This window comes from Rousettus aegyptiacus, unplaced genomic scaffold (assembly GCF_014176215.1).
Source record: "Rousettus aegyptiacus isolate mRouAeg1 unplaced genomic scaffold, mRouAeg1.p scaffold_m13_p_5, whole genome shotgun sequence".
NCBI classification, from domain to species: Eukaryota; Metazoa; Chordata; class Mammalia; order Chiroptera; family Pteropodidae; genus Rousettus; species Rousettus aegyptiacus.
In genome coordinates, this window is record NW_023416308.1 from 52,008,042 (window position 1) to 52,080,130 (window position 72,089).

A 72,089-nucleotide genomic window follows, 5' to 3' on the forward strand; every position below is an offset into this window, starting at 1 on the left:
GGGTGAGATACAGATAGTGAGAAATGAATCTAACTGTATTACGAAAGCATGATGCAATCTCATCGAAGGATTGGGGAAAAAAGATCTGACCTAAGTAAGTTCAGAAATGGTGTTTTAACTGGAAGCTGTAGGGTTAAAGACAAAAGAATATAAACATTGTACTCTGATCATTTTTTTTTCTCACAGAGGTCTAGGTTAGCAATTCTGAAACTACTGTACATGTTTACTATGACTAAAGAAGTGAGTAAATAACTTGTAGATAATGGGAGCCAGATTTTTCATTGTCAGAGGAAGAAGGTACAGATAAGCAAGGGCAGAAGTCTAGAACAAACCACAAACATTGTAGTGTTCAATCAGGGCTGGAGAAGTCAATAAAAAGCCTGTGACCTTTGGAATTTGGGCAAAAAGTACAAAAAAAAATAAACTACATATGGTGGTAAAATATGAAATAAAAGATTCAAAATCAGTAAAACAACAAATATTTAAGAATCCCATATGAGATATATGTAATTTTATATTTATTTATAAGAAATAATATAACATTAAAATGATATATCAGGAATTTCAGTGAAATTTATTAAAGTTCTGTATTGAATAATTAAATGTCACATCTATAAATATGGGTTATCCCACCTCTAAAGGAAAAAAATAATTTCTGTATTCCAAAGGTGCAGTATGACTAATGTTTGGTGCAGGAGGATGGACACAATACACAGAGCGTGGGGTGGGCCTCTCCACAAGCGGTAGGATTGAAATATATCATTTCAGTGAATTTTTATCAAATTGTCCTTAGTAAATTTTTCTATCTTGAAACATTTATAAGTAATACACTACTGCAAAATGGAATTATAGCTTATTCTTCGCAACTAACAGAGGATTTTATATAATTTTGGTGGTTCTATCTTGTTTTTAGAAGACTTTTTCTCCTTTTGAAAAGTTTAGGGTACATGACTTCCCTCAACTCTGCTCTTTGATACAAAAATCACGGCCTGTACTGCTCAGTGCCACCCATTCAGTGAAGCACACACTCTGACACTATGGTTGGGATCCAGGCATCTGAGTGTCATAATTGTTATTAAGCAAAAAGGAACTGGCAAGTCAGGAATCATCATTTTAGAAAAGACCTTGAATAGCAATGAAGCATTCATTATGCCTGCTGGAGACCAGTCACTTGTGGAAATGGCTCTAGGGCCCACAGGTAATTTGAAAGGATATGGAAAGAATCAGAAAACTTACAGAAAACTTCCTTAGGAGTTTTGGTGGTTCATGACATTCTCCGTCCTTTGAGGTCATAACCCTTACTCAAAGAAAGATATCTAAAAGATTTTATAAGCTCAAAATTACCAAGACTTCTCCCATCTAACTCTCCTCTCTTGAGGAGGAGGTTGGGGGAAGAAGTCTCCAATACTCTTGTTTCCAGGGTCCTAGTTCTATTTGTAGTACATGAATGATTAGTTTGGCATTGCTCTGAAGAAGAAAGTTACCTAAACATAACATATCTATGAGGTGGGATTCTCTCTCGAGAAAAAAAAATATAAGAAATACTGAGAATTGCTGGACACAATCTATAAGGAAACTATAGGATGGTATTTCTTTTTGAATTATTCTACTTTAAGACATCACATCTCTAGCACTGAATTAGGAGATGATATATTCAGTATTTAACTCCCAGTTTACTTTTAATTATATTTTAATACCACAATTGTTGTCATTATTCCTAAATAGCAAGCACTATTTTCATTTATAAACCATGGGAAAGAGAGTGAAAAATAATTTTTTTTTTAAGGATTAAACAAAACTTTCATTTTAAGAGAAGATATTAATCAATCTTTATCCTCTAACCTTTTCATATTTTTCTTACTTTCACCATCCTATCAAAACTGTGTTTGTTTCTGGCCGTCAGGCGTAAATAATAAAATTTGGATGGGCTGGTGAAAATTTTATTTTATTGTGACTCTGTGTGATTATTGCACTTTACATCCAATTGAAACAAGGTAGATTGCAAATAATTATAACAAACAAATTTTATTACATGCAAATAAGGTAATACTGTTAACTTCCTGGGGTATTTCAAAAACTACGAATGTTTCATCCATAAATTTTGATTATCTCATTTACTCCTCAGTTAGAATGAGTTAGAGGTTGTCATCCCCACATCACGAAAGAGAAATTGGGGCACAATAGATTATAATTTCCTTCAGTACACAATAGTAAATGATAATTGGCAGTTTGGAGACTACAAATCATATTCTGATGCGTAATCTAGTATGATGGTTCATTTTATGTGTCAATTTGACTGGGCCACAGAATGCCAGATATTTAGCTAAACATTATTACCAGGTGTCTGGTAGCATTTTTCTAGATGAGTTTAACATTTGAATTAGCAGATTAAATAAAGCAGATTCCCCTTCCCAATGTAAATGGGCCTAATCTAATCCACCGAAGGCCTGAATAGAATCAAGATTGAATAAGAAAGTATTCTTTCACTCTACCTGGCTGTCTTTGAGCTAGGACATCTGTCTTTTACCTTTGGACTCAAACTTGAATTGGAATTTACAGCGTAAGCTCTCTTGGTTCTCCAGTCTTAGAACTCAGACTGAACCTATTATTGGCTCACCTGAGTCTTGAGCTTTCCAACTGCAGATACTAGACTTCTCAGCCTCCATATTTGGATAAGCCAATAATCAATCAATAAAGCAAGCAAGCATTTGTTTCTTTCTCTCTCTGTTTATAATACATATATCCTATTAGTCTTGTTCCTCTGGAGAATCCAGACTAATACATCTAGTATTTCCATATTTCCATAACAGTAGAGGTTTTTGAATTTTGTGCATTATCAGAGTCACCAAGAATTCTGACTTTTAATAAGATTCCCAGGCAATAACAAGGCATGCCAAAGTTTGAGAACCACTGTATATTACTTTCTAATTCAATCACCTTCTGACACAGAGATGCAGAAAAATTCAAGAATACTTAAAATCATCTCTGCCCTACTACTAGCTAATGTTTTATAATCACTAAGTGCCAGGACGATGTTGATAGTGCTTTACTTATATTAACTTATTTACTCCTCACATCCCTGATGCAGGTACTATTATTCTTCATTTTTTCAATGAAGAAACTGAGGCACAGAAAAGTTCAATAACCTGCTCAGCGTCATGCAGCTAATAAGTGTCAGAGTTTGGGTTGGTATGTGAAAAGTCAACCTCAGAAGACTACAGTCAGCTACTCTGCTCTCCTGCTTCTCCCCTAAGAGTTGATTTCATAAGAAATTACAAATGTTGACTTATTTGGACAACAATTTGGCACTGCCCTTAGAAATACCATATTCTCTTAGCCCAATATCTTTAAGGTTTGATATGCTTTCTCTTATCACATTTAACACTCTTCCAGGTGAAATTTATACTCTGTATATTCTCTGCTGCCTATAGATAAGCTTAATTACTCCACACTAAAACAAAAATGTAAAGCGTTATTAATACGGCCTAATGAAATTAGGGAAGTAGAAAAGTGCTATCACTTTCTTAATGCTTATTATATACTAACCTTTGTGGTAAGTACTTTTCCAGCATTTTCATTGAGCTAATGCTTTACATACGTGATTAAACATTATTTAAGCCTTAGAAAAACTCAGTGAGCTTGGTATGATTTTCCTCACTTTATGAGGAGACTGGTTTAGAAAGGTTAAATAACGTGGCTAAGTGACTAAGGGGGCAAGGCAAGTTGGGGATTTGATCCTTCTTCTTGCTGACTTAAAAGTCTGTTGCCACAAGCAGCACACTATTCTTCTATTCAGAAGTGATACTATTTGTGGAATTGAATTAAAGGCCTGGCCATGCTGGGACTGCATTTCTAGTGTTCCATTTCCACTCCTTACTGCAGGCTTTCGCTTTCCAGTGGACTTACTTAAAAGCTTATGCCATTTCACATTATTTGGGCTTTATTGGCCCAATAGCGAAGTTAGGACATCTTTCCAGATGGCAGCCAAGCTCCTGTCTAGAGCAAAGCAAAACTAGCCCCAGGGGAAGGCTGCATTACATCTACTTAAGAATATTCTTGTGATGTGAATAGTGTGCTTCATGCTCAGAGTAAATTAGTTTAGTCAGGTTCAAGTCAGAAACCCAAGAGGAGACATTTGAATCTAGGCGGCTGCCCAGAATGCAGCTGCCCAGAAGTATTTTCATAAACCATCACACTGATACTGTACCTACAGGTAGGTCTTTTGGAGCTCAGCTTTTTTTTTTTTTTTTTAACAATCTCGATCTGAAGTAATTTTTGCAGTGAAAAATAAAGCATTTTACATTTGACTCTCTGTGGCCACTGTGGACTTAATCCCTTTTCTGGGAGCCAGAGAGAGATGAGAAGGTCCTCAGTCTTTGGACCTGGCTTAATAACCACCCTTTGCATTTATATTGATTAAAGTCATTTCACACACAATGCCTCATGAGCTCATAGGTTACTATAAGCTACATTTCTATACTATACACTTAAAATGAAGCTTGCAAATCTCCCAAAAGGATATTAGTGCCCCAGTGGGGGAGGAGGGTGAGGGTAACATGCACGTGTCCCACTTCCACAAACCGATGGTGTCATGTTCATTTTGCTTCTGGCATAGTGTGAGTCAAAAGCAGCTTTGGTATTTACAGTAAGTACAGGGAGCTATGCAACTGCCCCACTGCAGAGCCCTCGGGAGAGAATTTAGAACAGTACACATGCCTTCAGGTTTTCATAGGCAAGAGCACACCATCCTTTTCTAGGAGAGATGCTTGTTTAAAACAATTAAAACTGCAACATAATCCTGGAAACCTAGAATCCACATGCAATAAGGACAACTCAGAAAGCAAGCATGAAGAGGCTGACATGATAACGCATGGCAAGAGCAGCTTTGAATTTTTATTTTATAATTTGTGTCAAAAGCTGAAATCTCTTCTAACATATTTTACCATATGTTACCATGCAATGGCCTTTAAAGAAAAAAAATCAATCTCAAAGTGAGAAAATAAGTCTTATTTATTCACTATTAACAAGTACAGCTGTAAAAGGGAGAAAAAACAACTACGTGCAGGGCCTTCAAAAGTCTTCTGAACAAATATGGAAATATATTTGGAGGCAGAATATTAGTATTAATGAAGTCTATTGTAAAAATTCTTCTAAAATAGATATGGTAGACAATTTTATTGTGTAATTGCCTGAAAATATGAAGTCGACATAGAAACATGACAGCCATTAGTAAACCCTATTTAATTTTAATCTTTTGAGGATTTTTTTCTTTTCTAATTTTTATTCATTTAAGTCTTTTCATTTTTTTACATTTTGTAAGTAAATAATTTGCATGTGGAGGAATTAATGAGAAATTAAGATGAGGTTTATATTTAAAAGAATTTTATGACAAAATCCAACCTGAATTATATTCAGTATTAGAATCAAAGTTTGGGAATATTTTCCTTTTTTAACTGTTGGAGGAGAACATGACACAGGCAGGATAGAGATGAGCGGCCAGGACCCAAATAAGCATGAATCTCTTTCCACCAGAAACTAGGTTAGAAACACCTACATTATAGGTCCCTTTTGTCTTTCCATCCCCAATTAAACAGGAATCATGAGGAATCTATGGGATGATTGAATGGACATGACGATGACTTGGATTGCTACTGGAGTCTATGTTATTCAGGATACTTTCCTGTTAGAATATCTTTTACAATTTTCCTCTCATGAGGGTGGATAAATACGATGACCTTGGTTTTTTTCAAGTTCTGTGCTGATTTGGGATACTAGTACTTTCCTTCCAAACCATGTAAAAATGTCTTTTAAATTAATTTAATATTTCCATTTTTACTGATTCATTTGAGGAAGAAATTAACATACCAATGCAAAGTGAACCAAGAGAGGAGGACTATCTAGAAAAAAGGGAAAGTTCACAAAGTTATTCTGCAGTTTTTAAGACATGAGTGCCGGATTCCCATAATCAAAATTAATAGCAATAACATCGCTCATATTAATCAAAGCACTGGCTACAAAGTAAATTGCTGCGAAACTAGAACCCTGGCATGCTGTCATTATGGCTTCTATGTTCATGTGCTCTATTCTCTATGAAGATGATTTTGTCCTGATTTTTCACCCCTCATTCTCCTATTGTCCTTCTGTATGAATCATGTAATGAGCTCAAAACATACTGCCCTGCCCAGCGACTGAGATCACACCAGAACATTGGCTTTGCTGCCTTTTTCCCTGTTTCCTGCCTATTTCACATTCACATAAAATAGCCCCTTTTGCCTCCATTATGTGGAAATTTCAGCACTGGCTACCACAACTGCCACTGCTGGCAGCACTTCCCCAAGGAGACAGGAACAGCCTTTGCCACGACTATTTCCTCCATTGCAGTGTTTCTCAACACTGGAACCTCTCTGCCCCCAGGAAACATGTCCATTTCTGAAAATATTTTTTGTTGTCACAAATAAGGTATTATTTGTCACAAACATTCACAGATACTATTGGCATTTAGTGAGTAGGCCAGTGATGCTGCTAAACATCTTACGATGCACAGGTCAACCCCCCACAACAGTTATCTGATTAAACATGTCAATGGTGCTGAGGCTGAGAAATCTTGCTCTAAAATAATAGTGTCATCTCTACAAGCATTGTAGCACTTTTATTTAGTTTCCCAGAGATAGTTTGACTCTGTAAGTTTCCTCACAACCTTTTTGTTTTCTCTCTCTCTCTCTCTCTCTCTCTCTCTCTCTCTCTCTCTCTCTCTCTCTCACACACACACACACACACACACACACACACACACAATTTCAGACCAAGTCTCCTAGGGCTGAGTTGTAGGGTATTTATATTAGGACATATCTAACTAAATAGAACCCTTCCTACTGGCCCAAACTATCAGCCCCAAGACAAAATTCAAACATTTTTACTTTATTAAACATTGGGATAAGTTCTCTTCTACCCAATAGATTGAAAAGTCATTATTTTACCACTAGCTCATGATCCTGGTGTAGAATTCCAAACCCTGGAATCCTAGGGCTCAGCCTGTGGTCCCAAAGGCATCTTCAGCATTTCTTTCACCCAACATTTAGGATACTCAAAAAAAACAGAACACCTGGTGTCCTGTTGTAACATTGCAAAGTCACTAAAGTGAAAATACCAATTAGATTCTCCTGAATCACTTGCCATATAAGTACTGGCCATGAAGCACTGCCCTGCAGTCGTTCTCAAGAAACACACACATCACACACACACAAAAAGATTTTATGTGTGCAAACGACCAGAGTAAATAGACCCTGAAAATCTCAGGCAATGCCTACTGAAAAGATGACGGTCTCACAGGAATTTGTAATCCTAAAGCGAGAAGTGTGGACTAAGGGGGATAGGCCACACTTCTCAAGCTCAGTGTCCCCTTATTTGAATGTGAGAGAGAAGGAGAGGGAAATAACAATGGGGTAAGCCGGTTGCCAAGCTCTTCTCTCCAGAGTTTCTGTGATGAAATTAAAGGCCAAAAGTAGGTTTTGCTCTTACTGTGACACAAGAGTTTCCACTTGACTCCAAGTGATAAACGTTTAAAACACTAATTCTGCTATGGAGGTGAGTAATCCTTGGACAGAAACTTGAAGCATGGGAGTATATTCTAGGATATGAAAAATGGGAGCTAACAGTATAAAAGACTTGAAAGTCTATCCCAAATGTTATCAAATGAATATAGATATTGATATTGACATTGATATCGATATCTCAAAATACACGGGGAATGAAAATAGAGATGGAATGAGGATGAAGAGAAAACAATGTAGATGGGTTACAGTTAGGTGACAAGAGGAGAAGCGATAATCTACTCAGGAAGAGAAAGATTGAGAAAGTACCCAAGTATAAAAGAGGTCTGCTGACCCATCAGTACTGGGGCAGAACAAAGGCAGTATTCTGGAAAGACAGGGCTTCCTCTCTCCTCAGAAGCCACTAGTGCCAAATCACTGGGCTTAATCAATTTCCCCATCTCCCATCTCCATGCCATGATCTATTCTGCCTCCTTAAAAAAAAATTATCCCTAATGCTCAAAATTCCCTTAAGTAAAGGGTTAAACCTTTAATTTCCTAATTAGCAATTTTAAGAGAAAAACAAAAATACTTGGCTTTGAAATATTTAAATGGAAATAACCTTTAGTTCATATCCCATTAGTCAATCAACTAGAATATCTGATTAGAATAACACATTCCAGTTGTAGAGTATGTTCTACTTCATAAAGCAATCTCATATTTATTATTTATTCAATTTTTTAAATATCTCTGTGAGTAAATTGATTATTTCCTGAAATTATAGAGTTGGAAACAAAGCTCACAGAGGTTAAGTGATTAAAAACTAAATCTAGCTGACCCAGGACAAAAGTACCCTCCTCTTTTATACTTGATGCAGATAAAACCAAATCTTTCCCAATCTGTATTAAACCATTAGAATTTTGAGCATAATATCTATTCTTCAAGGATTTATTATCTATTGTGTATAAACACAAGAGAAACAATAGTGAACTACCTTCACAGAGCTTAGAGTCCAATAGGGATACAGGCGCTGAGCACTCAATTTTCATATAGTGTAGTAAGTGCACTGATAGAGAATGTCCAGGGTATTTTCAGATCACATAGGAAGGCACCTATTCAAGCACTGATGTGGAGAAGATGTTTCAAGGAAAGCTTCCTATGGGAAATGATATCTAGACCTGAAAGATTATTGAGAGGTAATCAAGTGGGGAGATAGGGAGAGGCATTCCAGGCAGAGAGACCAGAATGTTCAAGCACCATAGAATAAGTCAGATGCTGGTCTTACACTGTAGAGAGTTTGACAGTGATGGAGTTTTTAAAAGCATGGAACATGGAGTGGCGCCAAATCTGAAAGAGAAGCCTTGACCAGAAGATGCCAGATTTGTAAACCATTTTTTAGGAACCTGAAATTTACCTTGGGGGCATTAGGGAAACTTTGAAAAGTTTAATTAATGGGGAAAAATAATTAGATTTACATTTAAGAAAGATTATCTGGTTTGCCTTGTAGTGAAAGGATTAGATTCATAAAAATCTCTAGGGAGAAAAAGCATATTGAAATAAACTGCACTTGAATGCCATGTAAGTTGGCAGAATTGGCAGAAGAATGATTTTAGCTCAGTCTTCAAGGACAGGTCTGGAGACTGACCTAGCACCTGGGCAAAGACGCCAGGAGGACATCATTCTAGCTTTGCCCATAATTTGGTCATTTGTAAATAGTCTGTTGCTCGGGCCCCAGTCAGGAATATTGTTTACCTCTCTGCAGGGACAAGTGATAACTGAAGCACTGCTACAGTGGTTTGAAAAGGATAAGGAGCAGAGTATCCTTTCTTCATTGAGCATTCGTGTCTCGCTTGTCAAATAGTGGTTGACGGTATGTGGCAGGAGTTTATTTCTTGGCTTTCTATTCCGTCCCATTGGTCTGTGTGTTTATTTTAATGCCAGTACCATACCGTTTGGTGGTATAGTATGAAATCAGGAAGTGTGATTTCCAGCTTTGTTCTTTCTCAGAATTGCTTTGGTGATATGCGATCATTTGTGACTCCATACAAATTTTAGGGTTTTTTTTCTGTTTTTATGGAAAATGCCATTGGAATTTTGACAAGCACGAATCTATAAATGGCTTTGGGAAGTATGAACATTTTAATAATATTTGTCTTTCTGATCTATGAACATGGTGTATTCCTCTATTTATTTGTCTTCTTCAATTTCTTTCATCAAAGTTTTATAGTTTTCAGTATACATATCTTTCACCTCCTTGGTTAAATTTATTTCTAAGAATTTTATTGTTTTTGTGAATAAGATTGTTTTATTCATTTTTTTTTCAGATATGTTGCTGTTTGTGTATAGAAATGCAACTGATTTCCATATGTTGATTTTATAACCTGCAATTTTACTGAATTCGTTGATTCATTTCAACATTTTTTTGGTTGAGTCTTTAGGATTTTCTATATATAAAATCATATCATTTATAAATAAAGATAATTTTACTTCATTTCTAATTTGGATGTCTTTTATCTCTTCACCTTACCTGATTGCTCTAGCTAGGCCTTCCAACTCTATGTTAAATAAGAGTTGTGTGACTGGGGCACCCTTGAGTCTCCTCAAAATATAGAGTTGGGAAAACTGGATAACCCCCCATACAGAAAAATAAAATTTGACCCCTATTTTACACCACTCACAAAAATTAACTTGAAATGGATTACAGACTTAAACATAAGACCTGAAAATATTAACCTTCTAGAAGAAAACATAGGGGAAAACTCCTTGACATTGATCTTAGAAACAATTTTTTTGGTCATGATACCAAAAGCACAAGTAACAAAGATAAAAATAAATTAATGGGACTATGTCAAATTATAAAGCTCTGTACAGCAAAAGATACAATCAATGAAATGAAAGGATAACTTACGGAATAAGAGAAAATATTTGCTAATCATGTATCTGATTGGGAGTTAATTTCTAAAATATAGAAGAAACTCGTAAAACTCAATAATAGAAGAAAACAAACAATCCAATATAAAAATGGATGAGGAACAGAGTAAACATTTTTCCAGAGAGGACAGAAATGGCCAACAGGTCCATGAATAGGTGCTTGACATCGCTAATCATTAGGGAAATGCAAATCAGAACCACAGTGAAATATCACCTCACACCTGTCAGAATGGCTGTCGTGAAACAGACAAGTGATAATGAGTGCCAGTGAGGGTGTGGAGAAAAGAGAACCCTTGTGTACTATTGGTGGGATTATTAATTGGTGCAGCCACTATGGAAAACAGTATGGAAATTATTCAAAAAAATTAAAAATAGAACCACCATATGATCCAGCAATCCCACTTCTGGGTATATATTCAAAGGAAGCGAAAACAGGATATTAAAGGTATCTGTACTTTCATGTTTATTGTATTATTATTCACAGTAACTGAGAATATGGAAATAAGTAAATGTCAAAGGATGAACGGATAAAGAAGATGTGGACTGTATATACTGAAATATTCAGCCTTGAGAAAAAAGGAAAGTCTGCCCTTTGTGACAAAAAGGAGGAAACTTGAGTGCTTTATACTAAGTGAAATAAGTCAAAGAAAGACAAAGATTGTATTATATCACTTATCTGTGAAATCTAGAAAAGACAAATTCATAAAAACAGAAAGTAGAATTGTGGTTACCAGGAGCTCAGGGTGGGGAGTTTGGGGAGATGTTGGTCAAAGGGTACAAATTTCCAGTGAGAAGGAAGTTCTGGAGATCCAGTGCACAGTTGTGATTATAGTTAACATTATTGTACTGCATAGTTGAAAATAGCTAACAGAGTAGATCTTAAATGTTTTCACCACATAAAAGAAATGATAATTATGTGATATGATGCAAGTGTTAGCTAAAGCTATGGAGATAATTATATTACAATATATAACTGTATCAAATCAACACAATGTAGACCTTAAACTTACACAATGTTATATGGCAATTATAGTTCAATAAAGGTGGAGCGGGAGGAGGAGGGAGAGATCAATAGGATCAAGCTGCAGACTGTAACGAGAAAACCAACAATCTTCTAGTTGTTAGACCCAAACTCCTCTTCATGTACCATCTCAGGAAAGTGATAAGGATTAGCAAGAGGACTCTGAAGACATTCATCATTTAAGTTTAAAGAGAATTCTGTGATACAGGAAATGTTAAGGGTTGGTAGGGGAATCAGAAGATGAGAGGCAGCAGGGGGTAATGAGGATAGAAGAGAAAAAATGGGTATGAGAATGATGTTTTTCTGTAGTGGCCAAAGATTGAAGCATAAACGGAATAACTGCCCTGAGAATTTTGAGTGGAGCTCAGGTGGTAAGTTGTATTAGAGGAGCTGTGCTTTAGCACATTGTCCCCAAGATGGTAACAGAGCATTGCTTAGATCACAGATGTGTCAATAACAAGACAGCTACTGTGAAGGTGTTAGAAAAAAAATGGGTTATGTAATATATAATATGTAATACTGGGGGAGTTATTTTCACAGCCCGAGCACTTAACACAACTGTTTCACAGTAGTTTGAACTAATGCCTCTTATTTCTTGAGATAAATGTTTCCAAAAGAAGCTACCGTTTAAAAACAAATATGATAAAGTGAAAATTCGGACCAAAACCTGTGAAGATTTTAAAGATTCAGGATCATGCCCACCCCCATAATCTCTGAGTATAACTGAGCTATACAATAAGAAGAAAAAATTCATAACTTGGAAATTTTAAAACACACAAATGACTAAATGGCCAAGGTGAAATCACAGAGGAAATCACAAAATACGCAGAACTGAGAGATAACGAAAAACTACATCAAAACTTTTGAAATGTAGCTTAATCAATATAAAAGAAAATTTAGAACCTTGAATGCTTATATTTGAAAAGAAGAAAGGATAAAAGTCAGTAAGCTAAGCATACAATTTGAAAAGTTAGAAAAATATCAACTAAAAAAGATAGAATTAAATAAAGAAGAGAAGGGCAATAATTAATTTTTTAAAAAAGCCTACACTACAACAGAGAGGATCGAGAAACTAAAGTTGAAACATTCCTGAAACTGACAAACCTCAGGTAAGACTGACTAGAAAAAGAGAGAAATCGAAAGAGAAATGAAACATATAAGCAATATTTAAAATAACAAAGATTTAAAAGAGATTTATTAAATAATACTATAAACTTTTTATGCCATAAATTAGAAGATGTAGACAAAATAGACATATTCTTAGAAAAATAAAAATGTCTAAACTGACTCAATATTAAACAGAAAAACAGAAATTGTGATATTAAAAAAAAATTTAAACTGTCCAAAAGCATTTACCACAGAGTTATATCAAACTTTCAAAATAAATCCTACTTACACAAACCCTTTCTGAGATAAGAAAATAGAAATATATATTATGACACACATTTTATAAGTTTGGTATAATTTGATAGTAAAATTAGTTACAGGCAATATAAAAAAGAGATATTGAAGAGGAAGTTTCCACTCAAATGGCTAACCTTGTAATCAGCTATTTGTTCTGCTTCTGTGGGCATGCTTACTGCATAGGCCGAAGGGCAGAGTGAGCTTGAAATCAACTGAAGACTCACTCTCCTCTTTGATTGTTCTTTCTAGATAACAGATGTATTGCCTTTGCTTGTTAAGCCTTATAAAAGTATGGTTACCCCTGCGCTCGGGGCCCAGATCTTCAGAGCACTAGCTCTTCTGGGACTACTGGTATAATAAACCTGAGTTCTTCAACTCTCTGAGTGGTGCTTGGTTTCTCGCTGGTCTTTTTTCTGCAATAGTATTATACCCTCTCACTCATGTACTTAAATGCAACTGTCCTAAAAAAAATATTAGCAAGCCAACTTTGTAACTATATTGAAAAGCATATTAACTTGAGTTATACTGGGAATATAAAATTGGTTAATTGACAGAAATTATATTAACTAGTTAACTACATTAACAGACTAAAGAGAACAATTATATGTAACTAGATGGCACGTCTCCTAAGTGGAAAGTGCACTTTCTATAACACTTTTTAAAATAAGATTTTTTGCTCTGGACTTGCTTATACTTTTACCCTCTCTGGATCTGGAATGAGGGCACAGTGGTGACCTCGAGGAAGGAGAAGCAATTCAATAGAAGAAACCTGGATTTTCAAATGATCTCCTAGAATCGAGCTGCTGCCTGCCCATTACTGTAATGTTATACTTTGGTCTCTTTGTTTGAGCAACTTAAAATATTCCCTAATTAACACAGAAACAATGGAAAATATATGAAAAAAAAAGGTAAAATCTGACTAACACTTTATTTTTCCCATTGCAATCTGTGGTGTGGAGGAAGAGTAAAGGAAAAGAAAGAAGCTTTGGAGGCAGGCACAGGTGGACCCAAGGTCCACCACAGGCTCAGGGTCTGGCTCTGAGCATATTGACCTCTCCAAGCTACAGTTTCCCCTGCAACAATATGATAAATGTCTCTCTCACAAAATGTGCAGATCCTTTTTAAAAGACAGATTACAAAGAGGGGAAATCAATACTGCTTTTGTGAGTAAAGTTAGAAAAGCAGTTGTGGGGCACTACTTTTTTCCTGAAGAGTCGCCAGATAAAATACAGGACCCTCTAGTTAAATTTGAATTTCACATTTAAAAAGAATGAATTTTTAAGTATAAGTATGTCCCAAATATTGCATGGAACAAAGTTAGTTATACTAAAAAATGTGTATTGTTTAGCTAAAACTCAAATTTAAATGGACATCATAATTTTGCTATTTTTAGGTTTTTGCTAAATATGGCAACCTTATCTGAAGGAGAAGAGAAAGTAGATTACCTGTGGACTGGCTTGAGCCATAATGGATGTAGTAAAATGTAGATAGGTGATGTAGATAGATACAGTAAGAAACGAGACCTTTCCTACACAGCATCTGAAGGAATCACCCATCTGGACACATGCAGCAGTGAAGGTGGTCAATCTAATCAGACAATGGACCAAACAGTGTCAGGAACTCATGGATTTGGTAATAGTGATGAACAGATTTGCAGTCAGAAAGCTAGCACATAACACAGTGAAAATGGAAAACTGGATGTTTGGGAGTCATTTCCAAATTTCCTGAACCTGCTTCAGAACACTTTCATAACTGACAGATGAAGAAGACTGATGAGAAGGAATGAGTAAAATGTTTTATTTATTATAGTCAAGCATCTCAGCTAAGTGCTTCTGGTATGGGCTGGAGGGAGGAGGCGAGGAGAGTACCTCTGAGAGTAAAATGGAGATAATAATACTCCTCTCTCAAGGTCATTGTGAGAAGTAAGATAAGGTGAAATATGTAGTCTCAGTATATGTCAGACCCACAGTAAGGACTCAGTTGCCGATGTTCTATTTGTCTCTTTCTCTGTTCTCTCCCTTCCTTCCTGAGGCTCAGTGTCCTGTAGTTTTCCTGGATTCTCTATCTCAACGTCTGCACCTGCCTTCTTGAAGCCAGTCTCACCAGGCAGTTGTTGAGATTCTCTGCCCTTTGCACCTGAAGTAATACCACCTCATCTCTACATTTGGCAGATATTTATTTAAATCTCATTATATGTATGCACTTTCCTATAGCTGGTGATCATGCAGTAAACAAGACAATTAGGCCATTATATTTAAAAAGTGTGTCCCTCCAACTGCCTAATTAAGAATAACCCAAAGACCATGTGAAAATACAGAGTTCTGAGCCACATCTTCCAAAACTGATTCAAAGAACAAGGGATGAGTAACCTTCATTTGACGAAGTACTCACATGATATCATTAGAATACTTAACCCAAATGAAGAAATTACAAATGGTAATAAATCAGATATCAGTGATAGGCTGATAGGGGGAGAAGGATCAAAGGGAGCCCACATGAAGACCTCAACACTATACCCCAGAACCAGATGCCACCTCAATCTACCGTGGGAACAGGAAGCATGAGAAACCACAGACCTAAAGGAGCATTTCCCATACTTTCTACTCTCAAGAATTCTTTATAGTCATGAAAATTATCAAGGATCCCAGAAGTTTTTGCTTATGTGGTAAACTATATTAGAAGTTAAAACTAAGAATTTTTTTTAAAAACTTATTTATACAGATAACCATATAGTAGTTACCAGAAGGAAGAGGTAGGGGGGAGTAGAAAAGGGTAAAGGGTAAAGGGGATCAAACATATGGTGACTAAAGGAGATTTGATTTTGGATGGTGAACGCACATTACAATATATAGATAATGTATTATAGAACTGTATGCTTGAAACCTATTATTAACTAATGTCACCCCAATAGATTTAATAAAATAAAATAAAAATAAGCCCTTAAAATTTGTTTAAAATAATACATACATAACATGTTCATAAAATTAATGTATTTTTTATAAATAACAAAATTAAAGAAAACAAAAAATATATATATATAGTGATAAAGGAGACACTGTTTTATATTTTTTGCAAAAAATAAATGGCCTAATGGAAAACAGTCGAATTCTCATTATGTTTCTGCTTTCAATCTGTTACCATATCACACAGGAAAACCCCATTGTGCACTCATGAGAAAATGAGATGGGGGAAAAGCAAATAATATCTTACTGTTATTCAGAAGTAGTTTTGAGCTCGTGGGATCCCTGAAAGAGTTTCAGGAATCTCAGGGCTCCTGGGACTACATTTTAAGAACCACTGACTTAAAAGAAATACCAAAAAAGGTATTCCAGCCCTGTTTTTAAACATTTATAATTTTCATAATATATTTCTTTATTTGAAAAATAGGCTTTCATATAATATTACATTTCTTTACATGTGTATATTTTCTCTCTCTAAGCATAAGGTAGTTTTTGATGGATTGACCAGCCTCTTTCTAATTAGCTGAAAGTCCACTTTCTTATAATTGCATGTGAGAAAGTGAGTGATAATTGACTGTGCTCAAGTAATCTATGTCAGGCCTTGACCTTGAAGGTATAAAGCTGCTTTAGAATCTCAAGAGGTTCAGATGGAATAAACTGACATGAGAAAGACATGGTGAAAGACTGCTGTGGAGGTTGATTTTAATTAGACTGCAGAAGTTAGGGAAGAAGATGTTCTGATCAATGGGAAGTATCACAGCACTGTGGCATCACTGTCATATTTTTAACCAGTCATGGCAGGTAGTTATTATATTTAAGTTTCAAATTTCTTCAATCCCTATTATTGTTAAAGCAAGCCTTAATAAATTCAGGATGGGTTAGACAGGTGTGATCCAAAGACATTCGTCAAAATGAAAAAAGCGAAACATCTTTAGTCTTTGCTTCTGTCTAGAAAATAACAAAACAATAAAAAGAGCCACAAAATAACCTTACTTCACCTTACTCTTTTGTTCCTGCTGGGCCACAATTTTAAGGAACTCAGAAGGCACAAAGGGAAGCCACTGGGGGTAGCTGTTGGGTGACTTGAAGGAAATCTTAAACAGATTCCTAAACAAAATGGTGGCATAAGAGCCCCAGTGAGTGGAACAGTGGAGCCACCAAGTAAGTGCCCATGATAAGCCATCTCACAAGGGGGCCTTTCTCATTTAACGGACAGCATGGTAAGTTATAAATTTGGTTACTTGAGCAAGCCGGTAGTCAGTTGAAGTCCAATAGTCAATGGTAATTAGACTTTAGTCAAATTTATAAGATTAAGAACTCCAGAGTCAGGTTATCCTCTAACTATTCAACCATTTTCAAATTTGAGAGTAATTTCTTCTAAGTGAGCTGTGATATGTGTGATAGGAGACTAATTGGGAAGATTGGTAAATTTATAATTAGCGACTCAGGAGCTCTTGGTTTAAGCTGTGTTTTCCCTGTTAAAGAGAAAACCACAAACCCAAAATGGTGTCACTTGTCCTAAATCCCATGATATCAAACTTTGATTAACTGATTGATTGATTCCCCCCCACCCCACACTGCCCCCTCCTGCCCTCCAGCCTCTATTAAACCTAAATTTAATACCTGCTCTAACTGTTGTTTCAACATCTCCCACAAACTTAATCTTAAACAAACAGTCTGGAATTTTCTGGTCAATACCATGGAGGCAATCTGTCACGTGGACCCTTTCTGTCCCATAGAAAGAAGAGGCAATATGCATGATAAAAACTCTTGCTGTTCCTTTCCTCCACAAAGAATAAAAGTTTCCTTGTCCCATGCTTCTTCCTATAAAAACCATTCACGTTGTATAGTGCTTTAGAGCACACTTCTAGTTGCTACATGAGATGCTGCCTGATTCACAGATCATTTAACAAAACCAATTAGATCTTCAAATTTACTCAGTGGATTTTGTTCTTTATCATCCCTGGGGATTTATTTTCATAAATTGGCAGGTAATTCCCTCTTCGAACAAATAACTTATGTTCTATATTTCTCTCCATACATCTAAGCAAAAGCAAAACTTATAAAAAGGTCTCATTGGGAGGAGACATTTACCATAACTGAGGAGTTCTAACTGGGAAGGGTTTCCCTGTGAGTGAATGAGAGTGTGGTGGCAGGGGAGGGGAGGGCCGAGAGGACCAGGAAGGAGAGATCAAAAGAAGAGTGGGGAGGGAGATTCACAAAGCCCATGTCTTCAGAAGGAATCCATATCAGGAATGGGAAGGAGGATCAACATTTAAAAAGGCAAATTTTATATATATATATAAATTCTTCTCTAAAAAAAAAAATGAAAAAAAGGGGGAGGGGGGAAAGGGGAGAAGGTGCAACCATATGTGATGGGACCAGACTAGAAAGGTTAAGTTAGGAGGTCATGAGTAAGGTACTGAAGTTCTGAAAGAGTTGCCGCAAAAGGAATTAGGACCCAGATATAGGTGTCCCAGGTTGGGCATGATTAAGACAGTAACTTAAACAGGATAAATATCAGATTGTAACCTCACATTTTCTCTCCAACCAAAGCTCATTTTACAACATAGTATGACTAAATTTCCTCCTAACGAAGAATGATTTTTTAAATATATAAAAGATCTCAGAATTATTGATCTTAGAAAACAGAAAACAGATTTTATTCCAAAATATTATCTATTTTAGGAACCATAAGAGTGGCCAAATAAGAAAAAGATGATCTTCTTAATTCAGATCCACAGAGGGGCAACGGGTGAATTTTGGGCTCAAAGAGCATCAGCCGTACTATCTTCCCTAATAAGATGCCACACATCCTCTGTTAAATAAAGGGATGAAGAGGCAAAAGGAGCTGCACAGTACAGGTGGTCTGCAAGAAATTCTCGTAAACAAAGTTTTATAAACATGATTTCTCAAATTTTTACTTCACTCTCCTCGCCTTATACTGCTCAGGTTGTTTTATTAGATGTCTTAATATAAATCTTTGTAGTGCTTTTTAGCATTAGATCCCTTCGCTGTAATCATTCTCTACATTCAAAGACGCAAGGATTTCTTCAGTGCAAGTGAGAAAGAAATTGGTTTCATTACTTTTTTCTCGCCCATCTTGTAAATCACTAGGGTAGGTAATTGCAGTAATTTCCAGCTTAGCATGTACCTTCTTTCCATGTAATAAGATTAAAACCCAGCCTGTCATAGTGCCCTATTATGGTTTATAGATTGAATTTATCCCTTCAATATCTGCATTTGATTAAAAACTATTTCCATTTCAGTTCTGACTGGATCTGTTTTCCTTTGCTATCTCACAAGGGATTTTGCAACGCATCCCTTTTGGGTTGTATGAGAAATAGATTTATTTCTGGAATGTAGCATGCTGTAGAACTCACCATATTTCCATGTGTTATATTTTTCTAACCTTTTTTTAAATTGGGTGTCTTTCTTGTTCTTTATGATAAAAACAGAGCAAAATTTTCAGAAAAACACATAGATGTGAAAAGGATTTATTTGGTCTCTTTAAATGACTTGAAAAGTTTTTAAATTGTGCCAATCAATCCTCCTTTCCTGCTATTCTGCATTAATCGGTTTAAAAAACAATATTGTGATTCACAATAGGAATTTTCTGATTGATACCTGAATTCAATCTCGGTGAATTCAGCCTATGTTACCCTTAATACTTAATGGGCATATATTCACATTCTGGAATAACCAAAACAAATATATAAATCAAAGTGAAAATACCATCCAATTGGACTCTCTTTTAAGAATCTAATGCTAATGTTCCAGTTGGCAACATTAATAATGTAGATACCATTACTTCCAAAAGAAAATAATGGCTAAGAAGAAAAAGAAGGATCCTCAGTATTTATGCATAATAACATGACTGAACTGAAGCCTATTTCCCCTTTTCGTATTTCTCTTGACTCTTTCATCTTTATAAAATGTTTTTGAAATACACCGTGGTATCAAAAGTATATCTCTCACATTGACTATGCCCTATGAAAAGGACCCAAGTCCCTGTTTTAAAACATTTCCCTTCAAATAGCACAGCCTCCTCTAGACAGCTCAGGAAGCTTGTGCTATGGCAAATGCAAAATCCCCTACATCTCTCTGCTCTACCCTATACCATTCTGATGTGCTTATATCCTGGAAGCACTTAATACAAGGCTATAGAAATGCTTTTTGAAAATCACTTTCACAATAATGGAGAAAATATTACAAACATTATTTTAAATTCACATTTCAGATGTCAAGAAAGTAAGAGAAATCCTCAGAGGTCAGGAACAAAAAATAAATTGAAAATTGAAGTGTTTAGCGTGAACTAATATTGGGGCCACCCTGGGGAATTGTCCACTGTTGGGAGCAAAGGAACATAGGCTTTACCAGCTACGTGAGGATAGGAAAATAGGCCTTAGTTTTGAGCAAGATCAAGAGTTGGAACTAAACTGTCTGGAAAGTTTCTCAGCCCTGTAAGTGCTATAACTTCCCTGACCAGTAATAGTTGATATAGGGGAAGCTCGTCTGTTAAGGCAGAGCAACTAGTCATTAAAAAATTAAATTTTAAAAACCAAAATGAAATTAAAAAAATAAAATAATAAAATAAAATAAAATAAAATAAAATAAAATAAAATGCCTCCGGAGAATCAAAATATGTTCTTACATGATTTGAAAGTATAGCTATCTATTGCCTGTGAGATATAGGAATCCCTAAACCAATACATTAATAGAAAGAGACATTTCTTCTCTGACCTCACCTTTACTGGGCTCTCCTTAATCCATGCTGCCTTCTCTTTCATTGCTTGAACACATTAGCCATATTCCTCACTTTAATACCTCTTTGCAGGCTCTACTCCTCATCTGGAATGCTCTTTCCCTATCCATGTGTACTGCAAAATCTCTCACTGGATCAAGCTAAAATATCAGCTTCTCAATGAGGTTGTCTCTGACCATCCAATTTAAGATTGCAATCTCCTCCCAATCTCTTTAATACCAACTCACTTTTACTGTTCTCCGTGTAAAGGAGATAACTACTTATTTATTACTTGCCCTCCCCTCATACTAACTGTAAGTGCCAAGAGGGCAGAAATTTTTGTCTTTTTTAAATTAATAATATATCTCAATCAACTGGAAAAGTGCCACATGTGTAGTAGGTTCTCATTAAAAATGGTTTAGTGGAATGAGGGAAGTGATGGTAAAAGAAATCCAGCGGGACCTAATATATACCTTCTCTGATGAATAAAACCTCGAGTCTGACCACACAAAATCGACACAAATAAAGCCCCACTGAAAACAAGGCCAAAATAAAAAATTATAAGTAACATGATTGAATCTCAATGGACAAAGCATAGACCAAATGTTGACATCCTTGAGTACTTCAGATAATAGAATTACTGGATACAAATATAAAACAAATGTGTTTATTGATTAAAGATACGAAATAAGGTCTTGAAATTTAGGAAATAAATAAGATACTAGGAGGAAGAAAAGAATTGATATATTTAAAAAATAACCTAATGGTAAAATAGAAAATGAATGAGAGCAATACCCAAAACAAGCAAAATTGAAACATAAAGAGGAAATTATGCAGGAAGTTTACACAGACATAGTTGACAGGAAGAAAAATTCTGGTAATATGACTAAAGGTAGTTTAATTAGGAAGTAAAATTAGGGAGAAGCAATTTTTGTAAAATTAACAATTATTAATTTTACAAAGCACAAAAGTGCCAAGAAGCACAAAAGTGCCAAGAAGAATTAACAGAATTAATTCTATACCTAAACCCGCTGTACTGATACTATATGACACCACTGGCATAGAGTATAAAAACAACCAAAGAGAAATGTCAGATTAGTTGCAAAGAAAAATAATAGACTGATAGTATTAATCTCTCTTAAGAGCAACAACAGACACCAAATTAGCTGTGAATATTTTTAAATTGTTGAGAGAAAAATAACTGTCAACTTGGTTTAAAAATGGCAAAGCTATAACATCAAAAACAAAAGTGAACAGTAATGAAAACATTTTGAAATAAACAAAAACTGAGAGACAGCTCCACTAACAGTTGTTTTTTGAATAAACCTACAAAAGACATAATTCAAGAAAAAATAAAATGAATCTGGAAGTTAAGACTCGAGGTGAAAAACAAAATTAGAAACTAAGAAACAGTAAGTATTTGAAAAAAATCCAAACAAATATTGACTATACAAAATAAAAATTATTATAGACTGATGTTAAGGGGACTCAAACAAGGTGAAACAAATTCCGGTGTTAAAATTCTGGAGAATCTATGTCATCTCAATAAGTTCAGAAAAGCAATTGCTAAAGTTTAATATTATCCATGACAATAATTCTCAGCAAACTGGGACTTGATAGGACTTTTGTTGATCTAGTAAAATGTTTTCAATATCTATATTTAATAGTATGATACTAAATAGAAACACAAGGTTTCTGCAGAGAAAATTATTATTTACTTACAATAAATAATTGTACCAGTTTTTATTGGTTCCAATCTTATCTCTGAGGTGAGGCAATGAGAGCCTGATGATAAATCCTACATATAATGGGGTCGACTGAAGACAAGGAATCTCGAAACTATGAACATGGGCATTTATTTATACAGGAAAGAGAAAGCTATCTCTTCTCCCTTTCTGAAAAGAAGGATGAAAATCCTTTGCTGTTTGGGCAGAATCCTAGGTCCTTATTCTTATCCTTTCAAATGTAGATAAATCCCTTGAGAAGAGAGAGAAGACCACAGTCTTCAGCTTTACCAGTAAAAGGATATCTCCTTGGTCTTGAATCTAAATCCCCACTTGAAAAGTAAACACACCTATCTGGAGAGGTAAGTTTCTCAAGATAGTTTCTCATTATCAAATCAGTCCTAAATTAGATCCTAAGGTTTATTCTTTTAGTCCAGGTCCTAAGTTTCAGTAAAATTTGCTCAGAAAGTCTTAACCGTACAGAAACATAAAAATATTTTCTATATAGCCCACAAAGTAATAAAAATTCATAACAAGAATTACATTCAGTGGTAAAACATAAGCATTCTATGTAAAATCATGAAAAGGAAAAGAATAACCATGATCACCACTTCTATTTGACATTTTACCAACCAGTACAGTAAGAAAGTAAAAGGAAGAAAATATTTCAAGATGAGAAAGGTCAAAATTAAGTTTTTACTATTCACAAATAACATGATTACACAGGAAATTCAAGAGACTATAAAAAATTATTAGACTTTTAAGAGGTATGCAAGGATGCTGGAAAATAATATGATTTACAAACTCAGCTAAATTCTCCATGCCATCAACAATCACATAATATAATTTTTAAAATATATAATGGTAATATCAATAGAAATGTGAGACAGACAAAAATAAATTTAATAAAAGATATGCAAAACTTTTATGTAGAAATGTATCACACTCTATGGGAAGACTTTTTAAAAGGCCTACATAAATGTAGTGATATAATATAGTCATAAATTTGAAGATGTCAGTCTTCTTCATGTTATTCTATAAGTTCAATATAATTCCAATCAAAATATCAATGGGGGTTTTATTGGAAGTTATAAACAGTTGCTGAGATTCAGATAGAACAGCAAATGGGCAAAAATAACCAAGACAATTTAAAAGAACTAAATGGTTGGAATGCACTTCAGTAAATATCAGGAAGTAATATAAAGCTTTAATAAGTAAGTTGTAATTGGTCCAAGGATAGACAAGAGTTGATGTTTATGTAAGATAGATATGGCATTACAAATCAGTATGAAATGATTACCTATTTTATAAATGTTGCAGTAATAATTAATTATATACATATTAAAAGGCCAGATTCCTACCTCATAACATAAATAATATTGAATTGGAAATAAAATATATTTGCCAAAGTGAAAGCTAAAATTTTCAATAAAAAGTGTGATGTTCCACATCTTCAGAATGTGGAACAGGGAAGAATTACTTAAATAATCCCAAAAGGCACAAATCATTAAAAAAGTTCAGTTGGCGGTATTTTAGTAGAAATTATTCGCAATGCCCAGAACCAATAAAGAATGAATATTCAGGATTTATAAGAAACTGTTGCATGTAATAACAATCCAACAGAAATGTGAATAGCCAATACACAAGGAGAAATCAAAGAACTTATGAAATAAAATCAACCTCACTATTAACTAACAAAATGTAAAATTAAAAGGAATACAGCTTCACATACATCATATTCTCAAAAATTAAATATTCTGGTAATTGTAACTGTTGAGGAGGAAGGATATGGAGCAGCTTGTACTGAACAGTAAAGTGTATGTAATTCAGCATCACACTGCCAAGGTTCAGACTTTGACTCTGATATTTACTAGCTGATTCACCTTGAACAAGTTACTCGATCTCCCAGTACCTCTATCGTCTTTTATTTAAAATGAGGGTAATAATAATAGCACCCAAATGTGTAAAACTGCTGTGAAACCAAAATCAGTTGATGTGTTCAAAATAATACAATGCTTGACACATAATAAGCACATGATAAGGGTTAGTTTGTGAAACTATAATTTGGTACAACTGCATCTGAGGACAATTTGTCAACATTTAGTTAAAATGTACAAACTCAAAACACAACGTCTAACACCTAAGGACAGGCCCTTATAAACTTTGTCATCTTTAATTGACTTAGATGAGTGGACCTCTGACTTTTCTTGGCTTTTTACCTTCCAGTCCTCATTGCCACCCTTATGGACATTTTAAACAAGCTACCAACTTACAAGGACTCACCATAAAGTTGACTGAAGAATGTTTATAGAGTGATTACAAATAAAGCACAGAAAAAACAATCTCATATAAAAATAAAGTAAACATGGGTCCGTTTCCTGCTACCTATGACAAATATGTGAAGAACTCATTTATTTAATCTGTCAGCCTGTCTGCATTCTCGTCCTGGCTCTACTTTCTAACTTGTGTAGACTTAGAGGAGTCATTTCACTTTTCCAAGCTGCAGCTGTGTCTTCCATTAAAAGATATGACTTCTACAGTCATTTCCAGGTTAAACATTCAATTTATGAAGGCAAAAGAATTCTCTTCTGATAAAGCAAATGCTTTTCAATAGAGTTGGGGAAGAATGTTAATTAACCTTTCAAGTGACCTTCCTAGAGATACAGGATTATGTCTGAGAGCTCAAGCCTTTTAATGTCTCCATTTACCAAGGTGTAAAAAAGTGTTCAAAGATTCAATGAATCATAACCTACCATAGAAACTGAAAAATCCCATTGCTCAATAAATACTAAAAAAGAAGTTGCATTGTGTGACAAAGAAAAGTAAATTCAAAAGACTGCTACCTGGAAGAACATTCTATAAAACTGTAGACATCTGGAAACAGTGTCCAAATGGTTTTCTTTCACAACCATATAAGAGAGAAGATAATTATGAAGAGACTCACAGCAGGTTTTAGAATTTGTTAGATTTGAGTGGCGTGGTTAAAATGACAGACTCAGAGAACACATGCATAAAACTGTCCAGCCTCTGGGCAAAATTTGTTTGGTGTCTTGCCCACATGAAAACTTTTCCATCCACTAGAAGCTTTCAATTTAGGATCTTAAGTAGGAAAGCCAGAGGAAGCTATAAATAAATGGTATTCTCTAGTGGGTTAATTTTTAAAAGATGTAGTTTAATTTTTAATAAGAGCTGCTATTTATTAAAAGTTAATCAATACAATTTTATCTATTGAAAATACCTTTACCCCTGGTAGCTACCTGGAACATTAAAAATTTTATGTATATGATGCTTGATTTCTGAAGGTTTCAAAAGTCACACACACAAAAAAAAGCCACATGAAAAAAAAGTGATTTCTGTTGTGTATATTTCAGTGATTCTATTTGCTATTTATTTAGCCCAGATCTCTCTCTTTGTTCTTCAACTCATAACTCTGAAGAAGACCTGCTAGAAAAAGAAAAATGTGACTCCTGTCTCTGTGAATGTTAATGGTAACAGCCTAAAGGAGCTCAGACACTTTGACTTAGGTCATCCCAACCAAAATACCCAGATAGTCAAAACTTTTCTATGTAAATATTATGCTGCGGCATGGGTTGTGCTGGAATTTCTCAAGTCAGGAAGGACTTAATGAAATAGTAAATTAGAGAACTGCACAATAAAAAGGAACTGTGTCAATGTTCCAAAATTTACTTCTTCTTTCTATCTGCAGAGCTTAGTATAGAATTGTTCAAGAAGTCAATATTTATCCATCATTGGACATTGGTCTTCTAGATGGAAGCCTATGTTCCCTATCCAATTTTATCAAGTGAGGGGGAAATAGGGAATTCAGCTGCCATTATGAAGCTGTGTGGCAACCACAGCCTTTTAGGAGTCTAATGTGGTCTGACTTTTCTTCACATAGAAAATGGGGGGACAGTCCTTCACCTACTGACTCCTATCCTGAACTAATGTTCAGTTGTTGTCAAGTAACTGAACAGTTAGTGTCAATATCTACATAGGATTAAAAAGTCAGGTATGCCGTAGGTAATTAAAAAGTCAGGTACACCAATGTTCTGTTATTGCAACTGTATTTTTTGTTTGGTTAGTTGTTTTGCATGGCACTAAGTAAAGTCTTCTAAAAAAAATTTTTTTAAGACAATCCAGCCGTGCTCAGGCATTCTTGCCCTGAATAAAAAAACAGATATAATTTACTACACGTATTTTAAGATTCTACTTTGTGTGAGGCACTGTGCTGGTAATGGTAAACAAGACATGCTCCCTGCCTTCATGGAGCACACAAGGCTAGTGATCATGAAAATGAAATTTTAGGGAATGGAGTACAGGAGAACCTACCTGCTTCTGAACCCAGAGGGACATATGCCACAGTTCCCTAAGCAAGGAATGAAGTTTGGGACTGCATATGTTCCTAATAATATTCTCTTGTAAAGGTAAGATGGTCTCACTTAAAATTATCCTTGCAAAAGAAGACCAGTAAATTTACTTTCAGTAAGAAAAAAAATCTTTCCATAATCCTTAAGTCAAAAAATCAAAGGAAATGGCAATAAATTGCATTTTTAAAAGAGAATTTTAAAAAAGACATTTTATTTAATGAAGAATGCAATATATTTGGCATGAGAAGTGAAACTCAGAGTACCTAAAGGATTTTTTCTATAAGAAGATGATTGATTTTTCTTTTCTTTCTTTCTCTCTCTCTCTCTCTTTTTTTTTTTTTTTGTATCACGAACATCTCTGCATTCTAAGTGAAAAGATGCAAAAATAAGAAAATTGGGTAGAACGCATCACTATGGGAAAGATGACTATATCTTTTGGCCCAAAGCAATTTTGGCTTCACAGAATACAGAGAATACCAATGACATCTTAATGTGCTCAAACGAAATTAGGTAATAAGAGTTGTTACATTTTTCTGTCTCCTAAAATTCCTCTCTGTAGTCACAGATAGATACACAAAGCATTTCTCTTTATTAATTATTTATCTATAATAACATATTCCTCTTCTGACAAATTTAATTTTTCCTTAGGCCAAAATATAGTCAGAATATATCTTTTCTAATAAGTATCATTTTAAAACATTATGAATGAATATATTTTCTGCTTGAGATTAGATTAGCCTTTTCAATAAGGAGTAATAATTTATAATTTTAAAATGCACTTATTATTTCCTCTGGAAATGATTTTTTCCAGGAGGACTGTATACATTTATTCTGAACCATTTATGTATCAGTACCATTATTTCAAATCTTTGCCAACATTTGACATTGTAGGATTTAAGGATTGTTGCCAATTTGGAAATGATTTATTTCCAAAGAATTTTACAAAGCTTGTCTTTCTTATTGAACACAATAAAGATCACAATGAAATGGTATTTGTCATTCATATAAAATAGCCAAAGAAAGTAGAAATTGAAAAAAAATCATAAAACTGGTTCTCAAATTATGAGGAAAAATAAACTGACAAAATATGTCTAGAGAAATACTTGTTCCGTGCTAAATTACTTTTGTTTGCTACTGTTAGTTTGAGAATTACTTAAGAAAAAAAAAAAAAAACAGCTTTAAATGTTATCTCATTTACTTACTCAATTCACATATAATAAAATAGCCTTTTTAACACTGGCGTTGTAGGAATTATGATCCCATGATTTCTAACAGCCATGTTTATATTTTAAAATACTTTTAAAATTGATTACAACTACAGTTAAAATATTATTTTAATTAATTACAACCCTCACATACACGAGGGTCTGTTTAAGAAGGCAAAATCCATATCTTGGTTGCTGGGCCGGAGAAATAATCGTACACAACATTTCTGATGCTTAAATTGTTGCACTATTACAAACATTTTACATACTTTATCTTAGAAAACCCTTATAAAAAACCTAGAGGTATATATTGTTATTATCCTCTCTATAGATGAGGAAAATGACACTTAAAGAAGTTGGTTGAGTTGACCAAAGTCACACAGTAAATGGCAGAATTGGTCCTTGAATCTCTCTGACTCCAAATCTCTTGCTCTTAATCCCTTCTTAGACTGTTTCAGAGATAACAGTCAGAGAAAATTCTCTGTGTCCAGAAGGCTTCTACAAATCTTTTCTCAGGACTCTGTGTGGGCTGGGACAAAGAAAATGAGTAGAGCTACACAGCAGATAAATTTATATTTCTTTCCATCCAAAATTTAATTTGCCCTTGAAACTCCTTCATCTGTCTTTCTCATTAACTTTCCTAAACTCTCCCGTGCCTTCTCAAACAAAAGACCTCCAAAAAGCTTTGTTATTGTTTAAATTGTATCCCCAAAATAGACATGTTGAGGTCCTACCCCACAGTACCCGACGTGTGACCTTAGTTAGAAATATGGTCTTTGCAAATATCACTATTTAGGATAAGGCCATTAAGGTGAGCCTTAATCCAATGTGAATGATGAGAAAAGGAAAGACTGGACATAGCTCAATGCAAAGAATAATGCAAAGTAAAGACACAGACACAGAGAAGAGAGCCATGTGAAGACAGAAGCAGAGAATAAAGGCATGTAGCCACAGGACAAAGAATGTCTGAGGCTACCAGGATCTGACAGAGAAGAGGAAGGATCCCTCCCTAGAAGCTTTGGTAGAAGCTTAATTTGGGGCTTCTAGACTCCAGAACCATGAAAGTTGTTTTAAACCATCTAGTTTGTGGCAATTTGTTTTGGCAGTCCTCAGAAATGAATACAAATGTTAAAGAAGAAAAGGATGGGAATAATGTGTGCTGTGATGGCCGTCCTTCCCCAACGAGGGCTAGTAAATTTGGCATGTGGCGAGAGCCTGTTTCCTGGTTCATAGTCTGCTCTTTTCTCCCTGTCTTCACATTGCAAAAGGGACAAGGGAGATCTCTGGGGTCTCTTTGATTAGAGAACTAATCCCATGCATAAAGTTTCTATCCTCATGACTTAATCACCTCCCCAAAGCGCCACCTCCAAATACCATCACACTGGGGACTAGATTTCAGCACGTGAATTTGGAAATAGGGGACAAAAACATTCGATCTATAGGAGAAACTTATTAAGGAGATTGTACATATCACCTGCAGTCTGCCTATTATGAACACTTTGACAACCACGAAGAAGAAAATACAGAAATTGCATGAATTCTGCAATGTAGTGATGTCATCACTCTCTGTTCCTTTCCTTTTGACATTTTCAGCAATTCCATCCCTTATTTAGCAAAGTTAAATTACTCCCTATCAAAAGACTGGGTTACCCTGCCACTAGACATCTAATTTCATCACAGTACTATGATCCAAACTCAAAAGCTCTCCGGAAATTCCTGTCTCATTGAGATTAATTTGCCAGAAGCACAGATAAAGTTCGAGCTAATCTTTCAGGAATTTACACCACTAACCTGATTCATCAATGCAAATTCTCCATTCTCTCCTTGCAGTACTCAGAGAGAATAGGAATTGGAGGTTGGCAAAAGAAGGAATACACGGAATATGTGTAGAATGATTTACTTTGTTATTACTTTGTAATTTTGACTGTGTGTATTTTGTATACATTGTCTCACTTAGTTCAACAAGACAATATTGTCATTTCAATTTTGCAAATGAGGAAACTAAGGCATAGAGGACATAAGTGACTTGCCTAAGGTACCAACACTTGTTAATGCCAGATTGGAGAGAAGATATCAGGCATTCTGAATCTTTCTCTAATACATACTTTCGGCTACTGAGTCTCATGCATACATTAATTTTCCTTAATTCCTCAAGAAATACAGTATTTCATGCATAACATATATTTTTAAATATTTTAATTTAGTAAGAGAAGGAGGGAGGGGAAGCCCTTTTTTAAGAAACAGAATAAAACCTTCAACCCTTCAACTCGGCTTTTCCCCTCATTGTCCTGGCAGCATAGTATAGTGGTAGGTAGTACAGATTTATTCAAATCTTAACTCTGTCACTTTCCAGCTCAATGAACTAGAGCTGGCTGCTGGAGCTCAGGTAGCTCAGGGCTGCTAAGCAGACTGAATGTGGTGATTTATGTGAACTCCTTAGCTCAAGGCTTGGCACATCATGAGGAGTACTCAGTGAGAAAGGAACCACCGTTGCCCTTCAATCAGCATCCTAAAGGCTCAGATCTGCAACTGGCTTCAGACACACAAATGAAGAAATCAAGGTCCAGCCACTGAGGTGATGCGCTCTAAGGTTACACTGGAAGTTAATCACCTTACCTGGAGGAGAACTTGTCAGGATACTGAGTTCAGTGTTTGTTTATTTCCACTAGACCACAAACCTCTTTAAAACAATAAGATAAATATGACATACAGAAACAAATTTGTTGTGAGAGTTAATGCAGCATGAAATCATTCTAAGTCATCTCTTCTTTGCTTCTGCTAACTTGAGCCTTTTCTCTGTAAAACATCGACTTTAAAATAATTGTACTCTTTTACTATTGGCTTTTCTAATGTCATTTCATATTCACAGCATCATCTTTGAAGAAGCATTATAAAGAATGTCATTTTATTCAGTTTGGGGTTTCCTTTAATGACTATGCATTAACTTCATGAGAAGTGTTTCTTTTTATGGTAAGAAAAGTCAGAGGAGTGAAAATAATATGACATAAAATGATTTACAACATCAATATGCATTTCTTTAAAGTCGTCTGATTCCGGGCATTAAGCAACAACTACAGCGTGTTAAGTTCAGAAGATCAAGCCTTTGAGTGTCTGAGTTATGTATACATAGTATTCAATGCTCCTAAAGCTGCTACATTAGCTTTAATATTGCCTTTAAGAATGCTGACCAGTCAGGTGTGAAGACATCTTCCTTTGGGCAACTCCCAGACAAAACCCGACACTCCCTTTTTCTAAGTACAGAGGGGTGGAAGGCTGACTAGCTCCAAGGGGTTCTTCCAAATCTGTGGCACATCAGACATTGTCCCTGTCCTTCGTATCTATAAGGGAGCACTTGCACCTCACGAAAAGAGTTGACAAGTTATTCTGCAAGAATATTCTGCCTACCACTAAGCACACTTAGTTCATCACACACTCTAGAACAGCAGTCTCCAACACCAGGTCTGTGGCCTATTAGGAACTGGGCTACACAGCAGGAGGTGAGCAGCGAGGGAGTGAAGTTTCATCTGTATTTGCAGCCACTCCCCAGCGCTAGCATCACCACCTCAGCTCCACCTCAGATCATCAGGCATTAGATTCTCATAGGAGCATCAATCCCGGGTGCCAAAAAGGTTGGGGACCACTGCTCTAGAAGATAACCCCTCGTATGGTCTATGTGTTGTCCAACAATCTGACATAAGCACAGAATTTCCTAAGCGTATTTAATAAATATAATGCATGCCTAAGTCTCAGAACAGTAACATACTTTGAGAGGAAGAGAAAAAGCCTTCCTTAGTTTGTTTTATTGTGATAATTAGATGCAAGAAGATAAGATGATCCGGACATTTGTCTTTTTGGGAAGAGAATATCCATCAAAAATATGTAGATTGAAAAAAAAATGTTGAGAATCAGTAGAGAGGAAGGAAGTAATCAGAGCTATAATCCTTTTTAACTGATGATGGTTTCATTTGAAATAGGCACTAATTCATTTAAATGATATTTATTGAGAGTCTGCTATGTCCGAAGCACTGAGTTAAGTGCCGTATTAGAGAAATCATGTCCTTCTACTCAATGAGTTTATAGTCTGGAAGAGTGCACAAGACATGTGCCTAGAACATAAAATAGGAACAATGTTGATTAGGATCAGAGGAGGTGATCTTTGAACTTAAATGACTGGTCAGATTTTAACTTGTAGATAATAATACATATTCATTTCACACACATGAAAGATTTATTAATAAGTATGTACTTGACCACAAAACAAATTCTCAAGAAATGCTAAATATGTATGATGAAGTCAGGTTACCTAAACAGAATGCAATAAAATTAAAAATAAAAAACCAAAAGATAACCCCAAATACAAATTTTAGAACACTTCTTTAAAAAGTTTGCATCAAAGAAATCAGAGTGAAAATCAGGGTGGAAATTATTTAGAATTAAGTGAAATGATAATATTGAACATCAAAACTTGGGGAACATAGTTAAAATAGAAAAGAAAAATGTCACCTTAAATATTAGAATACAAGAATGACTAGAAAGTGATTGGCCAGGTCAGAATATGAATAACAGATTAAAACCAAAAGAGTCTAAGGATGAAAATAATAAAAGTAGACAATCATTCTACTTTTTTATCTACCTATCTTCTATTTAGGGATGCTGGAATCTCAGGAATAAGAACTGAATTCAATAACAAGGAACCTGGAATTTCTTTTCAAGGGCACAGAATTTCTAAGACATCTACTTTAAAAAGTTTCAGCATAACTTGGAAGAAAAAACCTCAGGCATTGCAACTGGATGGTACAATTAAATGCTTTCTTATCAGGATGGCGTTCCATACTGGTTTCCCTTTAAAAGTCAATTGTGACTGTACTTTCAAAATGTAAAACTACCCAGACACAGAAATGTAAAATTAAAATAACCTTGCAGACCACATCTAAAATGCAAAATGCATGGAAGGAAATTAAATTTATATTTGTTTTTTTTTATAATGGCTAAGATTCGTGAGGAATTATCAGGATTCTCAATTACTCTACATTTTCTGTCCCAGAAAAGTTACAAAAGATACCAGATCCATGACTTTGTATCTTCAAAATATATTATCTCCTGAGGCAAACATCCTCACTAATGAAGCTCATGATTTGAGGTAGGCAGTGGGAAAGAAATGTAAAGACTAGTTTTCAACTTTATTGCAATTAAAAAAAGAAGAGTAGAAGAACATTACACAATTACTCAACCACACAAAACCTAGAAAACTCAGAAAATTAATAAAATAAAATAGATGAAGCAGATGAAACAGCTGTCACAACATCTATTTTAATCTAAGGGACTTTCTTAGCTCTTTACTTAACCTCTCTAGTCCTGTTTGACATACTATCCAAATAAAGCCTCTTCCATATGCTCCCTTATCTCTTGATATACATTTCCAAAACCAATCAATTTTGGTATTTTAATTATCAATTATGAGTTTGGTCCCCCACTAGATCACTTCTAGAATCAATTAAGACATCAGATGTTAAATCTCCATCATCATGAGGCTGTGTGTGCCAAGAGAAAGGAATATTGTCTGCATCACTGTACCATGGACACTGCAAACGGCCCAGGCCCATAGTAGGCCACTCAACAACCATTTTTTGAAGAAGGAAAATAGTGAGGAAAAAAACAAGGAAGAAAGAAAGAAGAAATAAGAAGCAGTAAACTAGGAAAGAGAAGGCAGTCAGGACCAGAGGCAAATGGCTCAGTAGAAGCAAAAAGTGATAATTTACAGGCTTATAATTAAAATAGCAGTCAGAATAGTAATTCTAAAATCCTAGCAATTGGATTACTTTGTATTTGGGGGAAAACAACCAAATATACAACTGTCCATATCAGAAATTATGTTCAGCATGCAGAAGAAGGATTTCTGATGCCATGGGATGTGAAAAATCCACATTTACCCATTTACTATTTTTTCCCTCCATAAATTGGCCCCCAAAAGCTTCATTTCAGATACCTGGAAAACATTCCTTATAATGCAGCCTATTTACTGTCATTGCCAGATAACTGGAGCAGCATAATAATAATAATAAAGTAGAAAAAAAAAACTCTTTAAAGATTAAAAAGGCCTCAATAAGAATTGAAGAATTAATGGGCTGTCGGAGAGGGACGGGCAAGGGTAGTGTTTATCCCCATAAAATTGTACAAGCTGCTTCATTTTGTCTCAAACGTCCTTTGTACTTAGAAAAAAATAAACCTATGTAATACGTAGAAACCATACCCTTGCCTTTAATACTGCTCAATACGACAAGTGAGTTCCTGTGAATGACATTCTGCTCAGCGACACCCAATAATGAATATTGGATATTTACGAGCATGGAGCTGTGCAGAGCCATACAAGCCAGCCCTGTCCTGAATGTCTGGTACTAAATCACCAGATTCAACTCCATAAACACTTGAGCTATGAAGATGACTGGCAACTTCCTGCTCATAATGAGTTTCATGAAGAATTATTTACTAAATCCAAATAGCCAGCATATGATACCAGACCATCAGTGGCTTGCACCTCCTACTTTTTATCTTAGTTTTTGGCATGTTTCACTTTTGTGCTAGAGGGAGAAATATTTATAGCATAAAATGCATATTTCTCTGTCACTTAAAAATGTTTGTGTGGAATATGGATGGCTAGCCCGGCAGAGAAACGTTTACCAGATTTCAAAGATGCTGGATAACAAATATGAGAAAGAACACCTAGCATTATACATCATTCCTTTCACAAGGAATAACACTTACATACTGAGAACTCATCATGTGCTAAGTCCTGTGCAAAGGTTAAGTGGCTTGCCTATAGTGATATAGCTAGTAAAGTCCAGACAGGATCTGAATCCAAGTCTAATAAATATAGTTTTTCAATATATACCCAATTTTCATTTCAGTTTATGCTTATTATAGCTCTGGAATTAAGCAGAGCAATCAGTTGTATTCATTCATTCATACATGCATACATTCATTTATTTCATCCAACAAATGTTTATTGAGTGCCTACTGTGTGCCAGTCATACTTTAGTGGATAAAGAGACCAAGATTCAAGAAGTTAAATCTTCTGAATAAGATTCTTGTTTCCATTCTTCCTATTGTTTGTATTTTTCCTAAACATCTGATGTTGATTATCTATATTCAGTCCAGAGTAAAGCATCTTAATTATTTAGGCATCTGTATTGTCAGAATGTTTTAATGGGAAACACAATGCTTTGTAATTCATCAATCTAAATAATGGCAGGCCTCAGTAATTAGAACAGTAGACGGAGTCTGCATGCATACAAATGGTGCTTCTAATCTTACTATATACATTCTATGTTGGCTATGATCCATTTTGTGGTGGAATGTACCTTGGTGACACTAATACCTAAAACATAAAGAGCTACTTCCTCTTACAGAACTTTCTTATGGATAGGTTGTTGCTTGATTTCCTGTAAACACCCCTCTCTTTCGGGAAACTGTTTAATATCATAAATCTAAGAAGTATAACAATGAATTGCAAATACTTAACTGATTGTTCAGCTCTGTGCAAAGTGCACTATCATACAAGACAAGTATTAAGCCAGTTCCAAGTGACAAGGAGTTTTCATGCTCTAGTCACCTAAATTATGGATGCCCAAGGTCAGCGATCTTGAAGGACATTCCTCAGTAAATCACCTTACCTGAGTCTAGGAAGAATGAGGGGGAAGAAAGAACGTAGGTGGCCAGCAGAATATTAACAATGACCACAGAAAGGTTAATTGGGGGCTCCCAGAAGGCAGGGCTATTGTGGCTGGAGAGCATTGATACAGAGAGCAGGTAAAGATTAACAAAACCTAAAAGAAAAGTTAGACATTTTTAATTTTAAGAGAAGGAATTTGCTACCAGAGATGGAATAATGTCCAAACCACAGCTAGGTACCCTAGGAAAGAGGAACTACAATGTTTTTCTTTGAGAGTGGTGAGTCTGCGTTTGCATACTTACCACGACTGCTTCACCTTTTGAAATATTAGAGAATTTCTATTTCCTGCTTTCCACCTTATTTATGCTAATGTGACATTTCATGATTATTACAATTTTATTTTTCTGGAAACAGCTTATAGTTTCTAATACTCCATTTAGTTACTATGTCTTTGTTAATTTGTAAATAAATCATTTTGTTTAAAGTATTCAAACTGTACCAACATCTATTAAAATAGATATAGTCAGTGGGTTTTTAAGTAATCTCAAAGTATATATGATCATACTCCTCATTATAAGGCATTTCCTAAAAACCTATATTTGAGATAAAAAAAAAAACTGATAAATGTTAGTGAAACGCAGCAACAGTATAATGCAGCAAATGGTAAACTTGAAAAGTCCAGAATCTAAATTTTCGTTCTATCCTAAAAAATGAGGTCACCCTAAGCAAGTTTCTTAAGTGTAATGGTTATGTTTATTCAGACATAAAATGGAAGTATAACTAAAGTGTCCTCCAGTGTCTCTCGTGTGTGAATAGAACAGGTCTGCATTGACAGTAATTATTAAAATTTCATTAATTTTGCCTACATGTTCTTATAAGACTTCATCAAAGTCTCATCTAAGTATTTCTGAAAGTGCTTGTGTGTATCTCAGATAAGATCAAAACCGTCTCTTAGCTATAGTACAGTAAACGGTATCCTGCTCTGTCATCCCTGCTCCCCGAAGCCTCCCCATATCCACTCCTCTGGGGTCCACAAGTGAAACTCTAAAGTCTATTCCAAAGATTCTCCTTCCTAGCATTTTAAAAACTGCTGTCTCCAAAGCTTCTAGGGTATCCAGAGTACCAAGTGTCAGTATGTCATTCCCTGGAATTGAGTAGTCAAACATCGTTGCCTTGAGGCATCTTGGAATTGAGAATGCTTTTTCCACCCAACTGTTATCACTCTGGACAATGTAGTGTGGTTTCTCGTCTCACACTGAATGTGACTCTAATAAAGATCACTCCTTCAGCTTCAGCCACATCCCCTTTCTCCACAGGGCTCAGATATGATTCCTGGGGGCTGGCCCACACAGAAGTTGTCACAAAGCCTCAGCTATCCTACCTCCAATTTTGAAGTGCATGGAATGCCACATTCTTTATTTTCCTTAACCATACTACATTCTCATCAAGCCCTACATCAGTTTTTTTAGTGGCTGCCTCTCCCTCACTGAGGTTGCTCTGAGCCTGGGAGCTTCCACACTTTGAAGAAATGAGGAAAAGCCCTGGTTTTTAGTCCAGAGTATAATTCGATGTGTCATGTTCAGGTCCATAGAATCATATGAAGGAAGCCAGTAGCTTCCCTGTAGTAGCAGCTCCATTCTTGCCAAGCCAATCTCCGCCTTGGAGAGTTTTGCTGAGATTTCCAAGGCAACAGGGCTTTATGCCTAAATCTCTGGTGGCACCCCTAGAGATGAATAGGACTTGGTTCTCGCACACCTGCAGAGGCTGTCACTCCTCTATTGGTCCTCCCTTCCCTTTCCCCTTGGTAACAGCACTATAACCACCTCCTGCCTCTCTCAGATGATCACAGTTCATCTACTTGAAGGGCAGAAAGCAGAAGTCACAGAATTGGGCAGTTGGTTAAAGGTAGATGGGTCTGTTTCACATACAAAGTAGTTTATTACATTTGAACCAACGTTAAGAGCTAGAACCTGTTACCTTTGGAATTCATTACTTGTGACTTCTATTAATAAGTTAAAAGCTCTGACAAGTTGGGCTCATGTTCAGCATGTTAAGAGTGAGCAGTATCTGAGTAGCACTTCAGACTAGAGCACATGCCCTCCAGTTTTCCAAAGTCCTCACCACTTCCTATTATTTTACATTCCTCTCTCTTTATTCATTTATGTTATCTGATTGGCCACTGCAGTCATTGGATTTGGCAACCCCTGGCCTGGACCTTACCAATAAAGACTGTATGGCAGGCAAAGTTGTCTTGCTATACCTGGCAATTTTCAACTCTGAAACAAAAAGGCATTTAATATTCTTTTGAGGCCAGAGCGCTCAAAAACCGGAATGTGGGCACTTGACATCTCATCCTCTGGATGAAGAAGTGGGAAACTACCTTTTCATTATCTGACTGCTGCATCCAAAGCACCAGTTTATGTCCACCAAATCACTAAATATAACTCTACCATATCTGCATTTCTCTGGCTCTCCTCTAATAAACATTATTAGGTTTTCCACTAATTCCAATACACTGTCCTCTAACATGCATTATTCTCCAAATGTGAACCAACTCATGCAAAACACATGCCCACCCCCACCCCACCACCCACCCAATCCTCAATCTGCACCTGTATCAACCTAATCCCAGCAGTCGATGCTCAGTTCCAGCAATAATACTAATAATGCCCACTTCTCGGGAGCATCCTGAGAATTAAATGAAATCTTATGGATTAAGTGCTCTTTGGGTTCTGCCTTTGTCATTACCCAAACCCCCCATTGCTTACCCCCATTTCAATTTCTAAAGCCCACCTATTCAAAATTTTCAAAATACAATAAATCGTCTAAAATCCAGATGGATAGTTAAGGTTGAAGAGAATAGAGGCTATCAAGCATCCCTTGAACACATCCCCAACCTCTGTCCATTGCTGGTTAAGTCATTCCTTTGGAAATCTGGAAAGCAAATTCAAGTTACAAGCCTGAGTTTTGAAAGCATTACCTTACAGAGCTCAAAATGGTTTGCCACATACTTTAATCTTTGCTGACTGACATCAACAAAGATACAACCCACCTCTTTGAATTATATAACAATAACAAATGGGAGTTGTCAAAGAAATAGCACTTGATTTGCTGTTAGGAAAAAATTAATCAACCTGACTGTATCTTAGACAGTTTCATATCCATCTATATCACTTCATCACTCTTCTGCCCACTATGTCCAGGCCACTTGGACAAACAGTTTACTTATGACATACACCTCCTCAGCTATCTTGCCATGGAAGAAAGTACCCCAGGCAAAGGAAATTGCATGAGGGTAAGCCTAAAAAAAAAAACTTTATGGCCTTTTTTAGGATCTAAAACTTCAGGATGGCCGGAATGTATCCTTCAAAGGCAGAGGCAGTGAGAAAAAGATGGAGGTGTATAGATATTCATTGGCTAGCCAGCATCCAATCTTCCCATCTCACTTTCCAAAGGTATAGAGATTTCCCTTTAAGAAAAACTGTCCTTCCCCATTTTGTGACAATCATGAGTTATGGTGGAATCAACAGTCGACAGCACCACAGGAGGGCCCAGAATGACCAATGCCAATCAGAAGAAACTAACTGCCTGGCCCAATGCAATTCGATCAGGTTGGTCCTTTTGGAACAAAGCTGGGGCCTTTGTTTAAAGGGTTTTAGGAATTAATGTTCTCTTAACCTCCTAGATAAGAATGAGAAAGAAATGTTATCACATTTCTTTTCACTGCCATCTTGCAACCATCAAAGAAAACCTGAGGATGAGGCAGGTACCCAGTGGAATCACAGAGAAACAGAAATGGATTCTCACCAAATCTCTGGATTTTACAGTAATATGAGTAAATGAATCCCATATTAGTATTTAAGTCAGTGTGAGCTAAAGTTTCTGATATATGTAATCAAAAACATCCTAAATGAGGGAAGAAATAATTACGAACTGGATCATGAAGAGCCCTTTAAACAAGTTAAGGGGTTTGAACATAAACGTAAAGAGATTAAGAAGCTACTGAAAGATCTTATATGGCCAAGTAGCACAATTGTTGATTTACTAGACTTTGACTTTCATCAGAAGGAAGATGAAAAAGAATGAATTTTGTAGTTTGGTTTACTATTTGCTACAGGGACTCCTGAAAAGAACTCTATAAGTGTATACATAACAGGTTGGTTCCTATACCAAGGAAAAACTTTTGCTAACAACTCCACTTTCTAAAAAGTATTTATAAATATTATCATAAATATTGCCAAAGCTTTCTTCTTACATGTCAAAAATATTTCTCCTTACATGTCACCAATTCAGAATCTAAACAGCAATTTCCAGAAAGTCTTTATGGAAAATGCTCTTCATAAGCTATACCCAGAGTCAAGAGAGTGACCTACTGTTTAGGTGACTTGATTATGAAAAAGACCCTACTGGTGTCATTCTTGACACATTTCTTTCTCCCTATCCCCCATCTGTCTTGTTTACTTATACTTCCGAAATATATTTTTAATTTATCCACTTAACTTAGTTTCCACTGTCACCTCCTTAAAGAAAATTGCTATCAGTAACCACACAGGTAACTGAAAAGATGTCCCAGCTAGCTCTCATATCTACTTCTACCCTTTATCAGCAGTCAGCATGAGGACTGGGGAACCATCACTCCAATCCTCGTTTTCTCCTACGTAAAACTCTCCAGTGGCTTCCAAAAGAGTGTCTAGAGGACACTATTCCCTCCTATGCTTCAGCTTCATACCCACTGCATCCCCGATACCCTCTCCAGCACTCGTCATGCACACTTCCCAGAATTCCCTGTCCCAAGAGACCACAAGTGTCTCATCTAAGGACCTTGCCTTAGTTTTCTCTGCCTGGATGTTCTTATGCCCACTAAGTACTTAGATAATCATTTTCTGGATTCAAGTCTAATATAACTTTATGAAGGAGACTCTCTCTAACCCCTTGGGCTATATTAAGTCCACATGTTACCTGCTTTCATAGTTCTAGATACTATACCTTCATGCCTCTTTCACAGTACCTAATCACATATTTATTTGAGGAATTATATGTTAATGTCTGCCTCTCTCACTTGACTATAATTGTTTGGTTCCTCATTTAATCTCAGAACCTAGCATAGTGCTTGGCATATAATAAGCATTCAATATGAGTGAATCAATATGCAAATAAACAAGCGTGACCCTTTGTAACAAAAATTCAGCCATGCCTCTTTGAATGCAGTTTCTTTGCCATCCACAAGGTCATGACCTGAAGGAGAAATGTTCACCTGAGCTCTACCACTCAGTAGTGGGCCTACAAAGTAAGTCATATACCTCTCTGAATCTTAATTTATTCTTTACTCAATTTTCTCATCTATCATCCTAGGTATCAGAATTTTTTTCACTCCTTTTAAAACAAATACATTTCCCTCCCTTTTTTTTTTAATTAACAAAAAGAGAAATTACTTTCTTTTAGTTGGCACCAAGTTAATGGTTGAACATCGTAAAATCTATGCAAAAGAAACTATTTGCTTTATTTGGATCTTCCTTGGTATTTTTCTTAAGTAAAAGATTAGCTAAAAGTGCATACACATTGGAATAAGTCTGTGTTACCATGGAAATCACCAAAAAAAAAAGCAATGGGAAAATGCAGTCCCCCTTTTCAAGTACAGTGAGACATGGGATCTAAGGGAAAATATCTTCAAAATTAAAAACCTTCCCAAGGTAAATTAAATTTCTAATACAATATTTTTGCCCACAGTGTACCTTTTTCATCCTTACATTTGACAATCCAGTTTTTCAGTAAAGAATCAGAAATCGTTCTAAAGGATTTTTATATGTGAAATATATACAAACAATATTCTATAAATGCTCTTTTCCTGCTCAAATTGGGATGAGTCTCCTGCCCAGGCAGAGACACCACCCTTTACTGGTACTACCTATTCCAGAAAAAGACCACTTGCAGCTACTTCTCTCATGCTCAAAGCAAGACTGAGTTATACATGTTTTCAATATCTTTTCTCTCTTCAAGTAAGAAAAAGAGCCGGGCCTGCACAAAATCCTAGGGTCCACTGAACTTTGATGATATGCCAAATGCTGTGCCAAGAACAATGTATACCATGATAATTAAGACATGGCTCTGTCCTCAAGGAGCATACATGTAAGAGAGACATTCGTGACCCAGTAACAGAAAACAGCAGAGGTAGGTGCAGAGAGTGAATGCGACAAAGACGACGGAGTAAGGCAAGGCCATGAGATGCTTTATTGGAATCTTGAAGCACAAGAAGAATTCACCTAGAAAAAGAAGAAGAAGAAGGAGCAGGAATAATATTAAAAAGATTTAGCAGATGACAACCCAGGCATTAACCAACTAGGCCATAGTTCTGGAGCAAGGTCTAGAAACCCAGAGCCCCGCTGTGCCAGGTGTTTGATTTGTTAGACTAAAGGTGGGGGAAAGGCAGCAATAAATCTTGTGGAAGAAGACAGGGTAGTGATAATTCACAAACATGTAAAAGAACCTTTTGATATCTTAACAACCAGCATGGCCATGCTGAGGATATTCACTAAATATCTGTCCTGAGTGGGAGGAGAATCTTAGAGGCAGAGAAAACCATCTGTGCATACAGAGTGCTGAGAGACCACAGAGAGTCCCAGGGTGTTCCAAGTTTAAACCTTGTAGCACTGAGCTCAAAGAAGGTGATGCTGGTGAAACAGACAGACAGGCCAGTTTCTGAAGAACAATTTTCTCCAAATTAAGAAGACTGAGATTTTTCAACGTGATGTTAAGACATAGAAGACTTTTACACAGGGTAAGTGACATGATTACATTCAAACTCTAGAAAGATCACTTTGGACTTAGAACGAGAATTCAGATAGTAAAGGGATATGACTGAAAGCAAGGAGGTGCAGTAAAGAAATGACTGAATACGTGAATCTAGTCCAGCGTCATGGCAGACTAGATTCTCTGAAAGCCCTTCTTGCTCTAATACAAGCAACAACTGGCTAAATCATAGCATTTATATTTGTAATATGTTACTGGATCATGATTAGCAAACACTGGGTTCTATCTAAAACATCCACAGAGATGTTTGGTCCATGCCAAAATAGCCCTATCAAAAATGTCCATGAGCATATTTGGTTCATGCCAAATGATCCTTGATATTCAGTCCTGTCAAAAATGTCCTCGCTCAGAAAATATCCCTGTTTCAAATTTGTTTATACTTTTGGTTTACAGGATTAATAGATAAAAAATATTATCATGTTTTATTGGTTCAATATTTGTGTTCTGGACTGTATTACCAATAATAACCTTTCTTGCCTTAGTAGCCTTAATGGTACATGGGCTTAGGTAGATGGGTAGGGGTTTGAATCTTGCAGAAAAGCAGGATTTAAATATCGAGAACCTTTTGGTTTACACCAAATGTCTCCATGGATATTTTGGATGGGATCAAATATCAAGGACATTTTGGTGTGGACCAAATGTCTCAGTGGACATTGTGGATGGGATCAAATGTCCTGAAAGGCTGAATCACTAGGTAATAAGGAAAACAATTAAAAATAAGTTAAAAGAGAGAAAAAACAGCAACTGAATGGAATCAGCAACAGGAGCTCCCTGGAAGCAAAGGCTGATTCCCGCTCTGAGATCTAGATGCTAAATCCAGTCCCAGTCCAGCTTCCAGAGCTGAACTCGAGGTCTGCATTAAGTGAGGGAGGCATGTACTGAAATATCTCAGTACAGACAACACATTTATCTATCTCAATAATCTATCAATTTTTTGTTATAGATTTTGAGGCCATATTATTTAAAATTATACATATTTAGTATTGTTATATCTTCCTGTTGAGTTGAATCCTTTATAATTTTGTAGCAATTCTCTTTAATGTTTCTTATTTTCTTAAAGTCTGTTTCATCCGATATTGATATAGCAACTGAATCTTTCTTTCATTTGGCAGTACTTGTCCATCATACTTTTTCTTCCTTTTGCTTCCAACTATTCAACTATGTTTATGGATACTTCTTTTTATTTATTTCCCCAGTTTTATTGAGGAATAATTAACACACAGCACTGACTAAGTTTAAGATGTACAACATAATAATGACTTATATTGTGAAATAAATACCAAAATAACTTTAGTTAATATCCATTATCTCACATAAACACACAAAAAAAAAAAAAAAAAAGAAAGAGAGGGGAAAAAATGTTTTTATCCTTGTGATGAGAACTCTTAGGATTTACTCTCTTAACAACTTTCAAATATATCTTACAGTAGTGTTACCTATGGTCACCATGCTGTACATTACATCCCCAGGACTTATTTATCTTATAATTGGAAGTTTGTACCTTTTGACCATCTTCATTTACTTCCCTCTCATTTCTTAAATAGAGCATAGCTACTTATTTTTCAAGTCAATTTGAGAATTCCTCTTTTTAAAGTAGTGAGCTTAGTATTTTCACATTTACTGTAATTGGTGATATATTTGGTGATGTTTTTACTATTTTAGCACATTCCATTTTACTTATTGTTTGTGTTCTCTTCTCTCTTTTGTTGGTTTTAATGGATTAATTAAAGAATGCTTTTATTTGACTTCATATTTCATTTATTCCTTTACTGATTTGGAATTTATACAGTTTATTTCTATTATTTCAGTGGCTACCCTTCAAGTGTGGTTATGCATAATTAATTAAGTCTGAAAGTAATTAATATCTTACCTTCCCAAAACAATACAAAGACATTGGAACACAAAATTCTTATTATCTTCCTTACACTTATGTGGTACTGTTGTCACTATTTTGTTTCTGATTTTTGATCCCTCAAATTATACTTATTATTATTGTCATTATTTTTCACACAATGTTTATTTAAGTTACCTAGAAATTTACTAATACTATTGTTCACTATTCTTTTTTGTATTTCAGATCACCTTCTGGGATTTTCCTTATTCCTAGAAGATATATTTTTTAATTTTCTTAGTTAAGGTTTCTGGTAATAAATGTTCTTAATTTTTGTTTGGTTACTCACTTAATTGGGTTTAAATGCAGCGACAATTCAGTTATAGAGAGATTAGGATACAAGCAGTCTAAGTCCTAAAGTGGCAAAACATTTTTTAAAATTATGACCTGTGGTCATGTGATTCAAATGTATGCTTAAACATGACATTAAATAGATAATTATTATGTGATACATAAATGCTATGGGATGAGATAGCTGCTTCACCCTGCACTGAGAACTACAAAAATAACCAACTAATGTTTACAATTCTCGTTTCAAGATATAGTCAGAAGTGTAGGGAGGTTTTATAGTTACATTTAAAAGCCTTTGAATTCTTGAGTTATGGGGCTGTTATAACGTGAAACTTAGACGAAGAGCCAGATCTGGAGTTGCCAGGTCAAGGTAAGTAAAAATTGCTGCCTTGCCAGGTCGCTTATGTGACAAGTGGGACAGTTGGGAAAGAGTGGGCCCTGTGATTTGGGTCAATCCAGATGAATCTGAATATTCTGAATCCCCCAAACCAATGAACCCCACAACCCCGATTAGTGGAAACAACCCCTTCTTCTCTGTGTGAATAGTATGATGCTCTCTCACTTGAAAACTCTATATTGACCTCACCTGAAATAATTATTTTGCCTGAGGATATCAGTTGTTTTTATGCCTATAAACTGCCACCTTTTATTTTTTCTAGTCCTACATCCAAAGTAAAATCAAGGAGGAGGCGCAAGTATAGAGAGAGTCCCTCCTATAAGGAGAAGACATACACAACAAAAGAATTGTAAAATTTTGCAAATTTATACCAGTAGAAAATTAGGAAATGTGCAGTGATGGATCCTAAGACTATCGGACAAAGGAGAAAGAAACACAATTTTACACTGGGCAGAGTTTATCAGCATGAATGTACATAGCACAGATTCTGAGTTCATACGCTTGCTCAAGCAACTGGGAATGATGTTACAATATTTGATGAGGCCTTCCATTTTTTTTTTATTTTATTTCTAGGCAACATATACAATATTCGGTGGTATTGCTTTAACCCATTTACCAAATAATGCATGAGCTCTTAATGGTCAAAGAAAAATTGCACTGGATGGAGTTAAAACTGGCAAGGAAACTTTTATTCAAGGCTACTACAATAGCAGAGAAAGATCTAACACAATTCTACTGAAATGAAAAGAGGAAGGATTTTTAAGGGCTGAAGTGAGCCAATGGAAAAGTCCTAGAAGACATAAGAGGGAGGTTGGCCAATGTAATTAGGCCATCTGTGTCTGCTAATTGTTGCATATGGAACTTAAGCTTCAACTCTCCACAGAGACTGGAAGATAAGGGATGTTATCTGCCTCAATAATTATATTTCAAAGTGATGGTTCCCAGGTCCTTAACAAAGAATTTATAGATTGTAAAGCTGGTAAAAGTATAGAAGAAGATTTATATTCCAAAGTGGCAGAGAACAAATCTATAATCACAAATTCTCTCAAATAAGTGCTCTAAGAAAAGGGAAGACAAGGGCCTACAGTCAGGAAGAAATCTGTCTATAATTTAGTTAAGCCAAGGGGACTTAGTCAGTGGACCCTGGGCAAGGGGAGTTCCCTTGCTCTTTTAGACTGCAACGAGCAACCCCACCACTGGGGACTCCAGAGCCTGCAGACCTGATGGGGCTTACAGGGTCTGCAGCAGATTCGAATGCCATAGGGAGCAAGTATCCCTAGGAGAATCTCAGTACAGCTTCCTAAGATTTTTGTGTCAAAACTACAGCGCTCTTTGGCAAATAATTCTCCTTTTGAGAAAACAGATCCTGACTTGGTAGTAGATTTTGGTCAAGTCAGAACACCTAGTCAGAGGTGAATATACATCTTCAGCTCTTCCTCTTGAAGTGGATATCAACTGAGCGTAAAACCGTAAACTCAGGCTTACAAAGCAACACTGTCATTATGGGACCAAGGACCAAGATCGTATAGGAGCATTGGCTTAGAAGTTTGGGTGATATTTAACTTCAGTGGAAAATGATTTATTGTTGTTAGACTATAATGGAATTCTAACTATAGCGAGTGATGTTCCCGTTAATAATAAATTAAATTATTATGATCAGTGAGTCGTGAAGAACAATTATAAGAAAATGTGTTTAAGGTGTTAGTGGAATTCTCAATGTGACAAATTTAAATAAAACAATCTTCGAGACTCAGAATTTTAAAATTATGTTTTTTTAGTTTTGGATGTTCAAAACTAGTGCAGGTCTCCAAGACCTACTCAAATTTTATAAAGAGCTTTTCTTCAAAGATTCTACCCCTTCTGTATTATGATTAGTAATAACTTCCTGATAGTTCGAGGAGTTGTTCTGTCTTAAGATTGTGTGCTTTTCGGAAGATGATAGATTTGACACAGGCCTATGTACTACTTGCTATTCATTCATTTGTTAATTCATGCTTGCCAATAAACATTTTTTAAATGCCTCTAATCTCCAGGTACTGTTTTTGTACTGAAGATACAGAGACCAAATAGGCATGGCCTTTGGCAACATGGAATCACAGACTAAGGAGGAAGAGAGGCAGGCAAATAAATCAATCTTCCTTTTGTCTTTTGTTTTCAGGACTAAGAGGATCACATGTAATATACACACACACGCATACACACACACATATGTATCATGTGGCATTTTAGCACTTACTTCATTCCTGGTTCTCACTTCAAGATGTAATGGCTGAAAAATGACTGCTAGGAATTTATTACTTGCAGGAAAATTACTGCTTGGCTATGTCCATAGGAACATGGCTATGTCCATGGGAACATAGGCTGTCACCCATAGGAACATCACATCCTAACAATAAGCTTCCTGCTTCTGCATCTCGCTTACACACCTGACCTGTGAGTTGACAGGTAATGAATAGAAGAAAGATAGCCCTTTGTGTTTAGACAGAATGAAGAATAGGATTTTGGGCTTAAAAATCCTGTACCTCTACATTTCGGGGCTGCTTTATTTGGGGTCTGCGTACCCCTGGCAGACCCAGCTGGCTGAATAAAGAGTGTGTTTCCTTTAACTCACTGAGTTCTAGTGGTCCGTGTGTCTTTCGGGTGTTGGCGGCTACAACATTTGGAGGCTCCAATGAGATCTTGGGCAGTGGCCCCGAGATCTAAGACCGGACTGGCCTCCGAAGCAGTTGCTATCACTGTTACAGATTCAAAGGGGTGGCCAACCTGAGACGTTCCAGGGCCCTTGAATGTTGTGATGGGGTTAATGCAACTGTCAAGGACGCAACTTTCAGGATACACTCTTTGTTCACGGTCCTGACGGGAATCTGGAATCTCCAAGGCCTCGGCGTCTGGATAAAAGGTACCTTCCTGGTTCTGTTGACTAGCCATTGGGGGTCCGTGGAGAGACTAGATGCAGTCATATCTCCCCGACTTTGGTCAGGCCGTGGGATGCCGACTCCTGAGCCCTGTTGTTGGGTTTTGTTTATTGTCTCTGGTCCTGTCTAGGTTGTAGGTGGCAGATTTTTCTGGGTCCACCGACACCTCAGTAATTGTTCTTGTCTGAGTATCTGTTTTGTGTTTTCTGCGTAAGCGGTGGGGGGAAGCCCGAGTTCACAGAAGACACCCGTAGGGTGTCTCCTGCCACATTTCAAAGAAAGATTTGTAGAGGGAGCTGACTATGGCATAAAGTTTTCTTCAGGCAGACTATGAACATTGTGTGAAGTTGAGAGGCTGTCTTTTGATGTAAATTGACCTCTGGAGGGCTCTTTTGACAAGGGTTTGGTGAGGAATGTTTGGAAGGTTGTCAAAGAAGACCCAAGACATCCTGATCAGTTTCCCTACATCGATCAATAGTTAAACCTTGTTCAGAAGCCCCTCCTTGGCTCCGCTGGTGTTCCCTCTCTCCAGGGGTGTCTGTTTTAGTTGTGGGCACCCTGAAACATGCAGCAACTAAATCTCCAAGACAGCCCAGTCCCTCAGTCCTCCAATCTCCACCAGAGGACAGTGACCTTCCCCCACCCTATAATCCAGGACAACAGAGGCCAAATAGCACCGCCTCACCTCCTCAGATGGCCAGCAGGTAACCCCAATGGGCCTCCTTCTCCTGCTTCCGGTGGAGCACCAGCCGATACCACCACTCCAGCCATCCACCCCTTGCGAGAAGCACCACCCCAGCGGCAGCACACTGACAGGCCCTTTATGGTTTACGTGCCTTTCTCGACTAGTGACTTGTACAACTGGAAGGCACAGAATCCACCTTTCTCTGGGAAACCCCAGGCATTAATGGGACTCTTAGAAAGTGTCTTTCAGACTCACTGCCCCACCTGGGGCGATTGCCAACAGCTTTTAATTATCCCCTTGACCTTAGAAGAACGTGGATGCATTCAGACTGAAATACAAAAGATAGCTCCAGGCGGGAGGAGAGTTGAGGAGGCAGGGGAACAAATTGAAGAGGAATTTCCCTCCACCTGCCCAGACTGGGGACACAATTCTCAGGCAGGGAAAATGATCGGTACCACCAGATTCTAATTGGGGGAAATAGGATGGCTGCTCGCCAGCCAACTAACCTTTCTAAGGTAACTGAAGTTATACAGGGAGGGACCTCAGGAATCCCCTGGAGCATTTCTTGAATGAAGTGTACTGGGTATACACCCCCATTGATCCTGAGGCCCCTGAGAACCAGCAGGAAATTAATATAGCCTTTGCTACTCAGGCAGCCCCTAATATCCAGGGTAAATTGGAAAAATTAGAAGGCTTTGCAGGGATGAACCTGTCCCAACTAGTTGAGATAGCCCAGAAGGTGTTCAACAACAAGGAAGCACTGGATGACCCCAAACGTATGGCTAAAATCCAAAGCTACTGCATCAACCCAGCCAATCTGTTGCCAGACTCAGACCCCGAGACCCCTGTTCATGACTGCACAGATTTCACTGATGCTGTGTATTCCTTGCGGCCAGACCTCAAAACTTCCCTCTGCCTGAGGCCGATGAAGTTCTGTTCATAGACAGGGGCAACTTCATGCAGGAAGAAAGGAGGTATGCTGGGGCAGCGGTCGTAAATCTAACTGGCACTATCTGGTCACAGGCTCTTCCCCATGGGACTTCTGCTCAAATGGCAGAACTCATCACCTTCACTGAGGCACTAAGATGGGGAAAGGATAAGGCAGTCACAATATACACTGACAGCCAATACACCTTTGCCACTGCACATGTACACGGAGCCATCTACAAAGAAAGAGAGCTTCTGACTTCAGCTGGGAAGGACATTAAGAACAAGGAGGAGATCTTAGCCTTACTTGAAGCCATATAGATGCCTAAGGCTCTTGCTATTGTTCTTTTTAAAGGGCATCAAAAATGGAATAGTCCTGAGGCTGAGGAAAACCTATGAGCTTATGCGGAGGCAAGAACAGGAGCCACAAGGCCAGTGGGGCCCCCACCACATCTACTGACTGTTGTCCCTTACCCAGGACTGCCTCCATCTCCAACCTATGCAGCAGAAGAGGACATATATTTTCAAGACAAGGGAGCCACTAGGAACAAACAGGGGTGGTGGATGACCCCAGATAGAAAAATAGGGCTCTCACGGGCCCTTGTAAGTACTCTCTTCCACCAACTACACCAGACCATATACCTAGGGCGAACTAAGATGCTCCAGAAGGGAGAAGAACTGCAGAGGAGATTGCCTCACGATGCCCGGCTTGTGCCCAAATTAATCCCAAGAAGGGGAAGATAGAAGGACTTAGACATAGGGAAAGAGGAATTTATCCGGGAGACCAACAGGAAGTCGATTTCACTGAGGTGACCCCGACTGTGAGGGGCTACAAATATTTACTTGTTTTTATGGACATCTTTTCAGGATAGGTAAAGGCCTTCCCTACCAGAAAAGAGGCTGCCTTAGTAGTTACTAAGAAACTACTACAAGAAATCGTCCCTCGATTTGGTCTCCCCAGAACTTTAGGGTCAGATGACAGGCCAGCCTTCATAGCAAAGGTATCACAGCAGTTGGCTAGCTACCTAAATTTGCAATGGAATCTCCACTGCACCTACTGGCCCCAAAGTTTGGGCCAAGTAGAGCAAATGAATTGGACCCTAAAAGAGACATTAGTCAAATTAGGATTAGAAACTGGTGGGACCTGGGTAGAACTTCTCCCTTTTGCTCTTCTCCAAGCCAGGTGTACTCCATGTCTTGATGGATTTACTCCATTTGAAATTTTCTTTGGAAAACTCCCACCTTTAGTACCTAGAATAGAAGATGAGAAAAAGGCAGAACTGTGTAACCTTGTCTTACTTAAGTCTTTACAGGCACTTCAAAGTGTACAGAAGGAGATTTGGTCCCGGGTTCATGCTGCCCACTCAGCCCCAGGGGTGGATTTCCCATCCACCTGGGGACTCTGTGTGGATCTGAAAGTTCACTTCCAATGGACTAAAACCCAAATGAAAAGGACCCTTCACTGTCTACCTGATGACACCCACTGCAGTTAAAGTAGACAGCATCCCATCAGGGATTCATCACTCCCACGTGAAGGCAGCACGAGAGTGGACAGCTCAGGAAAACGAGCCCTTAAGACTAAGTCTCAAGCGTACGTAAGTCTAACCTTCTGTTTCTTCCTTTTTTCCTCTTTAGCCCAGGCATTTGACCAGCCACAACCAGAACCACAAGGAGCATTAAAAACTTTGCTAACAACAATACACAAGGTCTTAAATAAGACCACCCCAGACATAGGACAAGATTGCTATTTGTGCCTAAACCCAAAACCCCTTTACTATGTCAGTGTAAGAACTCCCCTAAATTTAACTGAGCTCAGCATGCTAGAACTTCAAGTCAATTCACTAGTAGAAGTAGTCCTCCAAAATAGAAGAGGTTTAAATTTATTATTCTTAGAACAAGATGGATTAAGCTTACGACTAGTACAAAGCAATTTAGATGCCAGGGAAAAACAGAGACTAGAATCACATAACTGGTTTCATAGGATGTTCAATTGGTCACCATGGCTAACAACCCTTCTATCTGCTGTAGCTAACCTTTAATCCTCCTCCTCCTCTTGTTAACTTTTAGCCCATGTTTTCTCAATTTCTTGTTTGCATATATAAGGAAGAGAATTAATTCTATCAGACTTTCAGTATTACAGAATAGAGGCTACGAGCAAATTCCGCATGAAGAATCAATGATTTGATTTTCTGCTATGGCCAGTGGGGAATGTAATGGCTGAAAATGACTGCTAGAAATTTATTGCTTGCAGGAAAATTACTGCTTGGCTGTGTCCATGGGAACATGGCTATGTCCATGGGAACATAGGCTGTCACCCATAGGAACGTCACATTTTAACAATAGGCTTTCTGCTTCTGTACCCCCGCTTATGCACCTGACCTGTGAGTTGACAGGTAATGAATAAAAGAAAAATAGCCCTTTTTGTTTAGATAAAATGAAGAATAGGATTTTGGGGTTAAAAACCCTGTACCTCTACATTTCTGGGCTGCTTAATTTGGGGTCTGCATACCCCTGGCAGACCCAGTTGGCCGAATAAAGAGTATGTTTCCTATAACTCACTGAGTTCTAGTGGTCCGTATTTCTTTCGGGGGCTGGCGGCTACAACAAAGATGTCTGATTAGTGGCACTCCACTCAACATTGATTAAACTAGAAATCTATCCATGAAACAATATCAAAGTAGTACAATACAGTATATCGCAGGCATTAATGTCACAATGTACCCACCTATTCTCAACGATAAACACTTACTGAGCACCTTTGCTGGGCCAGTATTTTAAGCAGCATAGACAAAAAAAAAAAAAAAAAAGCACTGTAATAAATCTAACAAAGTAACCTCACGGGGTGATCTGATCATAAATGTCTAACTGGGCAGGTCATGGTGGGTAATCTCATGCCGGGCATATAACTTCTTTAGTAAAATGTTTATCTTTGCTTTAAGCAAGCCCTGTACATTGTTCTTGTGCATCTAGGTTAACGCATCTTTGAAATGCAAGAGTAATCCTTTTTTTCAGAGCTCTCAGAAACATAACTACCCTCAAGAAAGCACATAAATGTTTATTAATTATTCTGTAATCCAATCATAGATAGTTAATCCAATCACTAACCATCCTGTAATCTAGTTCCCCTTCTTGCTTTCTTTCACCTTCATGTAATCTTCCTTACAGTTCCTTCTTTGATTTCAAAAGGATAAAAGGAACTGTAAAACTGTCATTATCCAGAAAAAGTTGAAGGGATGAAGAAGTACAAATTCACAGTTACAAAAGTTACGGGGATTTAGAGCATAGCGTAGGGAATAGAGTCGATATTATTGTAACATCTGTGTGTAGTGCCCAATGGGTGTGAGAGTCAGCAGACAATCACTTCATGAATTATATAAATGTCTAACCATTGTACTTTATACCTGAAACTAAGAGAAAATTGAAAAACAAACTATCATTATCCATTATGGCAAGGATTTGAGATCTTCCTTCCTGGCATGTCTTTAGTTCAGCTCAAATAATCTCCTATAAAATTCTCTACAGGTTTGGATGTTCTTAAGTCTATACTGCCTATGTGGCCTTATTCAGTCACATGGTTACAAATACTACTTATATAATTTCCAAATTTATATTTTCCCCAAACTCCAGACTTGTATGTTTAACTGCCTACTCACCATTTCCATTTATGGGTCTAACTGCTATGTGGAACTTAATGTGGAACTCTTTAGTCATTGCCTCCATTCACCCATCTACCTACTCCATCGTAATTAGCTCCTCTTGCAGGTTTACCCAACCCAATTAGTGGAAACTTTACTCTTACATTTACTTAGTAAATACTGTTGGACATATTTTAGACTTCTCTTTCTTCCAACATTTCATGTCTCACCTAGCCCCTACTGGCTCTACCTTTAAACTATATCCAGACTCTTACTGTTCTTCCTCCTTCCACTTCTACTACTGGCCTAAACCCCCCTCATCTTTCACCTGCAATATTGCAAAAGCTCCCTAAATGCTGCCCTTAACCCCTGTAAACTATTCTCTGAAGTCAGCATGGTCCTATTAAAATGTAAATCTCTGCATGCTGTTCCACCACTCAGAGCCCACTTGTATCTTCCCAGTTCACACAGGTCCTCACAATGGTCAGCAAGGCCCAACATCTTCCTTTCCCAATCCTCTGCCCATGAGTGTCTGGTTTTATCTCCCACTCCTCTCCCTTTCTATCACCTTATTTCAGTCACATTGGTCTCCTTGCTTTTCCTGGAACACTCCAAATGCATTACCATCTCAGAGAACTTACATATGCTGTTCCCTCTACATGGAAAACAAGAGAGCCAAACTCACTTTACTAGTGAGGGAGGGACTGCCCTTGCCACTCTACATAAAGTAGCAATATTTCTCTTCTAACCCAAACTCTCTACTCTGGTTTTATTTTTCTCTGACACTAACCATCTGGCATTCTATATATTTGCTTTTTTTATTTTTTCTTAAATTGTCTGACTCCCTCCTTAGGCTCTCGGTACCATGTAGGAAGGTATTTTATCTGCTTTGTTCCTGGCTTTACTCTAAAACAATGTTGGCATAGACGAGGTGCTCAATTAACATTAACTGAATGAATGAACAACTTGAAAGCAAAACTTTACCTGTATCTGAAAAAAGAGAATTTAGATAGTAATGGAACATAGTTTCCTTCAAGTAAGTACAGATAAGAGCATTTTGAAAATATAAGCACTACAGGAATGACTTGATGGATGGGATGGAGGAAGGGGAATGAATATCAGAGGGGGATGATAGTCAAGGAAAAGGCAAACCTTGAGCAGAGTATTTTTTAAATACTTCTTTATAATTGTATAATAGTGAAAATATAAGGGTTTATTTTGTATATTTCATGAAATGTTCAGATGGAAATGGCAGTGTCTCAAAGCCACATCTATAAGGCGTATTGTTCCTACAGCACATTAGAGCCCAACCACTAGCAAAGATCTCTCATCTAAGAATCGCCCATAGTACCCACCAAGATGGAGGTTCAAGTTTCTCTCCAGACCAAGGAGGCTCAAATTTTGGGTAAATCATAGTGAATTGGTTAATCTTTTGTTGTGCAACCATGTAACATTGGCTTTCTCCTTGCAGAGACACCCAAGAGGTCCTTAGGAGATAGGATTGGTGGTGTTTATTTTCCCAGTACACTTATTTTCCATGTGTAAAGAGAAAGAAAGAGAGAACAGCGAAGGTTGATCGTAACTGTATTAACTATAGTTTTCCATTTTCTGAATCTGATGTTTCCACAACTGGGACCTTGCCGGTTGGGATAGAACTGCTCCTCTCTGGGTTATCAGATTTTAGAGAAGAAGTAAAAAGACTCTTCCCAGAGCATGCCTTTCATATGCAAACTAACCATTCTAAAGCCTAATCCCTCCTGCCATTTTATCAGCTCTTAAAATGTGGGACACTACTCCCCAGTCCTGACTACCTCCAGGCTGGGTATCTGACAACTAGAAGCAACCTAAATACCACCCCAGCTCCTTACTCCTGGAATTATATTCAAACCAGTGAATCCGAAACCTGATTAGCCTACTTACTGAGCCTCACCCATTCCTTCCCTGGAAAACCAGAGTAAAGGCTTTTCCAAAATCCCCTGTGCTCTTTTTGCCTATGGTCAGCCTCAGTGTTCTCTAGTGTGTCCCTGTGTGGCATGGTATGGCTCCCTCCTCTTGGGAACTGTGAGTAATAAAGTATCTTTTCAGAATAAGAACAAATCCTGGGTGCATCTTAAAAACAATAATTTACTCTTCTTATGCTTAAAAATTAAACTTTAGAAATTTGATACAAATGTCTAAAGAAAAGTAAAAACTTTTATTCTAATATTGCATTGGCTATAGAGAAGTAATCACAGACTATAACTCTTTCTAGCAGTGCTACAAACCGACATAACTCCGAAGCTTGCTTCACTCAAAAGCTAGAATATTTTATCCAAGAATATGCTCCGCAATTATGCCAGCGTCTCTCTACACAGTGAGTTCTCTGTCGTCTTTTTCTTCACTTAGTTCTTGCTCCTTCTGTCACTGGCAGATTCATCTTTTTATAGCTCCACCTTCCTTATCTCACCCCCTCCCACCACCACCCTCAACCCAGCACCAGGGCGTCCTCTACAGTTCCACCCGTGATTATTCTAGTGAGACAGGAGTGGGTCCAGTGGTAAATCTGTTGAGATGAAGCCAACCTGAAATATATAGGCTTGCTAGGTAAACCAGGTATAGCCAAAAATGACCCAAACCACATAGCTTTGCACTGAGCCTGCCCAACAACTCTCTGGAGTCAGTAAAACTGAAAAGACATCTTCCGTCCTAAATTGCTATTTTAGTGTGTAAACAGAGCATGGGTGGGTAGTTAGAGCACTAGAACTCTAGAATCTTATGAATTCGATACATTTATGACCGAACTTCATCTCTTTTTTTTTAAAGCAAAAAGCTAGACAAATGTCTTTACAGTGTAGAGTGCTGAATTTCAGCAATAATTAGATTTGTAAGTTACATTAATATTAAAAGGTTACTCTCACTAATGGTTTCCTCTTAATATGATAACACAATGCCAAGATCCTTTTAAATCAGCCATGCGACATGACAATTGCCCTTTTCAGTGTAAGGTTGCCAAGTCTCCACCTGTCAGGTTATGCTTATGAAAGGCTGTTATTTCAGATGGAAACTCATCTCTCAGTTGCTCTATTTTTGATTGATCATTAGTAATCTGCCTAAAGAGATGGCAAACTCCTAGAAGGGAAGAAGTTGACAGGACAGCTTGGCAGGGGAGGTTGACTTCATTGTCTCACCATAATCTGAATCATTTTAAACTGGAGCCTTAAAAAAATAGCTGAAATTACAGTATATAAATGAATTCTACTCTGGCCTATAAAAAGTAGCTTTAAGACTATATCCAATTTTCATTTTGACTAGATGGTTTTGATTGAGCTGATTTGAATAAAATTTGACAGAACTGAACGGTCTATTTTGGCTAAGTTGATAGATGGTTTGGATATTGAAAGATAATTCATGAAGTTAAAACACAGCCTAGAGCTTAGTAAGTGCTCAATTAACATTAGCTATCAAAATGCTGGCTGCTATGAATTGCAGCTATGCATTTGGATTTCTCAAGACCCCTTCCAAACGTAAATGAGATGTTTAGGTTATTTAACATATACTAGATTCTGAGACATCTAAAATGACCTAAATATAACCGGTCAGATGCCTGCTATTCCTGAATGGCTTCCATATGCAAAACAGAATTGTTTGATATAGCAGAAAATATGTCAGAAATAAAAAACACAGCATCTACCTTCAAAGTACACAAAAGTTAATTGCTACATAAAACTTCTCAGCCCCCCAAGTTTTATAACTATAATCTGCCCAGTGAAAAGAGAACTGAGGAAACTTGAAATGCTATTATTTTCCTACCCCATAGAAAGTTCTAGTCTATTAGAGTTTAGTGTTGTGCGTGTGCACGCACGCGCACACACACACACACACACACCCCTACACAATGTGTTTTCCTCACTGACAAACTGGTATACTTATTTTCAACTTAAAATTTAAAGGATCATAACTTTTGGATATTACAAAGACCTGGGTTCAAATTCCGTTTTTTCTCTTTCTTCCCTTATGTATAAAATGTGGATAATAATAACTTCCTCGAATGAGTGTTATGGGAATTCTGTGAAATGGAACGTATTCTAAAAGCCTAGGATAAGATGATGCACAGACTACATGCATAACAACTATATCACTTTTCCCTGACCGCTTCCTTTTTCTTAAAGAATTCATTATCTTTCTCTTTTTATTTAATTTTTTTTTAACTTGTCAGGTAAAATTCAATGCTGGATCATAGTAATTGTATTAACTTTGCCGTGTGTTATACTTCTCCATGTCTCTGCACCATGGGTCCCTAGACTGTTAAGAATTAGGCCACAAGGCAGGAGGCAAGTGAGCATAGCCTCATCTGAATTTGCAGCCGCTCCCCAGCACTAGCATCACCACCTTGGCTCCACCTCAGATCATCAGGCATTAGATTCTCATAGGAGCACTGGTCCCTGCTGCCAAAAAGGTTGGGGACCGCTGCCTACACCATGAATGAATTGGTAAGGGTTCATGAAACCTTTGGAATATTTGTGTATGTGTGTGTGTGTGTGTAATATGTATTTATATACATTATTCTAAAGAGAACGTTTATAGCCTTCATCATCAAAGTATTAATGTTGCAAAAATGTTTAAGAAAAAATTTTCAAAATAATTGTTGCCCTCCCATTTTTAGTATTATTTTATGTTTTTTTAAAATTCAGTTTTAGAATCTAGGCAGAGTATATATTAATAATTAATTAATTAAATGTATAAATATCATCTTCACTCTTGTTCTATCAACTTCCCCTTTCTACTTACAAATATCAGATCGATGTGAAAAACACCCAGTATGGTTTGCCATTGCCTCTACTTTTTTGCTTTTTTTTTTTAACCACTATTAAAATTAAATATTAATTTAGTGTTGACCATGGCTGGACACCATTGTAGGCATTGAAGATACTACAGTGAAAAAAACAAACAAAATCTTTCCCTTACTGAGCTTATATTCCAGTGGAAAAATCAATCGGTGAACAAGTAAATAAATAAATACCTAATCATACCCAATAGTGATAAGGGCCATGATGAAAGATAAAGCAGGGGAGGGTGTTGGGCAGTGTGTGTCTGGGTCAAGGGGGATACCAGGGTCGTGATTTTAAATAGGGTGGTCCTGGAGGCTTCTCAGAAAAGGGAGAGAAGCAACGATGTGGACACCTACAGGAAGAATTTTCGAGACAAAAAGGACTGTGAGTGCGAATACTTTGCGGCAGAACACACCTGGATGAGTTCCAGGAAAAGGGAGCTGGTCAATGTGGTCAAAGCCAAGAGTGGGAGAGGGAGCAGGAGAACTGGGATCAGAGAAGGGCTGTGGTAAAACGAGCATATGGCTCACCTGTCAACACTGTTGGCTTTCGATCTGAATCAGATGGGACGTCTCTGAAGGATGTTAGTGTAAGGGTGACTTGAACTGACTTGGGTTTTAAAAGAATTCATAAAATGCCAAATACCATTTGTATAGAGTATTCTATAATCCATCTACTTTCACGAAGTATTTGAGAAAATTTGTAATAAATAATAAAAACGTTCTTCCGTTCTCTAGGGAGTAAACTGTGTAAATGACTGGAGATGAAAGGATGAATTCAATTGTGTATTATCTCTGCCTGGCTTTTTTAAAAATTGTGCCTGGAAAATAATTGGCAGTTAGTAAATGTTCACATACTTACTAAGCTGTTAAAAGTGTGAGTTCTAAAAACAATATTGACTTTTTAATTTAATGATTTTTTCTTTATTTTATACTTCATAATCTCTCAAACATTTGTTCCTCAACTGGAGTCAGGAGACCATGCTGTTTCATTTCTGGAGCTGGATCATTTAGACCAGCAGTCCCCAATTTTTTTGGCACCAGGGACCAGTGCTCCTATGAGAATCTAATGCCTGATGATCTGAGGTGGAGCCGAGGCCTTGATGCTAGCGCTAGGGAGCGGCTTCAAATACAGATGAAGCTTTGCTCACTCACCTCCTGCTGTGCAGCCCAGTTCCTAACAGGCCATGGACTGGTAGCAGTACATGACACCAGGGTTGGAGACCCCTGGTTTAGACCATCATAACAGAGCCAAGACTTTGTAACAAATCACAGATTAAGTTGGATAATAGAGATAGTTCAAACCAGGGACTACACTGCAGAGAAATTAAATCAGGGACGATTCTGTGGAAAAGAAAACGAAAAAAACAAAGTCAAGCATTTGCACTAATTTGTTTTTAAAACCTTACCTGTAAAGCCAGGCTTCTAGCTGCCTTGGAGCCACAGTTCTTCTAGCCCAGGAAGCTGCTGCAGGGTGCCCCATGCGCTGCTGAGGCAAATCAAGCTGTGTCTGTAGGAAAGAAATGATGACAAATAAGCTCTAAAAGCTACAAATAATAATACAGAAGCCTACTAAAAACTATTCCATTCAGTGAATGTGATTAGTTTTCAAGGCGACCGTTGTTTTTAACTATTGAAGCAATACATTTAGATTCATTTATTTACACTGTCAGTCCTGTGTTTCTTGAGTTTTTATGTAGAAGGGAAACCAGGAAAGGATAATTCAAGACTTTTTAAAACCTCTTTATGGCAAATTGCTTTGGGTCACTCAATCAGTGTGAAAAATCAAAGCAACAAACAACAGGCCCATCTGATTTGGATCTGCAGGATGTCAGAATTTCGGGGCATGTAGCAGCAACATAGAACAAAGCTGTGGACACATTTGTGAGATTTATGCCACCATATTTATCAATCTCTGTGTCAGAGAGAGATCATAACAAAAGAAACCCCTGCGTCATATTTAACAGGACCTATTGCCAAAGATGTACTGACCAGGTATTTCCTTTTTTGAAAGGTCAAAATACATTAAGACTTTGAATAACGTTGCCCTAAAGTCACTTAGAACACTGATAGACATAAGGTTATGCCCCTTCTTCCTGGTCGGATGATTCCAGGGATAGGAGAGCATTTTTCTAATGCACGCTCCTGTATTTTTTAGGATTAAATCTTAAAAGTGGAAGCAAGACAACATGCTATAGAAGAAATTTCCCAGAACACATTGGGACTAGTTTTCCTGCGAGCCTACAGCAATAAACCAGCAAGCGGTTTTATTATGTCCTTTTTAACTATTCCTGGCTGACTGAATTTAGCATTAAAGGCTTCATCCAGGACCAGCCTCAGGGACCTATTTTGGGTGCAAGGGGCATCCAGTCAGAGGTATCAGAGAAAATCAGGCATCCTTGATCTTTTCCAAAAGCATACACCGTCCTCATGAATGTACTTTTTACTCAGCAATTATCTACAGCTTATTTAAAATAAAAATGGAAACGAATTTTCAAAATCTTCCATTAAAAAAAAATGAAAACGAGCACCTACTGAAAATATAATTAAAATCTCAACTTAAAAACCTCTCAAAAAACTCTGAAAGTTCATCAGTTTAAAAATCAAGAGCCCATAAAACATGTTGTATATTAGAGAACGAGTCTGCAGTGCTTCCTAACACTCTCCTTAGGGGGTGGTACTAGGAGATGGTCTCTAGCCTAAAAGCTTAGGGCAGAGGGTACAATCTTTGCTGAAGGCTCAAACATATCTAAAGCATATAGAATTTATTCCATTTTACATGAAAATTTTCATGAAAAAAGCATTCCCCAAACTCATCAGAAAAGATAAAAGTAAAAATAGTTCAATAGAACAATAGAGAAATGAAAGAGAGATTTACTTGAGTATTAAAAATACAACAAAGCTACACTAAAGATCAAAATCACTACTATAATTAGTTCCATGGCATAGTAGAGAAAGCCCAGAAGCATATTTAAATATATGTAAATACTTGGTGTATCATCGAGACTACATTTCAAATCGAGGGATAACGATTCAGTAAGTGGTGCTGGTACAGTGAAATCTCCAGGTTGGAGAGAAGTCAGATCCTTACACCTCACCTCGCTACACTAAGCTCCATGTGCTCAAAAGCACACACACAACAATACAAAGGAGGAAAGGAAGGACTGGAGGGAAAGGATAGAATTCCCCGGCAAAACACCAAATACAGAAACCATAAATAGAATGTATCTGACTACATAACTACATTAAACTTCTTTGTTTCTCAAACAAATTAAAATAAATAATAAATTAAAAATAATAAGGTGACATATTTTAAAAAATTTTGCAATGTATGCCTAAAGAGTTTATCTAAAATATAGAAAAAGTCTTACGGCTTCATAAACAAAACCTAAATACTCTGTTAGAAAATGTATAAAGGGCATTTATTCATTCATCCATTTGACAATTATTTGTAAAGCATCTAGGAACTACTATATTCCATCTGTTATCCAAATTTGACAGCAAAGAAAATACAAGCATAGATTGAAAAATAAACACATAAAATGTTAGGGAAGTATTATGGAAAATAAAAACATACACCTGGCACTGATACGAAGTGAGAACTACTTTGTACAGCATAGTTGGAGGTCTCTCATACTCTGATAATTAACAAAAGGTGAAACCAAACCATCTATAAACACATTACTGGTATTCACAGAAATGCAAAAGAAAACATTACAATATAATTTCCTTCCTGATCAAATTAGCAATGATTGAAAAGATTTATAAAATCCAGTATTGGTCATGGTACAAGAAAGTGTGTACTTGTATGTGGAAGGAAAATTAACTTTCATGCACATTCAAAATTTTCTGTAGGAAGAAAATAGGAAAATATGATGCAAAAGTGCCTCCTTAAAATTCTAAACAATATAACAAAAATAACATGAAAAGTGTCTCAAGGAAAAAGCAAAATATTCTTAATCTTAACCCCCTTGTAGAGCTTCTTAATTTTTTCTATATACTATTCCTGTATTTTAAGGTAGTTGTTATTAAAAAGCACATAAAGTTTTATAGATTAGTTTTTAGACCTAGTACTTATGTTACACATTTTCTATGTAGCATTATATCTATTATTTTATGAACTTAATAAGATGCCAGTGAATAGACATACATTTCTTCCCTGTTGAAATTCTCGATCTGTGGTAAACAGCTAAAGGCAAAGCTGACAGTTCTACTTCTACTTCATCAGACACATTCCATACATAAAAATCAACAATGTTCTAATAAGAGTTAAAAATAATTTAGCTAAAAATATATTATTTTTACACCAGTGTTTATAATCATGTAAAATTCAATTTGGTATTTACAAAATTACACTAAACTTAAAAATAAAATTTAGAACCATCTTTTGGGTGTCCTACTTAACAAAAACAAAATTTACATACTACTGGGGGACTATATCTTCTCCTGTCATGTCATGATTTTAAAAAATGACTGAAATAAGAAAAATATAGCACAGTGAAACATTTCTTTTGTTGTTAATTAGTGTTGGAAGATTCATAGACAACACTGCTAAAGATCTGAACAAAATGAGTATTAGAACACTTACATAGTGTAGGAGGTTTGCTGTAGAGTTGGCTGCAAGTTAAAAACAATGTCTCAGTTTATGATATTTGCCAGTTTCTGTTTTAAGAATGCAGTCGCTTCTTCTGAGTTATTAAAGGAAAGATCTGGAGAAGGTATATTATCAAAAAAAAAAACATTATAGAAAAACTGTGTAAGTGTACTCACTGTTGATACAATCAATTTAAGTACTATTTTCTTTTAAAAAATGTGGATAAAATTGCATGGATAATTACATATTTAAAGTTATTGTATCATTAGTCAGTCTTTTCAGTAAACAAATTGAAATCTTGCATTCATAAAGTGCTGTAGGATGTTACTAATGTTACTGTGGTTAATTTTATGTTTTTCAAAAGGTCTTCAAATTATACCGTATAAGATGATAAATAAGAAACAACCTTACAAATCTTTTATAACATAAAAAGATTTCTCTGGACATTCTGTAGCAAGTACTTAAGAGATCTGTCAAGCTAATTTAAAGGTACATTGCTCATTTTTCTTTTACAAAAAGACACAAGCTCATTTTTTTTTTGAAATTTCTGGAATGAAAATTAAAATAAATAACCTGCTACTTGACAAATATTTTCAGAAAAACATATACAAAATATTTAACTTTGAGATGATATTTTACTAGTAAATGAAAAAGCAATTGATATTGAAAAGATTTGCATGAAGACATTTTTAAAAGAATGTTTGGAAATGTTTTAATCATTAAGCAATTTCAATACCTAAAACAATGTGTGTTACCTATAAAATCTCTGTTACCTATATGACTGAAACAATCAGAAAAAGAATTTTTTAATCTGATGAAAAATCTTTCAGTAAAAAACATATTTCTTTAATAAAAAAGTCAGTGGATTTGTTGCAGAAAAATTGGACCGGTGAAAAACTAAGCACCACTTGAAGAATCGGAGAACTCAGGTTTATTACACTGCGGTCCCAGAAGAGCTAGCACTCTAAAGATCTGGGCCCTGAGCGCAGGGGTAATCTTGCTTTTATAGAGCTTATCTGTGCAGTTAGAGTTGGTATGAGCTGATTGGTTAATTTGTCCTCAGGCAGTTATAGACCTCGGGAGTTGCTATGGGCTACAGGCAGTTACAGAGAACAAGCCAAGGGGATACATCTGTTATCTAGATAGAACAAGCAAAGGGGATGGTGAGTCTTTAGTTGATTTCAAGGTCACCCTACCCTTCAGCCCATGCAGCAAGCATGTCTACAGAAGCAGAACAAAAAGCTGATTACAAGGTTAGCCATTTGAGTAGAAAATTCCTCTTCAGATTTCACACACTTATCATAAATGTTATTATTTAATGAATTCTAATTATTCGTAATGTCAATAGGCTAATGTGAGGACAGACTGAAATTTCAACAAAACCGATTATTATTTGGTGGGCAGTTTGGAAAACTTGAACAATTCAGCAAGCAAATGGAATAAATATTACATTCCACTACAGTCAAGTTACCTTAGTGAGATAATTTTTTTCAAGTGTGACAAGCATTAAACCAAATGTCAATCAACACATGAATGGATTAATAATCTATGGTAATGAATGAAATAAAAGGAACAAATTATTAATACATGCTTCAACATGAATAAATCTCAAAATCATTTATCTGAGTAAAAAGAGCCATGCAAAAAAAAAACAAACGGGGGTAGATACTGTGTAACTTAATTTATACAAAAACTAAGATATTCAAGCTAATGTATAGTAACAGAAAGCAGATCATTGGTTGCCTGGAGATGGAATGAAGAGAGGTAAGGTTTGCAAAGGGGCAAGAAGAAACTTTTTGGAGGAAGTGATAGAAATGTTTATTATCCTGAATGCGGTGATGGTTTCAAGGCTGTATACATGTCACAAATTATCAGTAAATGTGTACAGTTTATCGTACTTCAATTAAGTTGTAAAAAAATGAAAACAACAATAAAAAGCAAGAAACATAAGTGAGAAAATATAATTATTTAGACTTAAATTATACCTCTACTTTTCAAAATACACAATCTAGCAAACCAAAGACAGGCCATAAACTGGAAGTAAATATTTGTAAATTACATATCTATTACAGAACTTGTATTCAGAATACGTAAAAAAAAAATTTTTAAATCAATAATAAGAAAATAAAGAGGCAAAAGATTGAGCAGATATATTACCAAAGAAGATTATAGACCGAAATGGACACAAAACATATATACTCAATAGTATTAGTCATTAAGAATATTTAAATAAAACCAGTAAAATACTTTTAACACTGTATTGAGGCTAATAACGAAGTACCACAGAATGGGTGGTAGGAAAAAGACATTTTTATTTGTCCTTCTAGGTTCTTCTGGCTGTTCTAAAAATTAAGTTGACAGATGGATTAATGAGATGAAAATAATTCAATTCAATTACTTACATACATATGGAAGTTCCATGAGAATTTGGGACCCAAGAGCAAGATGGACAATTAAGGCTTATATGCCATTTTGAGCTTAGGAGGAGTTAGTGGTTTGGGACTTCAAAGATAAGGAAAGTAATTCACATGGAAAAGAAAATGTTTGGTACACATATGTTTATTTGTTAAAGCAATGTTTCCCTAAGCAAATGATTGGTGAACAAATGTCTCTGGGAAGAGACAATGGGACATAGAATGAACTCTGATCTCTAGATCTTGACACGTTTCCTCCATTACACTTAACCTGGATTCTTCGTGCATATCTCTGATGATAGCTCTATTTCCTGGAAAAGGCCCTCAATTTAAATTCTTTGAGGCAGTTACAGGAAAGGTCGAAGTTTCTTCCCAAGTCTTTGTTTCCTAAAAATAAAATGATCTTCATACCGGAGAGAAAAATTGGGTGTGGCGGGGGAGGGATGTAGCAAATTTTTCTTTCTTACAGAGGCATAAACAACAGAAATTTATTTTCTCACAATTCTGAAAGCTAAAAGTCTGATATCTGAGATCTCTCTCCTTGGATTATTAATACTATCTTCTCTCTGTGTTGTCCCATGATCTTCCTTCTCTGCTATCTATGTCTTCATCTCCTCTTCTTAAAAGGACAAGAATCATATTGGATTAGGGTCCACCCATATGACCTCATTTTACCATTACTACGTCTTTAAAGGCCTTGTCTCCAAATACAATTATTTTCTAAGGTACTAGGGGTTAAGACTTCAACATATGACTGCAGGGGCAAGCAATTCAGCCCATAACACATACATATCACAATGACAAAAAAAATTTTTTTAAGAAAAAAAGTACCATTAGAAGCGCAAGTGAAGAAGTGGAGGACCAGGACTCTCATGTATTGCTGGTAAGAATACAAAATGGTATGTGCATTTTGGAAAACATGTACTTATTGTATGAGCCAGTAATGTAACTCTTAGGTATTTACCCACAAGAAATAAAAACACATTCACACAGAGACTATGTATAAATGTTTACAGCATTTTTATTCATAATAGCCAAAAATTAAAAGAACCAAAATATTCATCAACTGGTGAATGAATAAATTATATACCCATATAAGAGATGCAACTCATAAATGAAAAGGAAAAACTACTGATTATTCAACAACTTAGATAATCTAAAAAGCAGTGTGCTTTGTTTAAAAATAGCCAGACACAAAAGACGCAGTGAAAGAAGGCAGGAACAAAAATGGTACAATTTATATGACTCTGGAAAAGGAAAAACTAGAGACAAAGTTAGATCAGTGATTACAGGAGCTAGGGATGGGGGCAGATTCTGAAAGGAAGCTCGAGGTTGGAGGAGGTGCTTAGTGAGGTTAAGAAAATGTTCTATATCTTGATTATGGTAGTGGTAACAGCTGTATACATTTTCAAAACTCAAATTGTACACTTAAAAAAAAAGTAAATTTTACTGTTTGCGAATCTTGCTTCAATAAGCTTGACTTTTTAAAAAAGTATCGAAGATAATAATCTTAAAAGCAGGCCATGGAATTGCTGAAAAAATAAAATATTAAACAAATATTTTTAAAATTATAAGGTATGTTCACAATCACAATGCTCCTATTAAAATAAAATAGTATTAATAATAATATTTTAAATTCATCCTTTTTCAATTACTTTTTGGGTATGCCTACATGCTGCGCAGAAAATATTAACACAAGTACATATATATAATTTATACATAAATAACTAAATACTTAAAGGTGAAGCATGCTCAAATTTAATTTTATCCTAAGGCATGAACACTCAAATATTTGGGGTATCACTGACCTAGGTTGCTTTCAATTTTTCATTATTGCAATATATAATTCTCGAATTTACATTTCTGTGCTTAGAGCTTTCATTTTTATTTTGGCTTTTTTTTTTCTTTGGAAATAAGAATGACATAATTTACATTAATGAATCAAAGTAAATATATATACATCATGAAATTTATATATTTAATTGTTTTCCAAAGTCGTTAACCAATTTACATTGTCACAAACAATGAATGAAAGTATATGTTTCACTATGCCTTTGTAAGCACTGGATTAGTTTAGGTGCTCTTTGCTAAAATATGGGAGACTCATTTTATTATTATTTTAGGTTTTTTTAAATAGTAAATTATTTTTACTAAATGTGTTTCAGCAGCTATCAGAGCCTTACAAACATGATTGCACCTATTCATATAGTGTATTATATATGTCGATTTCCTTATATTAAGCCATCTTTACATTCTGGAACAGAATGTACTATTTCGAATACTTGCTGGCAAAGCTGACCCAGTGGTTTAATTGGTAATGGCTAAACATAGTCTTGACAGCTGTCTCCCACGTACCTTTTTCTCCCAGAAACCAGAACTTCAATAGAGCTGTTTTTTCTTATTCTTAATGCTGCATACTTTCCTTCATTCTTTCAGATAATTGTGTATATTTCTCTGTGATGTGACTATTTTCATAGCATGCCAATTTCTTCAACTCCTTGAAAATGGTTGCCTGTCCTCTATTTTTTTAGACACTGAGTAGGCCCTTACCACATCTATGTCCAATATAGTCCCCTAAACAGAAATGTCTTTCCTTTCAGGAATTTCAGGGCTCCATACTTAAGCTGTGAGGTTTTGCAGAGTTCCATAAATACAGACATCAACCACCCATTGAGTAATGTGCTGTAGATTACAGTTTGTATCACGGAGTCCAGAGCTACTATCTAAATAGACTTTATCATCTACCCCAGCCACCTGAGGGAAGCTTTCATGTACACGACAGAACTGAGTGGAACACATATTGCTATATGACTTAACTCTCAGCCATCTGAGAGAGTGAAAGCCAACAGCAGCACCAGAAGGAAAAAACAAACAAACCAATAAGGAAAATAGTCTTTGGTACTTTAAACGGCTACATGGTGTTAAGATCCTCAGGCTAACATTCATTGAAGCAGTTCTTTGAAGCCAACAACATAAAGCAGCCAATACTGGGTTACATAATGGTTATATTTTCCCAGGAGAAAAAAACAAAACAAAACAAAACAGTAATTCTCAACCCTGACTATACAACAAAACAATCTGTAGAGCTTTACATATATACTTGGACTCAACACTCAGACATTCTCTTTAATAGGTCTAGAACGAGGGCTGGGCATCACCATTTTTTTTTTTTTTTTTTAAGCTGCAAGTATGATTTTGATGCTGAGCCAACATTTGAAACCAGTAGTTTTGATTCTGGGGATCGGATTCCTTTCCAGGAAACTTAGCACAAAGAAATCCTAAGATGTAAAAGTACCAGATCTTTATTTTTAATCCATCCTGCTTGTCCATTTCTACTAGCATAAAGCTACACAACTGGCAGAATGTGTGCTTAGTTTGACAAGGTAGTCTTTCCTTAGAAGAGCTCTCTTAGTTTACTGATGCAAGGTGTAATCGTAATTGGAAGACCCAGAAATAGTAACATAAAATGATGTGAAGATTATGGAAAGTAAAATAATCTCGAATTTTATTAAACACACCTGTTCAATTGTACATTTCTTCCAACCAGAGAGAATAAACTGCTAGGAAACAGTCATATCTAATACACACATAAGTGGGCTGGAACAGGCAAAGGCTGGACCCAGAGAGGCAGCAGCCAACACTGTTGACCTACCATGGCTGGAAAAGCAAGAGGAGAGGGAAGCCTTGGCAATGCAACAATCAAGGGAGGAGGGTTATCTGTCTATTCATAACCAGGAGAGAGATGGAATCTTTTTCTATGGGCACAGTAATCAGAAGTGACCGTTTCCAAAAGAATGGTCACAACTTCAGTATTGTGGCTATGGGAAGATGGTAGCATTTAAGGTGAAAAAGACCACTGTCTGCTGAAAGAGCTATCTCACCTGGGGAGCAAGTCAGTGTAACTTAAAGAATTAGTATTGGGGTTCAAATAGCACGAAAAATTAAACTCAATAAATGTTGAGATAATCCATTGACCAAAAAAATAACCCGTTAGACAGCAGCTACTTTACATGTAATTTATCACTGGCCTGATTTTCAAGGCAGTCATTTTCCCTTTAAACGATACCTGTGCATAATTTTACATATCATTTTTCAGCTCTAAACTCATCCTTGTCCTCTCTACCCTACATTTCATAGACTGTGAAGTTAGCTGCTTTCTTATTGGTTTCTGCTAATAGGAAACACTAGAGCGTGACTAGAAGGAGGAAGTAGAAAGGGAAGACTAGGCTTTTGTTGTTCCTGTCAGTTGGTTCCAGCCTTCAGCTGCCCCCAGAACTCCCCACACTGGCCTCATCTCATTCTCAGAGGTGTCAGCAAAAGTCAGTGATGCATCTTCCTCAGAGAACTGAGTACCTAGGTTCTAGTACCTCATTTCTTTTTCTGAAGTTATCTTCTCTGTCTTACTTGTGTTCCTCTTTTCTCTTTCAGCTTTCTAAAGCCTGTGAACTCATTCTCTGTATCAAATCCTCCCCTCTGTTGGAAATGTTTAGAGTAGGTTTTGTTTTTCTGACTGGACCCCCCTGCTCAGTACAGAATGCAACAGTTGGTCTGACTAATGCAGCCAAAAGGGAAAAACAAAATGCAAACACGTTAATTTTCCTTTTTTATACATAATTTGTTCAACTAACAAGTATTTACTAAGTATATCTGTCCAGAGATGATTATCTCAGGTTTAAAATTAATGATTTATACAATCTAAATATACAAGTAAAAGCCAACAACAAAATTTATTGAACAATATAAAATATTATATAAGTGGAAAGCATCATATTGTATTATATCATGTTCCTTATTATTATTTATTTTACCACACCTCTTTATGTAAGCTAAGTGCTGATATTTTCAACTATTATCTCTGCTTCTGCATCGTTATCCAAGGTCTAGCCCAGTTTCTGTAACAGCCTCTCAAGATCACCCTGCCCTGAACTGCCTTTCCTACACTTCTCCCACCCAAGCACACAGCTTCCTTGGCTCCATTCACTCTACTAGAGCAGTGGGCAACTGGCAATTGTCCTCGGTGCCTGTGTACTAAGATCAATTATGGGCCAATCATCAAAGACCCAGGTTGCGTTGGAGTAGTCCTTTGTAAATTTTCATATTTAAACTCCAGAAAGTTTAATAGGCTCCTAGTATGAAATGACTAAATTACTTTCTCAGGTTCCAAGGAGTGCTCAGTGTGAAATATATCCCAGAGCGTGCACTAAATAATGAACTCTGCTGAGTGCTCAGATTTAATATTAAGTAATGGGAGAGATAATCATTTTCTGCATAAAACCCACACTCTTAACTTAGAAAAGTCTCATTCACACAGCCTGGGTTTTGTCTGTATGTATGTTTGTTTGTTTGTTTGCATATTTGTCCAGATACCTATAGTTCCTTTCGATGCCTTGGAGCCCCTAAGTTCTTAGAACACTGTGTATAGGAATAATTCTCACTTCGTTGTGCCACTTATCTCAAGATTTATTTAAAATTTTTAAACAATTGGGCACCATCATACTCAGCCCATAAGAGAACTCAACATTAAAAAAAAAGAAAAAAGCTCTGCACTTTTTAAAACTAAGCAGTTCTTACTGATGCTGAGAAGGGCTTCTTATTTAAACTTCTGGATGAGCATAATACTTGGGAAATTCTAGATTACAGTTTCACCTCTGGTGAAAATATATTTATGTTTTCTGATCATTTATTTGAGGCAGTGTCAAAAGTCTGCATGGTAGCTATGGATTTCCAATTATGTTCTTTTATTTTCTTGAGAAAATTAAAATATATTCAATCAAAAGTTACTCAAAGTGTGTGTGTGACTTTGGAGGGGGGCGGTGTAAATCGAGCTAAACAGATAAGAAAGATAAAACCTACCCATCTCCTAAAAAGCTAGTAAAAAAAAAAGATAAATTATAAGAAATATCTTTTGGAAATTAAAGGTAGATTTTATAGGCTTTACGTCACTTTATAAAAAAGAGAAAGTTTCCTCTGTATACATTCAAAGATCTTTTTGCTTGTGTCCTAATTAAGCCCCACTTACTCTTTTGCCTCTTCGCTAAACAACTTTTTTCCCTGAACACTTATTCCAATCTATACTTCCCATAATAACATCCTTATCACTGAAAATCCAAATAAATCATTCCATATTTTAAATTTTTAGTGGTTCCTCATTAATTCAAAGATTTTAAAGATAAGCTGCATTTTATTATTTGATACAAAATATGTTATAGTCTACATATAAAAGTCTACTTATTTCCCATTTCTGCACTATTATCCTCCTACAAGTTGAGAATATAGAAGAAGGTAACTTAATCAATATTTATAAAGTAATAAAGCGTGAGAGCCCAGAACAAAAAGGAGCACATGAGAAAAATAACTCAAAACCTTCTTGTCTTCTGCCTTTAACTTCAGAGAGAACAATAGATGAATTTAAGAAATGTACGGGCAATAACCTTAACAAGACCTTGTGACTGATGACATATGTGGGGTGAAGAAAGAGGGAACAAGAGGATGCTCAGATTTCTGACTAGAACAACTATTTAGATCATTGCATCATTCTCTGAAATAGTGAATAGAGGAAAAAGAATACAATGCAGGGAAAGATGAGTTGTCTTGTATGTATTAAGTCTGAAGTACTTGTGTGAAATTGAAATTGAGAGGTCAAGTAGGGAAATGAATATATGTGTCTGTATTTAGGAAAAGTCTGTGCTTGAAAAATAGATTTAGGGGCCTCCAGCTTACAGCCTGAAAGCCATTTTCTATCCACGGAGAATGTGTGAAATGAGAAAAAGAGTCTGAGGAGCAGCACGTATAAAGAAGAAAATCCCTATAAAGAAGGCTGAGTAAGAGAATCAGAGAGATAAAGTGACAAGGAAGCAGAGAAAGGAGGGTGTTTTTAAGGAGAAAGTTTATAATACTGAGATATTAGGTAACATAAAGACCAAAAGTTTCCATTAGATCCAGCAACAATTCCAGTGCTATACCAGCGATGAAGCTAAATGACAGCAGATTGAATGAGTGAAGGCGGGAGGAGATGGAGACTGCAATAAAATCCATGCTTTGGGAAATTTGATCTTTTTCTTTTTTAACAGTAAGAGAGTTAAATGGGGCTAAGTTCTGAAAGTTGCCAGAAGAAAAAGAGAGGTCGAATACAGCTGAGAGAGAAAAAAATCTCAGAAGTAGAAAGTATCTGT